We start from the raw sequence: 63,256 nt of genomic DNA, 5'->3' as shown, positions 1-63,256 counted from the left end.
AAAAAAAGAAAACTAAAAATGTTAATGAATTTTAAAAATGCATCAGTTTGATTCAACAACGGCATTTTAGATATCCCTCAATACATGATGGAATTTTATTCATAATACCATTTTTTGCTTCATCCCAGTTCTTTACACCTCATCATGTTATTCATGTTATTCCAACTTTGTGACATTTGGAGTCAGCCCTCTGGTTATGAGTCTTCCCTAAATTTAATTGCTAATAAAGTATGCTCTTTTTCCCTTTCAATGTACATCACTACTGTGATCCAAATTTGGTTCTCATCTAGATAGATATTGCAGCTACATATTTTAGGACTATCCAGTCATAAAACTGATCTCATACAAATATTGAGCTAGATATGCCTATGCTTATACATTTATGCTTAACACTGTGTGGACCTGTAAAGGCAAAATCACACATCCTGGACTTGATTCCTGCCATGAATGGCCTCATTAATTACCTCATCGTTGCCATTCCTTACTCTCTAGTACAAAGAGACCTCTCTCCGCTAGAAGGGTAAATACCGTAAGACTGTAGTTGTGATTGGCACATTTTCCCTTCAATAAATTTGAAATAGAGAAGACATAACGACATGAAGATGTAAAAGTTTTGGGGTTTTACAGATTCAAATAGTTTAGAGATGACAATTACAGAAGTTGACAGAGACGTCTGTTGCTTGACGCCAACCACAGGGACCATGACTAACCAGGTCTCCAGACACCACAGTCAGAAACACATTGCGAGCCTTGTGCCAAGACCAGGCTGCCATGGGCTGGTCTGCATCCATGACTGAGTCGGGCAGGCCGCGAACACAGAGCCGGGCCCGGGAAATGAGGGACTCCTTGATGTCCGGCTTCCCGCAGCCTTGCCCAATTCTCCTTAAGACGTGAAGGACGTCTGAAGCGCTTCCCGCCAACTTCTTTCCCTCACACTGTCCACCCTGCCGGCTCTGTTTATCCCCCCTCCATTCTCTCTCACTGGCATTTCCTCCAATGGAATCCTTCCACGGTTAACTCCATTTTGTGCTTATCAGTTAAAAGCCACAAAGTTGACAATGAACTAAAATTTTTGGTTGGCATGTCTGTCCCATGACATATCTTTCAGGGTAAAATACTTTTCAAAAAAATATTTTCCTGTCAGGAACTATGATCAGGATTGGCATATATCATTCTGTAACCAAAAGCACTAATTTGTTCTCTTATTGCTTTTCCCGTGGTGATAACATGAGGCTTCCCTCTAATAGCCTGGCTTTATGTTCCTGACAAACCAGAGCCCTTTGGTCTGTTAAAGTGAAATTGAGTAAGTTTGGGAGCCCAGATCTTTCTCTGACCACACGTGAGGCATCAGACAAGCGCTGGTGTAGCCTTTCTCCTGCAGGCTAGAGTGTGGCTTCTAAGGTTCCATTCAACTTTTGATTCCACAATTCCAAGTAACCATTTTTGCTTTTTGAATCAGTGATAACAGCAGGTAGAGACTTGTGGCAAAAAAAAAAAAAAAAAAAAAGTGCCCTTCTTCTTTTTTTTTTTTTTATTCAGGGACTGGTTCCACCAAATAGAAGTACCCTAGAGCTAGCTCAAGAAAAGGAGATTTTTTTATAAGTTTGTAATAGACAATCCTATAAGCATCCAAGGACAGAAACCAAAAGTGTGTTCACACTGCATTGATTCCTTTCTTTGTTCCTTCCCTTCCTCCTTCCCTTCCTTCCTTTCTTCCTTCCTTCCTTCCTTTTTTAAAAGATTTTATTTATTTGAGAGAGAGAGCAGGGGGAGGGGAAGAAGGAGAGGGAGAAGCAGACTCCTTGCTGAGCAGGGAGCCCGACATGGAGCTCAATGTGGGGCTCGATCCCAGGACCCTGAGCTCATGACCTGAGCTGAAGGCAGACGCTTAACCGACTGAGCCACCCAGGTGTCCTACGCTGCTTTGGTTTCCAACTAGAAAGGAAGAAACTGAGGTTATTTATATTCTCATGTGTCTTAAAAAGAAGGCTGGACTGAGGGGAAATCTACTGGCATGCCTGCTACACCCTAATTCTTTGGTTTTTCTAGATGACCAGTTATACTATTAAATTTGATTCATGAAAAAAATTGAGAAGTTTGCATAGGCTTTCCCCAGAAGTTAAGAAATTTATCATCTATCTATCTCTCACCTCTCTATCGTATCTATCATCTCTCTATTGACTATACCCTCTATGAGGTGCTTCATCACTCATCCCCCAGCTTCCGAGTGTTTGGAGAGTTGAGAATGTTGCCAGTGATGGCTCACAGAGGAAGAGCAGAGCTTTGCCCAAGGTGACATCCAGTTCCCAGCTGAAATTTATAAAGAAATATTGACAGGGAGAAACAATCTTAGTGAGGATTTGGAAGGTCAGCATTTTTGCCTATCTGTGGTCCAACATCCTGATGGATAATTGGCACTATAATCAAGAACTTTCCTTGGTGGGCATACCCCTTGGCCCAGCAATGCTACTTAAACTGACTTCTCCCGAAGAACTAATTAAGGATGTGCACAGATATTAGTTATCAAGATGTTGATTCAGTTATTCAGTATGTTCAGTTAAGAAACAACCTGAATCTCTAATAACATAAGGGTTTGTCGAGTAACGCATACCATGGAATACAACAGGGCCATTATAAATGAGGTGGCAATCAGCTTTATTGACATGAGAACTAGTCTGAATAAGAGGCTGAGTGAAGAAGGAAGGTTAATCAACAGTATGTATAATAAGCTCCTAGGTTTTTTTCCCTCAAATCATTACATAAATTCATAGGAAACACCTGGAAAATTGTATACCAAAATACGAACAGTGATTACCTCTGCATAGCTATAAGTAGGATAAGGTAGGATTTTAATTCCACTATTTTTATTTTATGGATTTATTAAATACTTTATAGAAAACACATGTTTACTATATTATTAAAAGACCAACAAAATTATTGAAAAAATAAATGCCTGCAGTTGTCCTTAATTATGAGATTTGCTGATCTAAATATTGCAAAATAAGATTTTTTTTTCCTCACTAAAGTAATCCAACTCTCAAACAATTCTCATTTCAATACCTCAGCTTTCCTTTCCATATATTTTTATTTTTCTCCTCTCACATGCATTTCGATGGAAAATATATTGAAGGGAGAGAAAGAAATTTTTAGCTCTCACACAAAGGCCACTACCGTACTTGTCATATTACTCTCAGTGTGGGCTGATGTTTGTTTTTGACTTTTTCATAATAAATAAACCAAGTGGCCTGGTTCATCTTTTCTCATTTAATCAAACTGATATATGTGCCTGGTTACATCTTGTCTAATGTATAAGCGTGCTTAGTTAAGTACTGTATAATGTGTTGGTGTTCCTAACGAAGTATTACATTTCGTCTAATATTCAGTACGCAATTTCAGTTAAATATTTAAACAATGTTTAAATATGTAGTCCTCTCCAAACTCTTATAACCTTCAGAATTGTACTGAGGGTGTTGACTTTTTTTTACATATGTTTTTTCTCCACTTCCATGGAGAGTTCCATTTCTGATTCCCCTCCCCAGAGAATCCCTACAACGCTGAGGAGGTAGACTCGGCTGCCAATTCCTTTTAACGGCCTTGCGTAGGTTTCTTTGGTGTGGATGCTATGCTGAACCCCTCTCCTGCTTTCCTTACGGGCCGGAGAAGTTTGGCCTCTAAGGGAGCAGAAACATACACCGAGTATTTTACTGGTACCCTAATGTGGGTCCATCTACTGGACTCCTTCAACTCCAGCGCCCTGCGGTGGTGACAGAGAAGAGGGGAGCCCATGCCCGCATTCTTATTAACCCCATTTCTCCACTTTCCCTGGGCTTACCCACACACCTCACTTCTGTGTCCCGATGGCTAAAGAGATGAAGGGAGATTATGTGTCTGATGATCTTGTGTGAGCACGACAGGTCACTGCACACCTTCTCTGAGAAGCAGGGACATTGAGAAAGCTAAAGGAGATTTTATACTTCAGCTTTCAGATTGTTCCTCTACCTCCTTGAATGGCGAGGTGACTGTAGTTGTTCCAAGTGCAGAGCTGGGGTGTAGCGGGGTACCAGGGCCGGCTGAGAAGCAGGGACTTTGGAGGCCTGGCCCTCCCCCCATTGGGCCCACGGGAACTTTGTAAGCACCAGCTCTCCGCAGAGAGAAAAATTCTCTCAGGCTTGGCATCAAGATACCTAGGATGTCCGGGGAGATGAGATGAGCACCACATCCAGGGGTGTAAAATTCTTTAGGGGTTGAGTCACTGGTGCATAAATCGTAATAGGAGAAACGAACTGTTTCTGGTGTCACACAACAATTACTAATGAGAAGCATCATGAATGTGAATTCAGAGCCTTGCCACCCCCGGCATGGTAGTCAGGAAACAAGGATCCAGATGTGGTGTGTCTGCCTTTCCCTTTTATTTATTTAGTTATCATTATTATTATTTTAGTTTCTAGAGTTTCTAGCTAAAAATGAGCTGAAAGTGTTCTTTGTAAAAAAAAAAAAATCATTACAATTTTCCATATCCTGCTTTTCTAGTTGTTCTTCAATACCTCAATTTTCCATATCCTCCTTTCATCACAGAAATTCTTCCGCGAACTGCAAACACATAAAGATCTTTTAGACATTCATTCCTCTTGCCTTCCTCCTTAGAATCATTGTATTTTCAATCACATCTTAGACTATCACGAACCTTCTAACAGCACAAGTCAAACTGAAATAAAACATCTTGTAAAAAGAAAAATGAGTGTTTTGTTTGTAATATGGCATTTATTTTACAATGCACATATTAGGTCAAACGGTAAGAACCAAAAGCATCTTTTCCCCACACAGAGATCTCCCAGAGTAGGCCCCACGAAGGCTACTCTGAATGCCGCCAGAAGCTTTGTCCACCAGCTTTCAGCTTTCATAGACCTTCCACACCAAAGGACATACCTACCACTACGGCTTGTGGTGGCTGAAAAAGAAAAACGGAAGCAGATCATTAAGAAAAATGCCGCAAGATGTGTGTAGGAGGAGTTCTGCAGTTGTTAAGGCAAGGGGAGCGGGGCCTTCCCCAGGCTGGCTGGGCAGTGCCTGGCCTCGGCCTGAGGGGCAGTCTCGGTTCTGGAAGGCAGCTGGCTCACACTCTTTTGGGGTTTGTTCTCTTTTGGGCACTCCTAGCTTTAATGGTCTTCTTGGGGCTGGCTGGTTTGGGAGCAGGCGGCTTTCCCTTTGGCTTCGGGGTGTTGCTACGACCTGTACGCCCCGCTGTTCGCTTCTTGTCCTGAACGGTCCTCCGCTGTTCCTGCAGCCTCTCTTCCCACTGCTGGGAGGCAATTTGCACACATGACCGTCAGAGACATCGCACTGTGTAATGCTGGGAAACTGATGTCAGAATCGATGCCATTTCCCCCCCCGTAATAGCTGAGTCGTGACAACAATGAATAAAATCGCCAGCCTGTGTTGCCGGGCACTTGGCACACACCAGAGGATTTGAGAAGCGCTCAAGATGGGATGAAGTCTTGATACCCATTCATTTCACGGAAGCTCCCAACAGCCCTGCTAGGTTGGACACCGCAGTCGTGGCCAGGAAAGGGCACACACGGCCCCTTTGCAGCCAGTCACACAGCTGACAAATGTCAGAGCTGGGAGCCAAATTCACCAGTCTGACTCCGGGGCCCAAGACCGCAGGCCAGGCACTTTGGCCCCGCCGCCCTGTGCTGCGACATTCGTGCATTGCCAAGCCTTCCAAAGAGGCTCTGACATCGCAGAGAGCAGAAGTTTACCCAGCCCACGAGGAAGGCCAGGGGGCCTCCCAGCGCATTTGTGGCTGGGTTCACCTAATGCTCTTCCATCCAAGACAGAGCCCCTCCCACCTCTAGTAATCCGCTCAAGTGTTAGCCACCCAGAACCGATGAGAAATGAGACTTTCTGGATAGTTGTTTCCTTCATAGAAAAGGACTCACTGCTTATAATATAAAGAAACTTAAACAGCAGCATGTAAGAAAAAACTGAAAAAGTGGGTCCACTTGAATAGACATTGCCTTTTAGCATAACCTATACGCCCCTACTTGGTCAGAGTGTATTTCATTCAGCCAAGAGTGTGAGCATGACCACAGGCCAGGCATTGTCCGAGGCACTAGAAATGCAGGGAAATGAGAAACACAGCCCCCACCCTCCCAGGGCACAAGTCTAGTCTGTTCTGAAATAATGAACTCACCACGTTTGCTATTATATGGTTTAGCTTCAAATTCTCACTGAAGCATATTGGAATGTTTGCTGCAAAACTGAATGGCCCGAACAGCTCTATGATTCCTGAAAGCCTGCTTTCCTCTCAGGTTCTTATGGTGGACTGACTTTCTACATTGACGCTTCTAATCTACGGTAGTCCTGGAAACCGGATAACCAATCCCGCTAGAATTTTCTGTCCAGTAAGGCTAAGCGCGCTCCTGAGCAGCTCCTGAGTTTTTAGCTCAGATGTGACCGTTGTGTTATTCCAAAATGCACGGAGTAGGAGAGGCTGTGTTCAAACTACCTTCTCCATCAGTCTTTTCCCTCGCAAACTGAGAGGCCCCGGGCCGTTGTAAGACCTTTCGTGAACCGGAAACCACAAATTCCCCTAGATACATCTAAACGTATTTTCAGGAGAGGGAATGCTTTAAACATTTCCAACCAATGACCTGATTTCTTTAGTTCTGGTGTGATCTCATATCTCTGGGCAAAAAAAATTATTCTAACTCCCTTAATTGAATTACCAATATTTCCATGATGTTACCACTAAAATCAGGGATTTGGCCACAGAATGATTACAGTTTGTAGATAACTGATTTTGACAAGAGTCTCAAAATTATCTTAAGTACAGGGAAAGATTATGCTTTGTACAGAGACAGAATGAATTTTAGAATTGCGTATTCACACCCTTACATGTCTATGTCTGTTTTAAGACCTCTGGATGTTAATTCTGCTCAAGTACCTGACTGATTTTGCTAAAATAGTTAAATAAAATACCATAAAGAGATAAAAAAAAAACAAACCCACCAATTTAACCTGGAAATAATCAGTCGATCCGTATTGAATGCAACCAAATCACCTCTGAGGCTGAAGAGAGATCAATGCTACAGCTTCCAAGTCAGAACAGCTGTGCTCTTAACTACTTATTCAAAAGGCAAATTGTGCCGCTATTGCAGGCCCCCTGAGGGCCTGGAGAGAGAAGAATGTGAAGAATCCCCCAGCTCTAAAGAATTTCTTCACATGCCCTTAACTCCATATGCGTAGTGTTGCTAATTATACTTACTATGGATCTTTTACTGAGTTGATCTCTCCATTTTTCAACTAAACAGTTTTCAAGAAGCATCATCCTGAAAAAAAGTAATTGATCTTGAGCAATTCTGATTATGAAAGGAAAAAGTTTAAAAATCCAAAAAATTGTAAAAAGCCAAAATTCTTTATAACTCTTAACTGTACACTCCACATGTATACCATTCATATTTTACTAGTATTTCCTTTTATTCTTCCTTGTCCCTATATATATGTGTTTAGATCACACTGTATATTGAGATCATACTGTACATTTTTTAATCATTCTATTATATGTATTTTCTCATATAATTAGAATAATTAAAAAATACAGCTTTAATAACCATAAAATATTTCAACAATGATATGCATAATACACTTAGGCCTTTCTCTACTGTTGAACCTCCTTTTGCTTAGCTACTATTACCAGCATTGAGTCAAATGTCCTTGTATATATATACTAGTGTGCACTGACTTATTATTGCCTTAGGACAGATTTCTGAAAGTAGAATTACTGGGCCAAAGAATATGTCTTTTTTCAAGGTTTTCCATGCACAGGGCCAAATTGTTTTCAGAATGGTTGAACTTTCGTTCAAATTATTTTTTAATTTGGGTTGGAGAATTAAAGAGGTAAATTTAATACTATTTGTATTTCTTCTGGAACTTGTCTGTATAGATTTATGTACACATTATTTATATATTGTAGTCTTAATGTACCAAATATGAACTTATATGACCTCTTTATATGGTAAGGTTACTATTGCTTTGTCATAACCATTGCAAATATTTTTCTCAATATTTATTGGCCTTCTTGGGTAATTTTTATGTCCATGATATTATGTCATCAAAAGTCTATATTGACATTTTGCCCTTGTAATTTCTTACGTTAATTTCATGTTTGTAAAGTATTTTGCCTTTCAGATTTCACATATCTATTCACCTGATTTTATCTTCTATGATTACGTTTTAAAAATAGCTCTTTAATCCATTTGAAATTTATTTTATAGTACAGTATAAAGTGAAAATATGTACTAGTTTTCCAAATGAAAATATTTGCAACATTTACTAAATAATATATTCATGTCCAATTGATTTGCCATATCTCCTTCACAATCAGTTATTTTATGCATTAGAATCTGTTTCAAGACTGCTTCCTCTGTGTTATTTACCTACATGTGTACTCCTGCCCCACATGGCATTAGCAAGTGTAGCTCGGTACCAGTTTTCTGTTTCTCCTAAGGCAGATCTCCTTTCAAATGGTATTTTCAAAATCTCCTTTACATGCCCTTGCCCGTTTGTTCCTTCAAATGATCATCAGCATCAATTATGAAGACATAACTCCCCGTCATTCAAAAATATTTTTACTGGTATTTTCATCAGAATTATAATAAGTCTATAAGTGAACAGAAAGGATGACAGGAAAGATGTTATTTAATTCATTTATAATCCATTCATCTGTCCCAATAGGATTTAATGACTAGCAATCTGGTACGGTCCCAGAACCGCATCTCGTTCTGTAACAGGTACAAATACTATGCAAGAGATGAGCCCAGAAACTTCAGTCAACATTCATTCATTCAACTTCTTCAGAGAGACAAGTTATGAGTAGAAGAACAGTTTTAAAGCCAAGAACACAAGGTGGTATACACGGTGCGAGGACGGTACCCAAATACTGACAGGATACAGATCAAGGAAGTATTCAAGTGAGGTCAGTTTCAAAAGGGGTTTTGGAGAAACAGTCCATAGCTGTATCCAGAAGAAACAGATAAGCATTAATGGCAGGGAATCAAAGGGAAGACTGGTTATATAAAAAAGGAGTCCTTTTGTTGGAGATGTATCCTGCAGCAAGTTATGGGGTCCTTCCTGGAACCTGGTCTGAAGAGTTTGATTTTTCCATTACAAGGAATGTACCAGTATATAAAAAGATGCCAAGGAAAGAGAGGTGGGGACGCACACTCCCAGAGATATGCGTGTATGTGTGTGTGAGTGTGAGTCTGACCGTGTATGTGTGTGTGATGGTCTATCAAACAAATACTGTACATTTATTTTGTATATAAAGAAAATGTGGACCTGTCATCTTAAATGGCCATCTTTACTCGATCTGTAAGTTGTTAAAGAGCTCTTAAAAAATATTCAGGATTTGCCACACTAAGATTGATTTGAATGGTTTGAAAAGAACTGTTTTAACTCATAGTAGTATATCTGCCTATGATTTTTCAAGTTGCTTAATGAATTCTGAACTTGATTTTTAAAGATTCCATTCAAATAGTCCTATTTCAATTTTTCCTTAATGCCATGAGGAATTCAATGATATTTAGGATATGTGATATGGTAACAGTGGCATCTATTAAAATGATCGATTTGTTTATTTATTTAGTTAGTTAGTTGTCTTTTAAAAAAGAACTACTGGTGCCATTTTTTTTTTTTAAATAAACCATCCCTGTTAAATGAGATTCAGGTTTCTAGAAGCAGCGTGCAGTTGCTTCTGCCCCTTCGTGCCTACCTGGAGCGCCACTCATAACACATGATGAGAACGTCTTGGTGGGGCAGGATGTGAGGACACTGGCAGGAAGAATTTGTGATGAGCGGGACCTGCATTCGAGGGATGGGGGACGAGGACTTGAAGATCTCTTTCACGTCCACCACGGTGGTCACTTCGTTACAACCACTCCTCTGCACGGCTTTTATTTTGGCATGAATGACTGCGATTGAAAAAAGTGACAGAAGTGTTGATGGAGCCTTCGAAGACAAAGAAGGATGGTGCATCCGCGCCAACTCCTGAACCTCTCTTAAAGAATCCCTCCTGTAATTATGGTCATGTCCACGCTGCCCAGACACAGGCAAGGAGCCCACACAATCTGATTGTCAGCATTGTCTGCCGAGGCCCGGATCCTGCGGCAGAGTGCAGGTGTGTGGGGACGAGCAGGCTCCTGCGGGGCTCTGCCGCTGGCTCGGCCACTGCTCCTCATCAGCTGCAGCTGATAAAGAACCGCACAGATTGTTCCCCGCCTCAAAATCCTAAAATTAGTCCCGTTTGTTTGCGTGTTTGTCTGCCCAAATCCTACCCGGAAATTCATGTCAGGAACGTCAATATTTGTTAATCCTCTGCCTTGTGATTATCTGAAGTGAGATCATATGTTCTTGAGTTCAGAAGCCACTTTTTTTTTTTAAGATGTATTATTTGAGAGAGAGCGTGTGGGGGGAGGGACAGAGAGAGAGGAGAAAGAGAATCTCAGGCAGACTCCCCGCTGAGCCCAAAGCCCAAGGTCATGAGATCGTGACTCGAGCCAAAATCAAGAGTCCAACGCTCAATCGACTGAGCCACCCAGGTGCCCCTCAGAAGCCACTTTAAAGTTGTATGGTCCAACTACCCGTCTGATGCTTGAACCTCCTCTCTTCCAAAGGAAGTTATTAAAGTCATAACATTTTTGAACTGGAAGGAGTCTCTGAACATCATTGCTCTCAATCCTTTAATTGCACAGACTGTCAAAGCCAGGTCTGTGGTGAGCAGAAGTATAACTTTTATTACAGATGGCTGTTAACATTAGTGTGTCTGATCAAGCTTTAAATTCTGGCCCTTTTGGTCCCTTGCTATTACTGCCTTCCATGGAATTGTAATCAGCCTCGCACGGATCTGTCTTGGATTCTGTCCTAGAAAGCTGGTTTATGAAGAAGCCAAAGGACTTAAATAGAAATGGTTTCATCATCAAAGTAGTTATGGAGAAACTCTGGTTAGTAAGGAGGGCTGGATAGTGTCAGATGAGGGAAAAAATAGATTAGATTAAGACAATATCTACAAAAAACAGTTTTAAAACAACAACAATGAAAGCTACTGGAAGTCAGTGCTTTTTTTTCCCTTTGGTTGAGTTACCCACATTGGCTATGTATAATCTCAAATCTTACAATTCAAATAAAAGGTTATGTTTTTCAGACTTTTATTTTTTAAAATTTATTATTTTTTTTTTAGGATTTTATTTATTTATTTGACATAGACACAGCAAGAGAAGGAACACAAGCAGGAGGAGTGGGAGAGGGAGAGGGAGAAGCAGACTCTTCACCGAGTAAGGAGCCTGATGTGGGACTCGATCACAGGACCCCGGGATCATGACCCGAGCTGAAGGTAATGCTTAACCGACTGAGCCACTCAGGCACCCCTTCACACTTTTATATGGCCATGATCGTCCTACTTTCACATATGAAATATTACATAAAGTTCATGATTTAAAATTTCAGTTTGAATTATGGAAAACAAAGTTAACAAATAAAATGACCTTTTTGCCTAAACAGTTCCTGTTATTTCAACAGAAGTAATTTAAGAGATGCAAAGGTACATAAAGGAGCCCAAATAGATATTTTAAAAGAAACTATTTTTAATTAAATTTACTTTCAAATGATAATGGAATTAAATTTACTTAAAAAATTAAAAATAGCCTGATTCTTTGAAGAACGTGCTGACTGTTCTTTTCAGTAAGAGAGGAGGGCATTTAAACTATGTCAATACTTGTACATATTTCCCCACAATTCCTTTAAGATGTTAAATATCTACAGGTTTTTTTTTTTTTTTTAACAGGTGTTTATAAGTAAAAAGAAAGATGGGCAGGTCTTAGTTCCTGGGCCTCTGGGCCTCAGATAATCCAGCCCATGGATCACTCACCCATCCTTCAGGAAACCTCAGGAAGAGAACAGGTCAGATGGGCTGGCCTGGCTGAGTGGCCCCTCTCCCTAAGACAAGGAGGACCTTGAAGGCAAATTTGTGCTCTGATCCACATCACTGTTCTCCCTGGGTAATCTACTTTGGTTTTGCTTAATTTACCCAGAAGAGCAAGACATTTTATAGTTGTGTTTGTGCCATTGGGAACCCACGTCGAGAACCCACGTAAGTAAACCCTTTGTCATCAGCTTTGTGGCTGGCTTTGCAATGTGGCAAGTCCTCAGGTGAATGGTTGCGTCCGATGACTTACCGTAGCTGTAGTTTTTGTTCAGATATGTCGCCAGAGTGGGCTTCACCTTTTTGCACTTGCAACGGTCTGGAGGAGACGAAAGAAAGACAAGAAGTTGGAAAAGTGTCCTGAAACCATTCTGGGGAGGAGACAAAGAGGGAACCTCAAGGCGAAAGAACTCACCGGGGCTTAGGCGTTTACAGTCAACATCAAGAGGCCTTTCCTGAACCATCATGTCTGGCGTGATGTCTATCCACTTAACGTCTGAAACACACACAGAGCCACGTGGGTGTGGTCAGTGACTTAGCCTGTTCACCCAGCTGGAATAAAGAACCATCTGGAGACACACACTAGCACAGTATCAAAAGAATAACACTACATTGTAAAAGTGGCATATGACTGTTGACTACCTCTTTCATACAGACATTCCTGGGCTTAGGAAAGAAGACTTTCGAGTGAGATTTTACCCATCGAGCACAAATTGACGTGAATGCGTGTCCATTTGACTTGGCTGATACACACAGCCAACTTCCCTTCCAAATCCATTTTAAAATGTTGGTTTTTCCAGGTTGACAGTTGATACTAATCAAAATGTCCAGAATATTTCCAAATCACCACCTCTCCTTTTGCAGTGCAGAAACAGTTCACAGCTATATGTATATTCTCCAAAGCATAACCCTCTATCATTTATATAATGTAAGCAATAAATATGGTTTTTTTCCCTAAAGCTTTGAATTAGAGAGGAGTTTCGATTTTCCCTTCACTTTACTTCTCCTTCATGTATTGGGCAATGCTCTGAGATAGAACCTCAAAAACTACACTGAGGCAACACCATAATCTCTTTAAATGTGCAGGAACCTGGGTCCGGGATAAAAGCATGCAAAATGCTCTTAGGTTTCATTTCAAGAAATGGAATTAAACTTGCTCCTTCATCCTAGAAAAGCAGCAAAGTGACAAAAAAAAAAAAAAAGGAAGCAAAAGTTGTTATCCAGTTAAGGAAGACGCCACAGAGTTTGACTATGAAACAGACGTCACAATTTTCCAGAACAACTAAATTTACAAACTTGCACTCCTGGTGGGGAGTGATGACTGGTACTGCCTTTTTCGGCAAGAGTTTTCAAGAGCTGACACTAACTGGAGAATCCCGGTGGGACTGTTTTCAGGATTAAACGAAAGTGCTTAACACTGGCTCAGCCCCGTCCTATGCCCCACCTGCTATTGCCGCTCTTCTCTGTCAATGACAATGCCCCCAGTGGCTCACTTATAAGCACCTCCTCACCCTGCACACACATAATCTATGGGACGTGGTGTTCTTCAGCTTCCGAAATTCCTGTAGGGAAACCAGACTTTTCCCCAAAGTCTGGTCACCAGCCCTTCCCACCTCCCCCAACCCTCGGAAGTGGGGTGGGGGGTGCTGACCGTCCACCCACTGGCATCGGGAGAAGTGGCCGCCCGGTTCTCACGTGGCAGCAACTGCCAAGAATGCCCCTCGCCCCCTCGGTCCTTCCCCTCGGCCTCACCCTCGGGGAGGTCGGTGACGATGGCCTCCGGCGAGATGCACACGCCGCGGTCGTAGACAGGCAGCTCGTCGCAGGCCAGGCTCTCGGGCCAGCTGTGGTTGTACATCTTCATGAGGGGCTCGCAGTCGTCGCGCGCGCGCTGGCACACCGACTTGCACGGCTTGATGGGGTCGTGCAGGAACTCCAGCGTGCAGATGGGCGCGTACATGGCGCAGAGGAAGAAGCGCAGCACCGAGCTGCAGTTCACGTCCACCAGCTCCTCGTACTGCTCGATGGCCAGGATGGCGTTCTCCTGCGTGCTGTGGTGCAGGTGGTTGGGCATCCGCGTGATGTTCCAGGGCATGTGCCGGCACATGGGGATGCGCACCGCCTCGCAGGGCGCGCCGCGCACGCCGAGCGCCAGGCGCAGCCCCAGGCACAGCGCCGCCAGGACGGAGAGCAGCATGGCACTGCGCTGGCGCGCCGCCACCCCGACCGGCAGAAGGGGCCCCCGGCTTGCTGCCCCCCTAGTCTCTCGTCCTCCCTTCCCTGGGGAGGAAGTCCTTCGGGGGCACGGGAGAGGCTCTCCGCCCGCGCTGCGGTCGGCAGCGGTGCGGGACAGCGGGAGCGGCCGGGGGTATCCGGCGTCCGGCGCACCGAGCGCGAGCAGCGCCAGCCCTCAGCCTGCGGGGCGCGGACCCGCCCAGGCAGCTCCAGTCCCCGACCCGGCAGCTCCGAGCGCAGCCAGCCTCGGCCATTGCGGGACCCTATTTATCCCGACGCGTCCCCTGACGTGGGCTCGGAACGCTCCCTTGGCAGCGGCGGGAGCGGCGCGGGCTCCCCCTCGGCCGCACCCGCGCACCCCCCCCCCAGCCCTCGCTTTGCCGGAGCGGTGACATCATCCCCTCCGGGCCGCAGCCCAGGGCTGGAATCCTGCATTTCCCCAAAGTCCCTCCTTTTTAGTCTGGCCAGTCCTTTTTCTTCGCACCAAGAAACAGAGTCTGGCAGTCGTTTTGGACACCGGATCCAAGAGGGTGCAGGAGAGGGTTTCAGGAGAGGCGAAGACGTTATTTGGGTCAAAGCTGAACTTTGCGCCCTCTCTGCCTTAGAGGTTCCCCAAGTACAGAGTTGGAGGGAAATGGGAACTTCTGCGGCCCTTTAATTCTGAAGCATGCTTGCTTTCTCCAGTAGGGGGCATGAGAAGCGCTGAGCGGCGAGACTACTGTGTGGGACCGGATAGACACGTTATATAAACAAACGCCCCCTCCCCCAGTTGTACGGAGTTGGGTTTTGTTGTTATTGTTGTGACTAGAAGACATGAGTTTGGGCTCAGGTTTTTCCAGATGGCATTTGGTCTGTACCTGCTCCAGGAACAGAAATGCCTGAAGGTGCAATAATAGCATCTTCTAGTTTAGGAATGTTTTCCATCCGCCAACATTCCTCTTCCTTCTTCTCACTCCCTATTCCTCTCTCCAATGTGAATGAAACCCAGGAGAAAACACAGAGCACCGGACACCACAAGCTGAAAGATCTTTTCCCCCCTTCGGGCCAAGCGATTTCCAGCCCAGCAGCCTAGAATCTTGATTTTTGATGTGCTTGAAACTACTTGAGTAAGAAGTTGTGTACCGTGGAAAGCAAATGTGTATGTTTTGTGTTCTCTTTTCTCTTATTTTTATTAGGAAAAGGTAATAAAACCAACCGCTGGCTCAGGTCTCCACAGAAAACGCAGGCTTTATTGTTGCAAATGTACATCAGTCTTCAGGCAGTAAGATTTCTGGTATATGATATCTTCTTAGGGCATTAGAATATGAAAACGTGGTCTCTGAATGTTAATCTTCATGAACATAATTCAGGGGCTCCTGGGAGGCTGACTCAGTTAAGCGGCTGCCTTCGGCTTAAGTCATGATGTCGGGGTCTTGGGATTGAGCTGCATTGGCTCCCTTCTCAGCAGGGAGTCTGCTTCTCCCTCCACTGCTCCCCCAGCTTGTGCTCTCTCTCTCCCAAATAAATAAGTAAATAAAATCTTAAAAAAAAACATAAAAGCATAGTTCAATTAGAAATCTGAACATATGGCAGATAGTTGTTTTTTCATTTTGTTTTTTGGTTTTTTTTTTTTTGGCTCCAAAGCTTAGACCCACAATGTTAGTTTAATTTTGACTCTGACCAAGACTAAGAATTAAAATAGCCCAAAGAACAAAAAATACAGCTGGCATTTTATTGAGCATTTACAATGGGCTGGGCGTGGTGCTAAGCTCTTTAAATGCACTATCTTATTTTTTTAGGGACCATGAATTAAACATGGTAAGTTGAGAGGACAAATGACACAAATATATTTCAGGATTCATTCAAGGAGTCAGGTTCTATTTAGGGGAAGCCAGAGCGTCCAAACACAGCCACACCAACCTAAAGAGGTATTTCCAGATAAGTCTCAAGCTCCCAGGATGCCAGACCAGGCCAATGAAATATCACACAAAGGGGATAACCCAGATGACATCTTCAGCCATTTGCAGCAGTCATATCCAATGAGTCTAAACCCCCTGGCTTAGTGAAAAATATTTGCAGCCCCAATTCCTACAGGGGAAGAAAATAGAGTTTTGAGAAACAGCTGAATTCGGGCTCCTTTTCCTGTGAGTTGGTGGAAGAGGCGACCTTGGAAAGGGCTGTCCCTGGCACAGCCAGCTGGAACCTGCTGCGTCTGTCCCAGCAAGTACCAAGTCACAATGCTGCAGGCATTGCCCTGATGTTCCCCAGGGCATGTCCTTTAAGAAGGGGGGAGGAGAAGGTAAGAGGTCCCCTCTATAAAGCTCTTTGCCCCCCCCCCCCCCAGGAGGTCCACTGGCAGCCTGTCTTTAGTGCTTCTACTTGGGGTGGGGCAGCAGTGAAGGATTCATCAGGAGATTCCATCAACTGGCCTTCGTCTTCAGGCCCTGCCTTAGCACTCAATCCATTACCCTGTACTTGACACTGATTTGCCAATAGCTCACGAAACTGAGGAAGTTCCCCTGGTCAGTGGCTTCTCTCTGGTGGTTCCTTTTCAGTCTCCTTAAAGGCCTACTCCTCTGTTTGGGCTCCATGCCCAGTCCTCGCTCTCGACATGCCCTGCCTCTCCAGGAGTGTCAACCTCAGCACTCCCGACACTGGGGCCAGATAATTCTTTATTGGCTCCTGTGCATTATGGGAAGTTTAGTAGCATCTCTGGCCTCCTAGATGCCAGTGGCGGCTTAGTCCCCACCCTGCTATGACAATCAAACATTTCTCCAGATATCGCCAATGGTCTCCCCTGCTGTTCTCCTCTTTGGCTTCAGTTATCACCCAGATGCTGACTGCTTCCCAAACCAGCCCTCTAGTCCTGCAGCTTTCTGGAAGTGCTTATCCAACTGTTCCTGGGGTATTTCCACCTGCATATCCCACAGGCATCTCAGAGTCAACCAATCCTAAACTGATTTGTCTTCTTTCCTCATTCAGGACTGAACTCCCAGGGCCCCAAACCAGAAAGCTCTTCCTCCTTCTGTTCCACCCTCATCTCCGTTCCACCCTCTCCTGCTGCCACCATCTCAGTTCAGACATCACTGTCCCTCATCTGATTTATAACATCTCCCTCCTCCTTCTCCCTGCCCATTTTCCACCCTCACATCTGACCCAGCTTCCTAAGGCCCACGCCTGATGGCGCCCCTCCCTGACTTTCAAGGCGCTGAGTGATCTGGCTCCAAATTACTCTCCTTAAAAGTGCTACACCCATTTTCCCTTGTCCCCATGTCCTTCGTCCAGGAATGTTCTCTCCTTCTTTCACCTGGCTCACTTCCTCATTCATGAAACACAGATGAACTGAAGAGATGCTATACATTAGGAAAGCAAGGGTCTTTTTTTTTTAAGTTGCTTCTTTTTCTTAATTCCATACGGTACATCCTAATATTACAAAACATAAACCATAAACCCAATTAACTTTGTTCTTGATGCTAAAATCCCAGAATCCCATACCTCTAGGGTTGTGGCCTTGTCAGGTGATGGGTGAGGGTAGCAGTCTCACTGCAAGCGTGGCCTCAAGGCGCTGTCCCTGACTCAGTCCTATGCCCAAGAGCCAGGGCTTGTCCCCTAGCCCCCTGGGCTCTATACTAAGAAAAGGGTCAGGATGAATGACTGACATCTTTTCTTCAGGAAGGGACCCTTCTTTCCATTTCGAATTTGGAGGAAGAAGCTGTCCATTTTGACAAAGGGGCAAGCGGTGTGGGGGCACAGCAAGTGCAGTAGCATGGCCTTCCCGACCTTGAACTTGACGTTGTCTCCCAGTATGTGGTTACCTGCCGCACACTGCAGTTAGTGGAGACACATGTTCCTTCCCACCATCCCGCTCCTCACCCCGCCCCCCTCTCAAACGCGGATGCCCTTCAGGATGCTAGTGGCACCGCTGCCACTGCATTTCCTGTTGGCAGCAGAGAGCAAGTGGAAACAGACGCCGCAGCGGCCAGCGGCCCAGGCAGGAACCGCTCCCGCGATTCACCCGGGCCTTCCCAGGCCCTGGTCCCGGCTCCCGCACCTCGCGCGCCTGACCCCAACCGCCGGCGGGGGCCGCGGCCGGAGGCAGCCAGCTCGCCGAGACCGCATCCCGCACCCGGCCGAAGGCTGCGCGGCGGCCGCGCGGTTCAGCGCCCCCTGCGGCTCGCGCTGGCTCTCGGGGGGCGGCGGGCGCCGCGGTCGGCGATGTCGGGGCGCGCTCGGCTCGGCGTGGCCCGGGAGGCCCTGGGCGCCTGGCTGCTGGGCGGCCTCTGCTTCTGGGCGCTGGGCGGCCTCTGCGGTCTGGGGGCGGCGGCACCGGGGGCGAGGGCCGGGGGCGCCCCGGGGACCCCGCGCCCGTGCCAGGCGCCGCAGCAGTGGGAGGGCCGCCAGGTTCTGTACCGGCAGAGCAGCGGGCGCAACAGCCGCGCCCTGCTCTCCTACGACGGGCTCAACGAGCGCGTGCGGGTGCTGGACGAGCGCAAGGCGCTGATCCCCTGCAAGAGGTACGCGGGCCGCGGGGTGGGCGGCCGGGGGGCGCGGGCCAGGTCGCGGGGCCGCTGGCGGCGCCTCCCTCTTGCCGAGGAGAAAGGTCGCAGGGAGGGTGGCCGGGGGGCAGCGCGGTGGGGGGCTGGGTGGAGGGCTGGGCCCTCTGCACGCTGAGCTCCTTAGCGCGGCGGTGGCCGGTGAAGAAGGAACCGGGCAGGGGCGGGATCGCATCCCCGCGGCCCGGGGCCCAGGTTCGGCCTGGTCCGCACGCTGCTGAGTCAGGCTTCAGCCTCGGGCGTCTCATCTACACCATCTCATCTCTTCCAGGAGCCATCTGCGGGGGAGGCACGCAGAATGTATGTATTTTAAGAATTCTTGTTGCAGTTTTAAAGGAATAGGACAACCCCGCAAAAGGTGTGGGGAATCAAGGAGAATATCGCCCACAAGCTCATCACCCTGCTACAACTATTGAAATTTTGGTCTACTTCCTTAAATGTTTTAAAGCAAATGTGACATATTGTGATCAAAAAACATCATCTTTTTTTAATATACACCATCTCTTATGCATTCTTAATCGCCATTTTCTTGGTTGGCCCCCGACCTATTTTTAATAGCTGCACAATATTCCATAGAGGAGCTATGCCATTCTCTTAAACCACTTGTCTCGTGATTCACCTTCCCACGTCTGCTGTGAGAAAGGGTGACCTCGTTCTGAGACCTGATGGCTATTTTGGGATCACCACCTGTCAGCTCCACAGCTTTCCTGTGGAAAGTCCTATGTGTGCTCCTCTGGGGGTTATGCTGGCCTCTCTGGGTGGCGTTTGTGTGGTTAGGAGGTGCCACGTGGTGTCCATGGTTTAAGGGTCAGGTGTGCTCAGGGGCAAATTTTGATGTCATTTCACCTAAAGCATTTGTTGGAGTGTTAGGTATCTTGAAGGAAGTACTGAAGGGACAGAACCTTTAGCAGTATATTCGAGAATGGAAGCTAATACATTTGGAAGGGTAAAATGTGAGTGCTGAGGAGAGCTGGAGGAGCCAAGTCATCACGGGGGCCCGGGAGGATCTCTGAGGCCTCTAAAGAACATTGTGGCTCGGCCTCAAAGGACAGAGTAACAACAACAAACAACAACCAGCGTGTGAGCACTTATTATATACCGGGCATGGTGCTGAAGAGTTTCCACATATTACATGAAAAGCTCACAACAGCATGATAGTGGAGGTTTTATGATCTCGGTTTTATAGACAGAGAATCTGAGGCCTGGGGAGATTCAGCATTTTTTTCCAGACCACACAGCTGGGGCTTGAGGAAGCTGGGTGGCTTCTGACACCTGCGCAGTTAACCACGCTCTCATGCATTCATCATGCGTTGTTTTCATGGCAAGCTCTTTGTATAAACAGAGTGGGTCCTGGGCCTCAGGGAGGTCACAGTCTGTGGGTGGAGTCACATGAAGGAAAATTCCCACCCAGTGAGATCAAGGGTATGCTGAGTGTGACACGAACACTTCAGATGGGCAGCTAACCCAGGCTTCCTGTAGGCACTTAAGCATGAGCGAGCCCCAAAGGCTTGCACTGGTGACCGGAGGAGGGAAGACTGCTCTGGGAGGATGCAGGTCTATTGCAGAACATGTTGGAGCAGACAGGGCTGGGGGTATTCCAAGACCTGCAGACCATTCACTGTTAGGACTGAAGCACAGAGGACATGGAGAGGTTGGGATCCACTGAAGGAATTTCAAACAGTGGAAGGTCATGACTGGATTAAGGAATGGTCACTGGGTGTATGGTTGCAAATAAAGGAGAGCAAGAGTAGAAGCAAACACATGACCTGGGAGACTTGTGTCGAGGTCCAGAAGGATGGGTAGTGGCCATGGTCATGGTGAGAAGCGGACTCATTAGGAAAGTATCGAAGAGGTTTATTGACAATGGAGGTGAGGGGGGGGAAGGGTCAAGGAGAGGCCCCCATTTTTGGCTTCTGATGGCACAGAATGGATAGTGATGTGGTTCACTGAGATAGGGTTGGCTTTGTGCACTTCTGATTGTGGATAAACTGCTAACTTTTCTGTGCACTGATGTGAAGCCTGGTCCAATAATGGTGCATTGATGACCAGTCATGTTGCAGACAGACTGGAATGGCTCCGAGCACACTGCTGAAGCAGAGGAGTGTGGCCAGGAGAAGGGTAAGGGTCCATTCCCCCAAAGGTCATATTTTCACAACATAAGAGATGAAGTGTTAGAGTCGGACAAATCCGAGTCTGAGTGTAGAATCCTAGTGTGGGTCTTTGGGTAAGTTGCTGAAGCTTTCTGAGCCTCAGTCTCCTCATTTACAAAATGAGAATGCTAATAGTGTCTAATGTATTGGATTGTTGTGGGGATTAAATGAGTTCAAGTATGTAAAGCACATTGTGCAGGGTCTGACGCCTTGAATGTGCTCAGTACATGGCTGCAGTTGTCCCCATGGCCACCACCATCATCACCATCCTGGTGAATTTACCGTGACCCAGAGACTTGCTGCCGGCCAGCCTGTGGGCTCAGAAACTAGACCGGGAAGAGCACTCAGGGGCCCTTCCTTTCGGAGCTGACTGCGAGGAAGCAGGCTTAACAGCTAAAATATATATTTCAGTGAGTCCTGTGGCTGGCATGGTGGCCAGGATTCTCGGATCCACAAGACTAGGTCATTCTCTCCCTGTAGGCTGAACTATGTGAGGAGCCAAATTATAATCAGGAGATTGTGAGCAAAGAGTTGGCGCAAAGTCACTGAATCTAATGATTGCTTGCTCTAGGCCAGGCTGTATGCTCAATGTTGAGCTTTCCATCATGAGTAAGACAGGCCAGCCCAGGGGAATGGGGCTGAGATTCAGTGATGCATTCATTTTTCACCAGAAAGATGCCTAGCCATTTTTCACCAGAAAGATGCTGGTTCTATGCTACCACAACCCTGCGGGTGCAGACTCCCTCCACTCTGCACGGAGCCTTTGGTGAGTGCTGTTCAGGCTGTCTTAGCAGCCCTTCTTCATTGAGGACTCCACGATCGATTCATATAGTCTTTATATGTGTGCATTATGTCTTTAGTGGGGTCACAGCCAAATCTTGCTGGCCTAGAACTTTTTTGTCCCCATGTGGTTGGTGATTTCTCATTTCTTTGTCCTGACCTATCAAGTGTTGATTTCACAGTTCAGATTTTAGGAGGCAGTTTTATTCCCCTTTTTCCCAGTTTCTTGGCAAGATGCTGTCTCACAGTCCCATCTCTGGCCCTCAGTCAGAGGTAGAAAAGAATGTTTAGTGCATAAATGCATTTTTAAGCTCTTTAAATGTAGATTTGCTGGAACAAACTCAGAAACTTCTTCAGGTATTAGCAGTCTGGCCAACAAACCAGATGTTATTTGAAGAAAATATGGATGGGTTGTCTCTTCATATTTATTAGTAAGTTGAGAAGTAAGTTTTAGAATTGGATCAACTTCTTAAGATTTTTATTTTGCATCCAGATTGTTATGGAAAATCCCACTGATAGTTACTGTGGAATGACTAGGACTTTCCAGGCTCTCTTTTCCCTGAGATGATGGAAAAGATTAAACAACTTTACAAGCTTCAGATAAGACAGCCTTAGCAGAGGATGGGGAATATTAATAATTGATACTATTTTGTTTTCTGGTTCCAGCTATCTTTCCTGACTCCTTGACTAAACTCACAAGTATTACATTTGGAAGAGGGAGGAAAAGCAAGAAGATTATTTTCATATTCCCGTGAACATGTTGAACTTTGTGGGAGAAGCAATACTGAATGAATTTTGTGAGGCCACCAGTAACTTACTGCTCTCACTTGCAAAATGGTGGCTGGGGGGTTGGGATTAATGGCACTACTGACGTAGAGCGAACAGAGAGGCATTAAGAGAATATGCAGGGGAACGTTAGGGATAATATCTTAGAAGACTAATCGACTCCCAATCTTACATGTTCGGGGACTTTGGGGGGGTAAAGGGTGAAAAGAAAAAATAGGTCTTAAATGGCGTGGCAAGTGGATTCTCAGTTCAAATTCTGACCAGATCATGTCTGTCTCAGTTTTCCCTGGGCATTCTATTTCTTGGAGAACAGAATATCATTTCTCTTCTGTATTTCTGGAGAGAGCCACCTAGTGTGGCGGAGAGAGGGCAGACATCCAATGAGCGAATCATGGGACACCACACATGGCTTTTCATCCTGGCTTCACCACGGCAAGATCTTAACTTCTCAGGATATCAGTTTTTTATCTTTGAATTTACTTTTAATGATCGACAGTGTTTATACGAAATAGCGTTTAGGCTTTCTTCCTTAAAGATGAAATGATACCACAGACGCACTCAGTGTGCTTTTATTATATCAGGCTGATTCCTGTTTCTACCATGAGGTAATGAACTTAACATGGATTCTACATTTTTTTCTCAGTGTGTCCCTTTGTGTAGATAAAACCAAAAGGCTTTTCCTTCCTTCTCCTTTTCACCTAAACTTGTGTTCCTGGGCAGAAGAACGAGCGGTCACCTTTAAGTGCTCTGGCTGCAGACTCAGAAGGCTCTGCTCTGTGTGTGTGGATGGGGGGTGCAGAATATTCCAGGGCATGAATAGCATTGCTTACAGAGTGCTCCTCCACGTATCTGCTGTGGAAGATTAATTCCAACGGCTCTTATCACACTAGGTAACTTCAACGATCATTGTGTTTGAATAGCAGGATAAGGGTGTTTTTCCCTCCAAATGTAGAGTGTTATTTTATTTTGGAGCTGTTGCATTCTTACAGAAAGTAAAGACACAGCCATTTCCGCCCCCCCAATCATTGGAGAGTGAGATATCCCCACCACCCCCATTTCCTGCAAACAGGGCTATTCTTCTGCACGACTGCAACATGGCCATAGAAACTGGGAAATTAACAATTAACACAGATTCAATTCTACCATCTGAAATTCGGGTCTCATTCAAGTTCTGCCAGTTGTTCATTTATGTTCTTTATAGCCAAAGGCCCCAGTTTATAGGTGTCCTGTCTTTTCCATGTTTTTCTGACTGGAACAGTTCCTCAGTCTTCCTTGCATTTTGATAATTTGTAAGATTAAAAACCAGTGATTTGGTAGAATGTGCCTTGAATTGAATTTGTTTAATGTCTCTTTAAGATGAGATTCTAATTATTGACCTGTGGTAGGTGAATAATTAGTATTACCATGGAGGTAGTACTCTGTTCTTACTGCATTGTGTTGTTCACTGGGGTCACTTGGGTAACTGACAGCTGCAAGGTTTCTTCAGTGTGAAGTGACACTTTTTAACTTTGTAATGAATAAGTATTTTATAGGGAATTCTTTTTTTTTTTTCCTTAGGGAGAAAGAGGGTGGGGAGGGGGAGAAGAAGAAGAAGGAGAAGAGAGAGAGAGAGAATCTTAAGCAGGCTCCACGCCCAGTGGGGATTCTGACAGAGGGCTCGATTTCATGACCCTGAGATCATGACTTGAGCCTTAATCAAGAGTTGGATGCTCAACCAACTGAGCCACCCAGGCACCCTATAGGGAGATATTTTATTTTTTATTATTTTTTAAAGGTTTTATTTATTTATTTGACAGAGAGCGGTAGAGAGAGTGAGAGAAAGCACAAGCAGGGGGAGCAGCAGAGGCAGAGGGAGAGGGAGAAGCACATTCCCCACTGAGCAGGGAGCCTGACGTGGGACTCGATCCCAGGACCCCAAGATCATGACCTCAGCTGGAGGCAGATGCTTAACTGAGCCACCCAGGTGCCCCTGTAGAGAGATATTTTAAAACCATGTACACATCCCATTTTTCATGACACTCAATTTATTCATTTATTTATATCAATAAGAACTCAAGGATTCTTACTGTATTGCATTTGTTCTCACTGTTTGTTTTGATGTTCACATTGTCCCAGATCTGGCCAGTGGGCATCTCTTCAAGTTGGCTTTTATATTCTTTAAACATGTATCTCTTATTCTTTGAGCACTTTTTCACTTTTTGCCACAATAAGATGTTCCAAAGTTATCTATACTCTCTCTGCTAGAGTCTTGGAATAAGCCATTTCTGAGCCCAGAGCTCTGGTTACTTTTACTGGTGAAAAATATTTGGAAGCCAAGGTCCCTGCTCTAGTTGTGCTCATAGCTGTTAGGTGGTGTGGCTCCCAGACCCTCTCAATGGACAAAGCAAGGGTATGATATAGGTTTGAACACACACACACAGTCACTTACTCCTACGTATACACAAATTTACGTGTAGGTACATCGCTAAGCTTCCAATTCTAATCCATATATATATTTATACCAGAACCTCCAATTCCGCTCCACCCCCACATGGTTCATTTTTGGAGGTCTCTTCTCAGAGAAAACTGGCTCCCATTATTGGTTGCAGTAGGTAACCAATTGTTCATTGCTGTGATGCGTGTTCCCTCCATGGGTGGCCCCCTCACCCCACTTGGCCTCTGCACCCTAGGCTAGACCATGCAGATGCTTACCTTGCTTGGCCCTACCTAGTGATTTTAGATTACATTGTTGAGCGAGAGGAAAGGGAAGATCAGGTTATGTTTGTCTTCTTTTGGATTTCTCAGGGTTATATCGTTGTAAATCTTCAGAATCCATCTATATGGCTGGGGGAGGTAAATTAGTATGAAGTGCTCAACAAATCAATTACTTATTTTTAAAGTTTTTATTTATTTGAGAAAGAGGGAGAGAGCGTGCTCAAGAGAGATCACAAGCAGGGGGCGAGCAGCAGAGGGAGAGCGAGAAGCAGACTCCCCGCAGAGCAGGGAGCCTGATGCAGGGCTCAATTCCAGGACCCCGAGTTCATGACCTGAGCTGAAGGCAACCGTTTAACCCACTGAGCTACCCAGGTGCCCCTCCACAAATTTATTTAATCACAACCCTGTTTTGCGTGGATTGGGCTTCCATTTTAAGAAATCCCAACTTTCAGACTTTCAGGAGAACGTCTCTTTTTGCCTTTGCTCCCTCCCCTTGATCTCTGGTGGCTGGGGCCAGTATTTTCTTTTATTATTAGCTCAGGAAGTCTGACTGCTTGTGGCCTTTTGATCCTCAAAAATGAACCATGCTGATTTGCAAAACTGAGTTTTTCTTCAAGAAAGAGATTTTCTTGGAAGCCCATAAAGTTTGCTTTGAGTCTTAATTCAGTGGGTCTGTTGACCCTGGATTTCAGAGGGTTGATGCTGGGATGCCGAGGAGAAGTGGACAGTGAGGAGCCTTAGTGCCAAGGAAGACAAGCCCCACGGTGTAATAGGACTGGTGGGGTGTAAGACTAACTTATAACTAGAAGCCAGAAGTGGTCGCCAAACTGCTCTGAAAACATCTTTACTTCTCTCTGTCAACCTTGAGCTGTTTCTTCCTGATTCTGCCCTCAAAGATGGTGGTCAGGGGCAGAGTGCCCAAAGATCTGAAAATATTCCACCAATTAGTGGTTTGTTTTTCCTGGAATAAATGTGATAGTGTTATATTTCCCCAATTCCAGTAAAAATCTTCTATTTTCCCCTTTATAATTTCTTTTATTTTACCCATCTTTGAAGAAAAAATTCCTCTCTTGATCCCACCAGCTGAAACCCCATTTCCCCCTTCTATTTAAAGCAAATCTCATGCTAAGTCCGGTCTCTGACCCCCATGCCCTCTCTAGCCCTCTTCAATCAAACCTTGAGCATCACAACTCTGCTGAGCCTGCTCTGCCCAAGAGCAATATGCTTCCCTTTATTAACCAGATGATCCTTTATCACTCCTCATTTTACTGTGCTCATTTCCTCCATCTTGGTATCTTCACAGACCACATTCTTCTGGTGTCCCTCCTTCCATCTCATTTCCTTTGCTTCTCAGTTCCCTTTGCTCTTCCTCCTCTTCTTGTGAACCATCAATAGTAGAATGTCCCAGGGCTTGGGCTTGCCATGCCTTTACTGTTCTGTCTACACCGCTTTCTTGGTGCCCTCAGCTCAGTCATGGCTTTAGCATACCCGAAACTAATGCCTCCCCTGCAAACAAACAAACAAACCAACAAATGTTATTCTTCTTGCAGGTTTCTTAGGTTCAGCTAATAGCAACTCCGGTTGCTCAGGATCAACCCTTAGAGTCATCCTTGAATTCTCCCACTTGCCATGAGTAGTCCATAAGTGAAACCTGTCCACTCTAATTTTGATATAGACCCAAAATCTGACCCCATGTTCACTGTCATCATGAATGCCCAAACCCTCATCATTCTTGCCTGGGCTTTTTGCACTGACCTCCTAACGGGTCCTCCTTCCATCCCTGCCCCCTTTGGTCTGTTCTCAACATAGCAGCTTGAATGATTCTGCTAGAAATATCGTATCATGTCACTCGTCCACTCAAAACCCTCCAATGCCTTTCTTTCTGTCAGAATGAATGTCCTTACAAGGGCCTGGCTGCCCTGAAGGATCTGCTGCCCACCCCCTCCATGCCTTGTCTCTGAGCATGCAGCAGCCCCTCGTTGCCAGCACCCCGCCCCCCACCCCCAGCTCAGCAAACTTCCCCCTGTTGGCACTTGGGTTGTTGTTTCCTGTGCATAGAAAGCCTTCTCCCTAAAAAGCCACATGGCCCCCTCCCAAATTAGACTGTCCTGCCAACATTCTCATACACCGAACCTCACTGCCTTACATGTTCAAGACACTTACCACCATCTGACATACTATTTAATGCTTTTAAAAAAAAAGATTTTATTTATTTATTTGAGAGAGAGAGAGAGCACGAGGTGGGGAGGTCAGAGGGAGAAGCATGCACCCGGCTGAGCAGGGAGCCCGAAGTGGGACTCAATCCCGGGACCCTGGGATCACGACCTGAGACAGACGCTCAGCCAACCAAGCCACCCATGCGCCCTATTTAATGCTTTTTGAACCCATCCCCTCATCTCTTCTGCCTCCCCTTGCCCAAAGCAAGATTCCACAGTTAAGAATTTTTATCTGGTTGTTGCTATTATCTCCAACACCACAGAATTAGATTTTTTTGGAGTAATTGAATGAGGAAATGAGTAATAATGATGACCTCTATTCATTGTAGAAGGATACCCAAAATGCAGGTATGCACGGAGAAAGTAAAAATTATCCGTAACTGCTCAACCAATATGACTACTCGTAATGTCTGATTTTTTAAAAATTTATTTATTTGAGAGGGAGAGAGAGAGAGAGAGACAGTGAGGTGGTTGATGCAGAGGGGCAGGGAGAGGGACAAGCAGACTCCCTGCTGAGCACAGAGCCTGACATAGGGCTCTATCCCATGACCCTGAGATCATGACCTGAGCCAAAACCAAGAGTCGGATGCTCAACCTCTGCACCACCCAGGCGCCTCTATCCTAGGTGATTTTGAGATGCAGACCATGCATACTGAAGGACTTACTGTTTCACAGTGGGCTTTTTTCCACTTTACAATATACTGTGCAAGTTCATCTATACTGACTAGTCCACTTCTATCATCTTTGAACTCCCGGCTTCTCATTCAGGTCTCAGCTCACCATCTCCTCAGAGGGACCTTCTGTGACCCTTCCCACCAGCCACTCCCCATCACATCTCCTGTTTTCCTCCGGACACGATCCCTGGGTGACATCATCTGGTCAGTTCATTTGTCTGGTGTTTATTGTCTGTCTCGCCTCCCTGAGTGACAGAATATTATTGATTTGATTTATCACCAAAACCCCAGCACCTAGAAGTGCTTGGTACGTCATAAGACTCAATAAATGTGTGCTGAGTAAATAAATACCATTTTCATGGCTTTTGTACTACTAGCATTGTACATGTTCATGTGGAAAATCTAAATAACACGGAAGAGCAACATAAAGAGAGTAAAGATGGCTCATCATCCTGCTATACGGGACTAAGGATCCTGATGTATGTGCTTCTGGATTTCTTTTCCTATTCCTGTGTATGTGATTTTGAAATTAAAATGGAAACATGCTCTGCATTTTTTTTATTTAACAAAATATTGTGCACATTTTTCATGCCATTTCTAAGGACTGCATGGTGTTCTAGCTAATGCGTAGAACATAGCTTCTTTAAGCTGTCCCTTGTTGTGGGATAGTCATGTTTGTTTCCTGTCTATTTCCCACTAGTATAGACTACTACTCGTGTGCAGTTAGATGCGTACCACTTTTTAATGTATTTTGGATGCATTGCTAGATAAGAAAATGATAGAAGAGGGATTTGCACATTTTTAAGTTGTGACAACTTTGCCCTTCGGGAAGGTTGCTCCAACTGGCAGACATTTCAGCTGGCAGAATGTGATTGTTCATGTTTCCCACACTCACACCTCTATGGAGTCTAATTTTTTTGGTCATTTCTAATATGATAAAGAAGAAACAGAAGGGCAAAATAGCATGCCTGCGGTGATGTCATACCCCCTTGTGATTCTCACTCTGTTGTGACTGTATCTAATACTCCCCAGGTGAGTCCCCTATGGGTTGTTGGTTTAACAAAGATACTCCATCATGTTCAGTAAATACTTTTCTGACCTACTTTATAAAGAATTTCTTCTAATCAGGATGGATATTAAACTTCACCAACTTAGTGATTTGTACTAATTGCTTTACATTAAACCATCTTTGCACTTCTAAAATAAATTCTCATTTATCGTTATGAAGTAGGCTTTTAATAGTCTGCTGGATTTGACTTGCTAACATTTTATTTACGATTTGTTTTTAATCCATAGCCACAATTTAGCTTGTTCTTTAGTTTTTATTTTTCTGCTTTCTATATTTTACTGAAGAAAAGCTTTGCAAAATTATTAAGGAATTGGCAAGCCTTCAATGTGTCTCTATGCTCTCCAGCCTTGAGGTTGGAAAAAATTAATTCCTGAAACCATTAGGACCTCACTTCTTTTGAAGAAATAACTCTTTGATCTCTTTTTAAGATCAAAGATCTAAGATCTCATAGGCCATTGTAAGGATATTTTCCTCTGGTTATTGATACACTTAACTTTCTACTTCATTCTGCGTTAGTTTGGGTTATTTATATTTTCCTAGAAAATCTTCCATTTCATCAAGATTATATTTATCATCATGATAAGTTTGTACATGATATTCTCTGGACTCTGAAACAACTTCACCCAATCTACTGATAGCCTTCCCAGTTTTCTTTTTCCTCATGATTACATTTTTAACAGTCAACTCGTGGATTTCTGGAATGGTTTTATAGTTTATTAAGTATTTATATTCTATATCATGTATCTTCTTTGTCAAGAACAGTTTCTGATATCAAATGGCACCGCCTACCCATATTTTGAAAAGTTCTTAGGCAGGCTTGTAGTGGCAACCCCTAAGAAGGCATACCACCACCTCTAGAAATGGATCCCCCTGGTTCCTTTCATCCATAAGCTACTCCCCTGCTCTTCCCTCATCAAACACTATCTTCAATGTTTCTCTTGCTCCTCAGTCCCAGTTTTAGAGAATTTCCCCCAATATGGGCTTTGGAAGTTTCCCGAGCACCAGTGGTTTCCTTCAGAAGCAGTGCCTCTTGGAACAGAGAGGCCATGTGAAGAATCAGACCCCCAGCAGGGTGACTCCATGGCCCTCAGATCCTCCAAAGATTGGAGAAGCTCTTGGACAGTTGGGTCCTACACAGCAGGCAGCTGCCCCTGGACAAAAAGGCTGTGGTGTTCCTTCACAGAAGGCTGCATTAGTTGTGGCTAAAGTTATGTGGACTGGGAAAGTTCCAGAGTGTGAGTTGTGCCAATGAGTGAGAGCCGTCAGCCTGCCCTAGAAGGGGCACCAAAGGAATCCCTCCAAGCTCCCCCACTGTCTCAGTCTGTTTAGTCTGTTGTAACAAATACCAGCGACTGGGTAGCTGATAAGCAACAGAAGTTCATTGTTAACAGTTCTGGAAGCTGGAAGTCTGAGATCAGGGTGCCAGCATGGTTGGGTAAGGGCCCTCTTCTGGTCATAGACTTCTCACTGTATCTTCACATGGTGGAAGGGGCCAGCTAGCTCTCCAGGGCCTCATGTATAAGGGAACTAATCCCATTCATGAAGACTCCATCCTCATGACCTAATCACCCCCCAAAGACCCCAATCGTAATGCCATCACCTTGGGCATTAGGTTTTCAACACATGAATTTGGCAGGGTTGGGGGAGGGACACAATCCCTCAGATCATAGTGCCAGAGACCCTGCTGCTCTGGAGCATCTCAGAAATTGCCAAGGAAGATGTTGTCAGATAGGAAGATGGTGGCACAGGGCCAAGGGGCACATTAGTTCCTTGGTCTGACATAGCATTATCAGCTACAGGTGAGCTATAACTTAGGAGGAATGTATAAGGCACCATGAACCACCAGACTAGTTGATGTGGCATCCAACTTCAGCCATGATGAAAGCAAGGCCTTCTGAGGTTGCTCAAAAATGCGTGCAGGGAGCTCTGGAAAACAGTATGGAGGTTCCTCAAAAAGTTGAAAATAGAGCTACCATATGATCCAGCAACTGCACTACTCAGTATTTACCCCAAAGATACAAAAGTAGGGATCCGAAAGGGTACGTGCACCCCGATGTTTATAGCAGCAATGTCCACGATAGCCAAACTGTGGAAAGAGCCAAGATGTCCATCGACAGATGAATGGATAAAGAAGAGGTGGTATATATATACAATGGAATATTATGCAGCCATCAAAAGGAATGAAATCTTGCCATTTGCAACGACATGGATGGAACTGGAGGGTATTATGTTGAGCGAAATAAGTCAAACAGAGAAAGACATGTATCATATGACCTCACTGATATGAGATATTCTTAATCGCAGGAAACAAACTGAGGGTTGCTGGAGTGGGGGGTGGGGTGGGAGGGATGGGGTGACTGGGTGATAGACACTGGGGAGGGTATGTGCTCTGGTAAGCACTGTGAATTGTGCAAGACTGTTGAATCTCAGATCTGTACCTCTGAAACAAATAATGCAATATATGTTAAGAAAAAAAAAAAAAGAAGAAGAAGAAGAAGGTAGCAGGAGGGGAAGAATGAAGGGGGGAAATTGGAGGGGGAGACGAACCATGAGAGATGATGGACTCTGAAAAACAAACTGAGGGTTCTAGAGTGGAGGGGGGTGGGAGGATGGGTTAGCCTGCTGATGGGTATTGAGGAGGGCACGTTCTGCATGGAGCACTGAGTGTTATGCACAAACAATGAATCATGGAACCCTATATCTAAAACTAATGATGTAATGTATGGGGATTAACATAAGAATAAAAAAAAAATGCGTGCAGGGAGGACTATGGTAAGCCGGACCATCTGCATTGATTTTAAAGCTTCTAAAAACAAGAACGAACCCCCCCCCCACACACACACTCACCAAGTCCCTTACTGAGGTACATCTTATATTCTCTGGAATTGTAAGTCCTTCTTCCCAGAGCGTGTCATCGAGAAGCTGGTGATCCAGGATGTCAAGGTGAGAAAGGCAGACATGCCTCTGAGGAAGATGCCTGGGCCGCCATGGAGTTACTGAGTTGGCTGAAGTCAAGAGGGAACAGGGTTTCCTTAGGAATCCCAGGGACAACTCTTGGAAGAGGGGTCCTGGTAGATGTGGGGAGGCAGTTGTAGAGAAAGCACAAGAGGCTGGAGCTCTCATTCCAGAAGGAACAGGGCAGTGGACAGTTTTACCAGCTTGCCCTCTGGGGAGCAGAGGTGCTGGGGAGAGAATGGACTCCAGATTGAATATCCACTGAAATGTCATGTCATGTGCTGTGTTCTGATGTAGTTTATGTGTTTCCTCTGGATATGAGAGGCCCCTCTCGCTCTGAATCGAGCCCACTCCCTGTCCCCTTTGTCACACACTGTATTTTGGACAGCGACCCCCCACCCCGTCCAGCTCCAGTTATTGTCTGGTGTGCCCTTGGGACCCCCAGAGAGCCTCCCTGGTGTTGTCTCAGTTCTAAGGAGTGAGGGGATGAAACTTGGGAATCCACTTTTCTGTCAACAGAACACAGTTTCTTCTGTAAAGGACAAGTATTTATTTAGGTCCCACTCAGTATGTTGAAAAGAATTTAAAGTGCTTGGGTGATTTCTTGTGCTCCTTCTTTCACTATGCCTCTATAAGGTCAACTGCTTCACCTGTTAAACAGAGAGGAATTTCTATTGTGTGAGTGTTTGTACAAACTTCTAAGTAGCGTTGCCACAAAAGAAACATAAATGATTTTACTCCTTTTATTATTCGCTGCAATATCTTTTTAAATTTAATTAATTTTATTATGTTATGTTAGTCACCATATAATACATCATTAGTTTTTGATGTAGTGTTCCATGATTCATTGTTTTCGTATAACACCCAGTGCTCCATGCAGTATGTGCCCTCCTCACTGCAATATCTTTTATGCTGATATGCTTATCTACCTGAATCCTCTATTTTGATTCATGTCTTGGTCAGCTAGAAAATGTATTCAATTAATTTTCTTCAGAGAGGGTATGGCTGTGGTGGTACAGTTCCAGAGATTTTGATAAAAATTTTATTTACTTATTAGAGAGAGAGAGCACGCACATGCGTGAGCACAAGCAGGGGGAGGGCAGAGCCAGAAGGAGAAGCAGTCACCCCACCGAGCAGGGAGCCTGACATGGGACTCGATCCCAGGACCCTGAGATCATGACCTGAGCCAAAGCAGACGCTTAACTGACTGAGCCACCCAGGCACCCCCACTTCCAGAGATTTTGAATGCCTGAGAACGTCCACTTACTGCCTTTTAACATAAAGCTAATTTGGGGGTGTACACAATTCATTGGGTACTAATAATAGTATTTTATGCTTATGGCATTTAGAGCTCTAGAAGGGAAGTCTGATACCAAACTATGTTTGGGTTTGTTTTAATACATTTTTTTTTTCTGCCCTTGTTTTTGTAGATTGTTTCTGTTATCCTGGAACATTATTAACATCCCCAGGTTATGTCCAGCTCTACGGAAATTTCATCTGTTGTTCCTGGAGGCGCAATACTCTGTCCTCTCTCTTTGTTCCTTGTAGACTCTCTCTCTACTTACATGGATTGGTTCTCTTACCTCTGTTACCCAGATTGCTTATCTTTCCTTTAGCCTTTTCATCACTTTATATGACTTTCCTAGAGTTCTAGAGTCGTACCTTTTAATTCACTCCTTCTGTTTTTTGTTTGTTTGTTTCCCGTAGTGAGAGCATCTTGTGCCACCTCCACTGTGTTTTCTACTTTGATAATCATGTTTTTCATTAGAGAGCTATCTTTGTGGTCACACATTATTCTTTATTTCTTAAATTCAGTATCATCCCAAATCCCAGTGAAAGTAAAAAATAAGATTTATACTTTAGACTTATTAACTGTCAGCTGCAAGGTGTCTGTGTTTATGTTTACACACAGTGACAACTGATATGTTTCTCCTGAGAAGCGTAGTACTGACTGGACGAACCTGATTATCCTTGTATGCTCCCAACCTCCTTAACACCACAGCCCCTGATGTGTAGTTCTAGAAATCACTGTGTACCATGGCAACATGGGTATCCTGGTACTAATGAGGCTCTTCCTTTCAGTGGTGAGAAAAAGACAGCTTGAACTATTGTCTCATGAGACACTTTTTTTATTATCTTCCATCAGATGAAAGAGTATATGGCTGCACGTTGCCAGTTTTCATGCTGAAACATTCTTGGAAAAAAGAAAGCTCTTCAGTTTCTTGAGCAACCTTTTCCTCTTTTGAACTGGAATCCAAGTGGTGGAAGCCCATCACCTTACAGCTCCTTAAACTGCACACATAATTATTCTTTGATTTTACTTTTCCTAGGGCTGCATTCCCCAGTAATTTAATCCCTTTTGTTATATGTGGTTGATATCAGCGTGCACAGTGAGTTTCTGTCTGACACAACAATTTTGAAATAATGTTTTTCTTTTATGTCTCATAAGTACCATAGAGTGTAACTAGCTCTCAGTGTGGACCAGAATGGCAAGTGGCTACCGCTCAGTTCTTCCCACTAAGAGTCAGAGAGCTGGCTTGCATTCCTAATCTGTTATACTGCATATTACACGAACCCAAAGTGTGTCCAATTTCTTCCCTAAAAGCCAAAGTCCTTTTTGTGATCACAATAGTATATTTGTCCACTCCCTTTTCTGCAATTTAAGACATCTTGGATGGCCAAGCAGTTATAGGTGGGTGGAAAGAATCACTCCTTCCGCCTGTGGAAGGAGGGGGAAGAGCACGGTGTTGGTGAATTAGAGCGAGTCTGGTAGGAGATCAGACCTCGAGTCCAATCCTGGCACATTATTTATGACTTAGTTATGCTCTCAGCCTCATATTTTCTCCTCTGTTTAAAAAAGAAAGAAAGAAAAGCTAATAACATGTCAGTCAGTGGAATTTGCCAGTCTATAACCTCTGCCACAGACTGGATTTTTTTCCCCCTTGACCACTCTGATTCAAGACAGAAAAACAGTTGCCTCTCGGCTACACAGGCAGTGGCCATTCGGATTTACCTACGCCCAAGCCAGGCTCGGATATTGTAGGTTCTGGGCTTAGCCAGATCCTTGGGCCCTGCTCATTCTGGAACAAAAGGATCTCAGAGAGTTGTTGAAAAGCATCTGATAGATCAGAACTATAAAGCAGTGGATTTTCCTTATTTAGGGTGCTTACAGCTGCATGTTTCAGAAAATCTGACTAACAGAGGCTGAAACTATAAGGATGTTTGTAGTTTACCTCAGAATGCTGGTGACGCATGTTCCTAGGTCTGACTCAACAGTATCATCAAGGCCCCAGGTTCTTCTCCATCCATCTACTCTACCATTCTCAGAGAAGGTTGGCTCTCAGTTGCAAGATGGCATGCTGACTTGTTGCCTCATGGCCTTAAAGTGGCTGTCCCCACTCCAAGCATTATTTCCTTATGTTCAAAGACAGGAAACAAAGGACGGAGAGTGGGATAGGGAGTGTTTTTTGGAGGGAAGAGAAATCTCCAGTGGATCTCCTTTTTCAACAGACTAGAAGGAGCTCCCACTGACAGAACTTGTGACAATCTGAGCATCGAATGGAATAATGACTTTACTTGTCATACATTGAATATATAAAAATTCTTGAGGCCAGGGTGATGACTGATAGATAAGTAGATAAAAAGAAAGATGTCATTTGCTATGCCATTGGTATCCCAATCTCCAGTGAAATAATTGATTCAGGAAATGGTTTGACCCAGAACCATTAGGTGACACTTAATGGCTAATAGACTCTTCCTAGCATCACTAAGTATTCCTGACCAATTACTTGCTAACTGTAAAAGGAAACGCCTTCATAATGGAGACATCTGGAGTAATCATCTAACTTGGTGATCAAAGTTAGTAGCAGGGATGGGATATCACCTGTCTTCGGCTATGATGCACCATGAACCACACAGCCTTATCAATTTCTTTCCAAAAATCTTTAACCAAATTACATCAAGCCTTTAGAATTCAGGTCTAGTTTGGAGGAATGACAGGAGCTTTAGGAGCAAGTTAAATGAGGAAACAGACAAAAATCTAGAATGGGGAATTTGTGCAGACCTGGAGTCGAGGCCATGTTAAAAATAAAAATGGTAGGAGTAGTGTTCCAGATTTTTAAAATAGTAGAGACCTAACAACCAAATATAATGCTTGAAACTTGATTGGATTCTGATTTTATTTTTTAAGAGATTTTATTTATTTATTTGACAGAGAGAGACAGCGAGAGAGAGAACACAAGCAGGGGGAGTGGGAGAGGGAGAAGCAGGCTTCCCACTGAGCAGGGAGCCCGATGCGGAGCTCAATCCCAGAACCCTGGGATTATGACCTGAGCCAAAGGCAGACACTTAACCGACTGAGCCACCCAGGTGCCCTGGATTTTGATTTAAAAAAAAAAAAAACTTTAAAATTCATTTTTGGGGGACAATTGAATATGGACCAGATATTAGCTGGCATTAGGGAATGAATTTTAATTTCTTAGGTGTGATAATGGTGTGGTGGGGAGGCAGAAAGTCTTTGTTTTTAGCAAATATTTAGAAAATAGATAAACAAATACAGAAAAATGTCAACATTATTGAATTTAAGTGGTAGATACAAAGGTGATCATTGTACTAGTCCCTTAACTTCAGCATTTTAAAAATAGTTCATAGTAAATTAAGAAAAACTGATTCCATAAATCTGTATTTTTTGACCTGGAAGGATATCAAGGACAAACTATTGAATTTAAAACATAGGTTAGAAAACATAATATTCACTCATTTTTGTAAAACGTGTCTAGTACACATAATGAAAAATCAATATGATATTTGCACAGCATGTTCATAGCAGCGTTATTCAAAATAGCCAAAAGGTGGAAACAACCCAGGGTCTATACACAGATGAACGGATAAGCAAAATGTGGTCTATACAATCAGTGGAATATTAGCCTTACAAAGGAAGGGAATTCTGACATATGCTACAACGTGGATGAACTTTGAGGACATGATGCTGAGTGAAATAAGCCAGTCACAGAAGGACAACTACTGTATGATTCCACTTATATGAGGCACCTAGAGAGTCAAGTTCACAGGGACAGAAAGTAGAAAGGTGGTTGCCAGGAGCTGGGGAGGGTGAAATGGGGAGTTGCTTAATGGGCACAGAGTTTCAATTTTGCAAAATGAAAAGAATGCTAGAGATTGGTTGCACAATACAAATTTACTTAGCACTATTGAACTACACATTTAAACGTGGTTAAGATGGTAAATTTTACGTTATGTGTATTTTGCCACAATTTAAAGAAAATTAAATAAAAATATCGGTATATGCTTAGACACAGAGGCTCAGAGTTGTTACCTCCGTAAGTGCGAGTTTCTGGGCAATTTTTACTTCATTTTCCATTTCTGTACTGTTGGGATTTTTTTTTTTTTTACTTTGAACATGAATCAGTTTTACAAAAACCGGAAGATATAAAACTTCTACAGGTTTTCAGTATTTGGGAAAATATGGGGATGGGAGAGACTAATTTTTAGGACAGTGGATTTTCAGGGAACAACAGAAATGGTCAGTGCAGCCTGAGAATTTTGTCAAAAGCAACAGGAATCCTTGGTCCCGCGAGGAGAGAGGCAAAATGGGGGCACTGGACACCTCTTGTGCACGGAGGCTGGTGTGGCTAGCTCAGCCTGCTGAGCCCTTGGCCGGGCCTGGCTGGCCTGACCTTGCTCACAGCTGAGGCCTGGCAGGGCCCTCCCGGGAACTGTGCTTTGCTTGGGGTCTGGCCAGCGAGGAGGAGTTTGCCGGCTGTTGTTGACCTGCCCGCCTTGTTCTCCAGGCCCTTTCCAGCACCTCACCTTGCTTGCACCCTGAGGGTGTGATTTGTGAGTCCTGTCCTCCCAGCTTCCTCCACTTGGGAGCCAGGCTTTGATCTTGCTTCCCGGGATCGAGTTTCGGTTGAAGACCGTCAGTCCAGTCCTTCGGGTCTACCGGTTATTACCCGCACAGCATCCCAGGCAGATGATTCATTTCAACCCTGGCTGATCTCTGCGTTTTGACCTAATGGCTCTATCAGGCTCCAGAGCCTGTATCCTCTTTGTGCTGGAGAAGCTTACCTCTGAACTAGGAATTATGTTCACCTCAGTACCCAAGCCGCAACAGCATTATCAAAAGCTTCTGTTCCAAAACTCAGTATGGGGCGGTGCTAGCCTTTGATATCCATATGGGATTTTGAAAAACAACCAAACAAACAGTTATACGGTTGTATTTGGTTTCCCATTAAATGAATATTTTCTGTTTTACTTAAGGCCCTGTCAACATAACCTCAATATCAGATGATGGCCTCTTGTGAAAAAATTAAATATTTTGAAAACAGCAAAGTACTGAGAACACTGTAACAAACACCTGTGTTCAGACCACCCAGAATGGATAAATGTTAATAGTTTGTGATGATTCTTTCAAGTCTAGCATTCTTCTTGGGAAATTAAATTTTCCCTCTGTGCATGGGCAGGGCTGGCCCCGGGACAGCAGTGATGTTTGCGGCCTTCCTCTCCTGCCGCCCCCTCCCCTCCCCAGTTGGGGGCTGACCAGGCGGCCGTGGCCCTGGCACCCCTGCAGGGCCACGTGATGTCTCTCCCAGGACAGCTGTGCTGGTGGCTGTCCTCTGGGGCTCAGAGTGGAACAGCAGGAGTCCTCCACTATATTAGAAATGAGCCCTGCTTCTGAGTCACACAAAAGTTTATTACAACAAAGGAAACAAACATCATAACTGTGCAGGGGGATCTCCAGACACTGAGCCTCAGAGAAGAAATGCGTCCAGCAAATGCACTGCCATTGGGAGTCCCAGCTTGCCAATGCTCCCGGCTTCCTTCTTTACTCCTGCTCAGTTCACATGTTGGAAACAGCCTCCCACGGCCTCTGAGTATACAGGGGACATGTCCAGCCACATAGACAGACTGCCTCGCAGTCCTGAGGTGGCAATCCCCCAGGTTCGTGGAAGGGCATCTGATCGTCTCGCCCTGGGTCACATGTCCTTCTCTGGTCCAGTAAGCTCTGCTGATGGTGGCCAGCTCCTGGACGGCCAGCCTGGCCATCCTGCTTCTGTGACCTGCGGATTCAGGGGCTAAGGGTTGTCCTCAGGAAGGAGCACCCCCTGCCTCTGCTGCCCATGGTGCGTAGCTTCCAGGGGACAGTCGCTGCCGTGTGAGAAGCACACCACTGGGGTTTCTGCAGGTGTGACGAATGACTGTCTAAGCTAGACAACCTGGGCTTGGGAAGGCACGAGAGGATGGTGCTGATGGTGAGGAGAATAAAGAAGAGAACCCCCCGAGGGCACATGGTGCAGGTGTTTTGTGGGTCCTGCCGCCCCTGAAAAGCCTGTGGAACAGGATTTGTGTACAGAGTCCCATATTTATGAATGGATAGTCCTCTAACACTAAGAGTAATGTGTCTGTACTCCATACATGAATGTTTAGACTGATGTGCCAGGGACTTCACAGGGCCCGAGACAACCCCAGCTCCTGCAAAGGGCTCACAGTACAGTGGGAACCCTGCATGCGTATTTTTATAAGAGGTTAGCTCCACTTTCATGTGAGCAATATCGCAGCAAATGAACACTTCCTTTTCTGTTCGCAATCACTCCCACTTCTAAAAGGCACTGACCCTCGTAAGCTATTTCAAGTGTTTGCTGGAATGAAGCAAAACGGATATATCTGAATATATAAAATGAGGTCATGTTTACATTTCCATACTGGCTCATAGAAAAAGGAAGCGTAACCCTAATAGTGGTACTATTTTGACCATGTAGACAGTGATCGTTTATAATAGTTTTTCTGAAGAAAATACTTTTTAAGTTCGGACTTGGGATGGCGAACATTTGCCCTGGAGGCAGATGGAGGCTGTGGGGTGGAATGACTCTCACATTGTTTGCTCAGGAAAAGCGCCCCCTCTCAGCTCTTTCGCCCTCAAGGGTTGTGAATTTCACTGGGTGTGGTCAGAGCCACGTCCTCACTCTGCTGGACCAGCAGCCGTGGCCTGAGTTTTGGATTGACAAACACAGGGAAGCCCAACCTGTTGGCTTCCCCCAACACCAAGATTGCTTAGCTTTAAGATCCACACAGGACTGGGGACAACGCGGCGTGCAGGGCGATGGTGGGGGTGTCTGCAGACTCCCCGCCCAGCCTGGGAGTCCGTCTGGCTCGCTCCACACATAGGCTGTACGCGTGGGCCGGAGAGGTGAGGACAAACTGTGGGAAACTAGTCGTTCTGGGGTCCCCTCAACTTTTGTCTGCGTCTCAGCCTCCTCCCGGTATTGGGGGGGGGCCTCATTCTCACGCAGCTGTGCCTTACTGAAGCCCATTACTTGTGACTGAGAGCCGAGACAATGGGGCACAGGTGTGTGGTATGACCTCCGCGGCTTCTGGATATGCTACATTCAGTGTACCCCAGTAAGTCCTGGTTTAGTGCTGCAGGGAGAACTCAGCCAAACCAAGGGTCAAATCCTCCTAGGTCCTTGTGGCTAAAAAGTCACAAACCAGGGCCCTGTCTTCCTCCTGTTTGTAGCCTAAGCACAGGATCCGGCATATAATAGGTACTCAATGATTCAATATCAATTTTGAACTCTGAATTTTAATGATTTCGTATTTAGGTTGTCAATGTGTCGAGTGCTCATAAATAAGTAAGTGATTGCCTCGTAAGCAAAACTATTTTTGTCTACTTGTTCTAAGAGTAATTTGTATCGAAGGCCTTTGGACCATATGCTGATAAGAGGCATGATGACTGTAACATGAAGTCCTGATCCATTTTCTTTCTGTCTTTCAGATTATTTGAATATATTTTGCTGTATAAGGATGGAGTGATGTTTCAGATTGAACAAGCCACGAAGCAGTGCTCCAAGATCACCCTGACGGAGCCCTGGGACCCTCTAGACATCCCTCAAAACGCCACGTTTGAGGACCAGTACTCCATAGGGGGGCCCCAGGAGCAGATCACTGTCCAAGAGTGGTCTGACAGAAAGTCAGCTAGATCGTGTAAGGCTTCAGAAAATAGCCAAGTGCTGCATCTCAGGAAGCGTGATGGGGAAAAAGTTTAAGTCCATTAAGGAAGGGTAGTTAGGACAATTTATAAGCTTAAGCAAATTGTTTAATGTCCCCCGCACCTGCTTTGAAGTCCCTCTCCCCGCCCCCCCCACCCGCTGGTTGTTTAGTTCCAGAATCTCAGCATCATATTTGAAACACCTCAGCCTTCTAGCACCCCCTGTACCTTTCTGCCATTGGCTGTTATGGGCTTGTCCTTGGCTCTGACATTGAATAGTCTTGAGATCTGTGACATGGAAGACATCTGTCTGTGGTCTACTTTAGAATCCTCGTATCACTTCCTAAAGTCACAGAGACCAGATCTACTCCTGTTATACCCGGTGTCTGCTTTTGCATATAGATGTGAAGCTCTTCTCTGCAATCCTTCAGACGCCTACCCCAAAACGGTTTCCAAAACACAGGCTTTATGGTGTATGTGGGAAATAGTAAAAAACAGTGTAAAAACAATCCCCCCTCCCCAAGTTTAGCATAGAATTATCATATGACCTAGCGATTCCACTTCTGGGTGTATACTCAAAAGAATTGGAAGCAAGGACTCAAAAAGATATGTGTGCACCCATGTCCATAGCAGCATTAATCATAAGAGCCAGATGGCAGAAACAACCCAAGTGTCCATCAGCAGATAAATGAATACCCCAAATGTGGTGTAAACAAACAATGGAATATTATTCAGCCACGGATAATATTGGCTGAACCTTGAGGACATGATGCTGAATGAAATAAGCCAGTCACTAAAGGACAAATACTATATAATTCCACTTGTCTGAGGTCCCTAGAGTAGTCCCGGTCATGGAGACAGAAAGTGGATGGGGGTGGCCAGGGGCTGGGGGAGGGGGGATGGGGAGTCAGTGTTAGAGGGCATGGAGTTTCCACTGGGGAAGATGACAAAGTTCCGGAGAGGGATGGTGGCGATGGTTTCATGTGAACGCATTAATGCCACTGAACTGTCCTTAAAAATAGTTAAAAGGGTGAATTTTATGTATATTTTAACACAAGAGAAAAAAAATACAGGCTACCTTCTATGTTAAAAAGTCAACTTCCCTTCCTCTGACAGATGAAACCTGGATCGGCATTTATACTGTCAAGGATTGTTATCCTGTCCAGGAAACCTTCACCAAAAATTACAGTGTGATATTGTCCACACGGTTTTTTGACATACAGCTGGGCATTAAAGACCCCTCGGTGTTCATCCCGCCGAGTACCTGCCAGGCGGCCCAGCCGGAGAGGATGAGCGAGGACTGCTCCTGGTAAGCCTGTGAGTGCCGAAGCCGGGCATCGGATGTCATCCCCACCTCAAAAGGGATTCGAGGCTTTTCAGAGGCAAGAACCTTCCTGGAGAGAAATGTCCAAATTGTAGGAAGATAAACACCGATCTGGGGTTCTTTGTATATATGAGTTTTGACTCCTCAAGCTATGTTTACAAAAGGGCAGAGCATTTGTTCAGCCTGTGTCTTCCGCGCGTGCAGGTGGATCTGGGTGCAGGGGCAGATGTGGGCGAGGGGTGGCAGGAGCGGCTTGCCTTGGCAGGGAGGAGGGTTTCGTTACTGACGTGACTGAGAATTGCTGGGTTGCTGCCACGTGGTGATAATAACATGCAGAACGGTTTTGGTCCGTTTTATGATAAAGTTTTATGTTCTCTACAGATGATGGCCCCAATATTGCCTGCACCAGGGGGGCGAAGGCTCCCTTGGCCACTGACAGATTCCTTAAAATCCCTTCCAGACTTAAGAGCTTTATGGCATGACCGGGTTGATGGAAATTTGGGGAGGAAATGAAAGGCTCCAATACAAAGTAATTATTCCTCAAAGAGACATTTTAAACAAGAGGGTTTGGACAACTTAATGTCTCTACCTGGGTAAGCATAAGCCGTGTATGTGTCCTTTTCTCTATGCAAGACTATTGCTATATGTGCTGAATCATCACATATTTGTCAGGAGACCTAGAAAGACAGATAGTATTCTAAAAATAGCATTGCACTGGGAGTCAGGAGACTATTGTCTTCAGTATCCAGGACTAGAATTCCTCTGTACTTGAACGCCTTTGATGAACTAAATGCACTATGCTTTCCCTCACCCAAGCCTTCCTGGGGCAGTTTCGCAACCTCTTTGTCTATGTGACTTCTGCTCATCTTTCCCAGGTCAGCTCACACTTGAGCTGACCCCAGAGAGCTGCTCCCAGGCCCGGCTTGGGTGCACTCTGTAGCTTGAGCATGCAGTTCTCACCACACTTATTAGGCTCTGTGCTAATTTCCTGCTTACTGGACACTGTCGCCCACGAGCCTGGCTATGAGCAACTTGAGTATGGGTACCATGCTCTGTTTACTTCTATATGCCCAGCGCCAAGTAAGTGCCTGGCACATGCTCAGTGCCCTAAACATTTGTAGGGGGGAGAATGCCAGTCTCTCCGGTCATTAGTTGCCTCATGTGTTCAAGGGTTGGGTTTGCTGACCTCTAGGGAGACTCTTAGTAATAAAATTTATTATTCTAGATTCTTCTACTGTTATGTTTAATCTGGCTATTATCTATTACTAGGAGAAATGTATGACATCTCTATCATGCGGAAAACAATCTGTATGACTCACAGTTTATTTCAATAAACATGTTTAATTGCATTTCAAAGTGTTCTTTGATATATATACTTTTGCCATATAGATGGATTATTTTGGTTATTCCGGAGTTAAAACTCTCTGATGAATAAATTGCTTCTAAGCCATGTTCAATACCCTCTTTCAAAGGCTTGCTCTTCGGCTCAAAGCCCAGTTGCCTGGGTTGGAAGCCTCAGAGGCCTTCTTGGCTCAGTCTTCACAGGCCATCAGTGTCCCGAGTCTGGTCAGAGTAGCCCCTGTCCAACTCCTCAGGCGCCATTCAGGTCCAGGCTCTTAACACCACTGGCCTTTGCAAGATCTTCAGGGCCTCTGTCTTGTCCTGGCCTTTTCTCCTCGAAGCCATCCTCTGCTCAGTCAGTCCCAAGCTGGCGTGGAGCCCCTGTGGTCTCCAGGGCCCATGGCCGTTCACGGAGTCTCAGAATAGAGGGAAGGCCAGGCAAGGCTGGCATCTGGAATGCACAGATGGTCACTTTCGCAGCTGCCTTCGAGGCGGTCCAGCCAGATAAAGCCTTTGTGACCGCATGTGCCCGTGTCCTATCTCTCCACCCATGGGATGGCCCCCCATCCTTTCTGAACCGCACAGGTCCCCTCAGCCCTGGATCTCTGTCTTTGACCACCGGAGGGCACATCTCCTCTTGCAGGAGAAGGAAAGGAACCCCCTTTACTTTATTCAGGGACATACGAGGTGGGTGACCTTTCAGTTCTCTGTTGGCCTATTTTAGCAGTTAAGCCATTTCGCAGATAGGAATAATAAGTCCCTCTCACAGAAGGATTTTACATCTGGTGGGACTTCACCTCTGTTGGCGCCCTGCTCCTGTGGGTCCCCATTGTGTCCAAGCAAAGGGGAGGCTCCTCAGCGCGATGCCCACGGCCCTTCTGATCAGGCCCCCCTCACTTTCCAGCGTCAGTGCTCATGCTGCTCTCCCTTGGCCAACCGCCACGAGAGCCTGAGAAGCGAGGCCTGGGTTACCCCTAGGTGGCAGGAGGCCTTCCTTGGTCACCAATCTTATGTCAAAGCCCTCCAGTGGACATCATAGTCAAAAAGAAGAGGGCTCGTGAACAGGCAGGGACTTGCTCCTGTGAATGAGGAGGAGTGCCCAATGTCTCCCTCATCTGCAGACATAGCATTCCTGACAATGAGCCCAACTAGGATGGGTACCACTTTGGGCCCACCCTGCCTCCTGTGTCTCTGACCTTCATGTCACCTTGGAGCCACTTCTACCTCTCCCAAGACAAACTGCCAGGACCCACGCAAGTGCTGAGGTGTTCTCTACCCTCCGCCTTCAACTCTGAGGGCCCAGTCAGAACCCTCCCTCCCACTCCCACTGTGGAGTCAAAGGAGCCCAGCCTTTCTGCCCCCAGGGTACTCTCTTATCAGGGTGACTCTCTTGCAGGAAGTTTTGCTATTTGAGATAATGCTGCACTTCCTAAAATTGGAACACATTTTAAAATTATTTAAATGTTTTAAGAAGGCCAAAGAGTTTAGATCTCTGAGGAGATTTCTCACAAAGTGCTCTGAATTGCCCACCAGGTGAAATTCCACACCGTTGGAAAGCTCATTACTCACCTCTTGCTGGATTTCCAAGTTCCACCCTGTCTGTGTTCCCTCTGTGACTTTAAATCACTTTGCCTGTGTATTCACCTGTAGCACAAAGGGTGTTTTTCAGTTTTCCCCAGTATGTAGACCTTGTCTTCCTCCATCTGTGGAAAGTACCTTAAATGTATGCATGGTGTCCTTGCTGTTCTCCCTGAGTTAAAATGACTTCAGCTGGAGGAGGCAAGGAGCTTCCTCAACCAAAGTCTTGTGAATAAAAGCCTTGTAAGTAAATGCCTCTTTAAAAGACAAACTTAGCTTTACATATGAATATTCTAGCATCAGTAATCTTTTCTACTAAGAAATATGCTAGGATAATAACAGCGAATATCATCTTCAATGGGGAAAAGCTGAGAGCTTTCCCTTAAGATCAGGAACACGTCAAGGGTGCCCACTCTCGCCACTATTGTTCAACATAGTACTAGAAGTCCTAGCAACAGCAATCAGACAACAAAAAGAAATAAAAGGTATTCAAATTGGCAAAGAAGAAGTCAAACTTTGTCTTTTCGCAGATGACATGATACTTTATGTGGAAAAACCAAAAGACTCCACCCCCAAATTACTAGAACTTACAGCAATTCAGTAATGTGGCAGGATACAAAATCAATGCACAGAAATCAGTTGCTTTCTTATACACTAACAACGCAACTGTAGAAAGAGAAATTAGAGAAACGATTCCATTTACAATAGCACCAAAAACCATAAGATACCTCAGAATAAACCTAACCAAAGAGGTAAAGGATCTATACTCTAGGAACTACAGAACACTCATGAAAGAAATTGAAGACAGAAAAAGATGGAAAAACATTCTATGCTCGTGGATCAGAAGAATAAGCATTGTTAAAATGTCTATGCTACCCAGAGCAATCTATACCTTCAATGCCATCCCGATCAAAATTCCAATGACATTTTTCAAAGTACTGGAATAAACAATCCTAAAATTTGTATGGAATCAGAAAAGACCCCGAATCGCCAAGGAAATGTTGAAAAAGAAAAACAAAGCTGGGGGCATCACATGGCCCAATTTCAAGCTATATTACAAAGCTGTGATCACCAAGAGAGCATGGTACTGGCACAAAAACAGACATATAGACCAATGGAACAGAATAGAGAGCCCAGATATGGACCCTCAACTCTACGGTCAAATAATCTTTGACAAAGCAGGAAAAAACATGCAATGGAAAAAAGACAGTCTCTTCAATAAATGGTGCCGGGAAAATTGGACAGCCCCATGCAGAAGAATGAAACTCGACCATTCTCTAACACCATACACAAAGAGAAACTCAAAAGGGATGATAGACCTCAATGTGAGACAGGAATCCATCAAAATCCTAGAGGAGAACATAGGCAGTAACCTCTTTGACATCGCCCACAGCAACTTCTTTCAAGATATATCTCCAAAAGCTAGTGAAACAAAAGCAAAAATGAACTTTTGGGACTTCATCAAGATAAAAAGCTTCTGCACAGCAAAGGAAACAGTCAACAAAACAAAGAGGCAACCCACAGAATGGGAGAAGATATTTGCAAATGACACTACAGATAAAGGGCTGGTATCCAAGATCTATAAACAACTTCTCAAACTCAACACCCAAAAAACAAATAATCAAGTCAAAAACTGGGCAGAAGATATGAAAAGACACTTCTCTGAAGAAGACATACAAATGGCTAACAGACACATGAAAAAATGTTCATCATCATTAGCCATCAGGGAAATTCAAATCAAAACCACATTGAGATACCACCTTACACCAGTTAGAATGGCAAAAATGGACAGGGAAAGAAACAACAAATGTTGGAGAGTTGTGGAGAAAGGGGAACCCTCTTACACTGTTGGTGGGAATGCAGGTTGATACAGCCACTTTGGAAAACAGTGTGGAAGTTCCTCAAAAATCGAGCTACCCTATGACCCAGCAATTACACTCCTGGGTATTTATCCCAAAGATGCAGATGTAGTGAAAAGAAGGGCCATATGCACCCCAATGTTCATAGCAGCAATGTCTGCAATAGCCAAACTGTGGAAAGAGCCGAGATGCCCTTCAACAGATGAATGGATAAAGAAGATGTCCATATATACAATGGAATATTACCTAGCCATTAGAAAGGATGAATACCCAACTTTTACATCAACATGGATGGGACTGGAGGAGATTATGCTAAGTGAAATAAGTCAAGCAGAGAACATCAGTTATCATATGGTTTCACTTATTTGTGGAACATAAGGAATAGCATGGAGGACATTAGGAGAAGGAAGGGAAAAATGGGCGGGGAATCAGAGGGAGAGATGAACCATGAGAGACTATGGACTCTGAGAAACAAACAGCGTTTTAGAGGGGAGGGGGGTGGGGGATGGGTTAGCCCGGTGATGGGTATTAAGGAGGGCACGTACTGCATGGAGCACTGGGTGTTATATGAAAACAATGGATCGTGGATCACCACATCAAAAACTAATGATGTATTGTATGGTGACTAACATAACATAATAAAATTAAGAAAAAATAACAACTGAAATAGATTTTTATTTATTTTAAAGCAGATTTATTAGCTCAGCTACATGTGAAGAAAAAATATTGGGCCTATAATTTCTTGTATATATATTTTTTTTTCAGGGAAAGTAATGCTTACTTTTACATCTCAATTTAAAAATTCGCATTGTTTCCATTAGAGCAAAACTTCATGCATCTTTGCAATATCTATTTCATGCTTAAAGGTGGAAAACATAATATAGCTTCAGCAACCAAAGAGTGGGCTATACTTATTCTATAACTTAGGAATAATACGCAGAATTTAGGTAATCTGGGCATAGATATGGGTACCATGCTGCCGCTGCCTCTCTCTTATTCCCAATGGCATACTCTTATTTATTTATTTATTTATTTATTTATTTATTTAATTTTTATTTTTTTTTATTCTTATGTTAATCCCCATACATTACATCATTGGTTTTAGATGTAGTGTTCCATGATTCATTGTTTGTGTATAACACCCAGTGCTCCATGCAGAATATGCCCTCCTCCATACCCATCACCAGGCTAACCCATCCTGCCACCCCCCTCCCCTCTAGAACCCTCAGTTTGTTTTTCAGAGTCCATCGTCTCTCATGGTTTCTCTACCCTTCCGATTTCCCCCTTCATTCTTCCCTTCCTGCTACCTTCTTCTTCTTTTTTCTTAACATATATTGCATTATTTGTTTCAGAGGTACAGATCTGAGATTCAATAGTCTTGCACAATTCACAGCACTTACCAGAGCACATACCCTCCCCAGTGTCTATCACCCAGTCACCCCATCCCTCCCACCCCACCCCCCACTCCAACAAGACTCAGTTTGTTTCCTGCGATTAAGAATATCTCATATCAGTGAGGTCATATGATACATGTATTTCTCTGATAGACTTATTTCGCTCAGCATAATACCCTCCAGTTCCATCCACGTCGTTGCAAATGGCAAGATCTCATTCCTTTTGATGGCTGCATAATATTCCATTGTATATATATATACCACTTCTTTATCCATTCATCTGTCGATGGACATCTTGGCTCTTTCCACAGGTTGGCTATTGTGGACATTGCTACTATAAACATCAGGGTGCACGTACCCTTTCGGATCCCTACTTTTGTATCTTTGGGGTAAATACCCAGTAGTGCAATTGCTGGATTGTATGGTAGCTCTATTTTCAACTTTTTGAGGAACCTCCATACTGTTTTCCAGAGTGGCTGCACCAGCTTGCATTCCCACCAACAGTGTAGGAGGGTTCCCCTTTCTCCACATCCCCGCCAACATCTGTCATTTCCTGACTTGTTAATTTTAGCCATTCTGACTGGTGTGAGGTGGTATCTCATTGAGGTTTTGATTTGGATTTCCCTGATGCCAAGCGATATTGAGCACTTTTTCATGTGTCTATTGGCCATCTGGATGTCTTCTTTGGAAAAATGTCTGTTCATGTCTTCTGCCCATTTCTTGATTGGATTCTTTCTTCTTTGGGTGTTGAGTTTGATCAGTTCCTTATAGATTTTGGATACTAGCCCTTTATCTGATATGTCATTGGCAAATATCTTCTCCCATTCTGTCGGTTGTCTTTTGGTTTTGTTGACTGTTTCCTTTGCTTTGCAGAAGCTTTTTATCTTGATGAAGTCCCAATAGTTCATTTTTGCCCTTGCTTCCCTTGCCTTTGGCGATGTTTCTAAGAAGAAGTTGCTTCGGCTGAGGTCAAAGAGGTAGCTGCCTGTGTTCTCCTTTAGGATTTTGATGGACTCCTGTCTCACATTGAGGTCTTTCAACCATTTGGAGTCTATTTTTGTGTGTGGTGTAAGGAAATGGTCCAGTTTCATTTTTCTGCATGTGGCTATCCAATTTTCCCAACACCATTTGTTGAAGAGACTGTCTTTTTTCCATTGGACATTCTTTCCTGCTTTGTCAAAGATGAGTTGACCATAGAGTTGTGGGTCCATTTCTGGGCTCTCTATTCTGTTCCATTGATCTATGTGTCTGTTTTTGTGTCAGTACCATACTCTCTTGATGACGACAGCTTTGTAATAGAGCTGGAAGTCCGGAATTGTGATGCCGCCAGCTTTTCTTTTCTTTTTCAACATTCCTCTGGCTATGCGGGGTCTTTTCTGGTTCCATACAAATTTTAGGATTATTTGTTCCATTTCTTTGAAAAAAGTGGATGGTATTTTGATGGGGATTGCATTGAATGTGTAGATTGCTCTAGGTAGCATTGACATCTTCACAATATTTGTTCTTCCAATCCATGAGCATGGAACATTTTTCCATTTCTTTGTGTCTTCCTCAATTTCTTTCATGAGTATTTTATAGTTTTCTGAGTACAGATCCTTTCTCTCTTTGGTTAGATTTATTCCTAGATATCTTATGGTTTTGGGTGCAATTGTAAATGGGATCGACTCCTTAATTTCTCTTTCTTCTGTCTTGTTGTGGGTGTATAGGAATGCCACTGATTTCTGTGCATTGATTTTATATCCTGCCACTTTACTGAATTCCTGTATGAGTTCTAGAAGTTTTGGGGTGGAGTCTTTTGGGTTTTCCACATAAAGTATCATATTATCTGCAAAGAGTGAGAGTTTGACTTCTTCTTTGCCGATTTGGATGCCTTTTATTTCTTTTTGTTGTCTGATTGCTGTGGCTAGGACTTCCAATACTATGTTGAATAGCAGTGGTGATAGTGGACATCCCTGCCGCATTCCTGACCTTAGGGGGAAAGCTCTCAGTTTTTCCCCATTGAGAATGATATTCACTGTAGGTTTTTCATAGATAGCTTTTATGATATTGAGGTATGTACCCTCTAGCCCTATACTCTGAAGAGTTTTGATCAAGAAAGGATGCTGTACTTTGTCAAAAGCTTTTTCTGCATCTATTGAGAGGATTCTTGTTCTTTCTTTTGTTAATGTATTGTATCACATTGATTGATTTGAGGATGTTGAACCAACCTTGCAGCCCAGGTATAAATCCCACTTGGTTGTGGTGAATAATCCTTTTAATGTACTGTTGGATCCTACTGGTTAGTATTTTGGTGAGAATTTTTGCATCCATGTTCATCAGGGATATTGGTCTGTAATTCTCCTTTTTGATGGGGTCTTTGTCTGATTTTGGGATCCAGGTAATGCTGGCCTCATAAAATGAGTTTGGAAGTTTTCCTTCCATTTCTGTTTTTTGGAACAGTTTCAGAAGAATAGGTATTAATTCTTCTTGAAATGTTTGGTAGAATTCCCCTGGGAAGCCATCTGGCCCTGGGCTTTTGTTTGTTGGGAGGTTTTTGATGACTGCTTCAGTTTCCTTAGTGGTTATAGGTCTGTTCAGGTTTTCTATTTCTTCCTGGTTTAGTTTTGGTAGTGGATACATCTCTAGGAATGCATCCATTTCTTCCAGATTATCTAATTTGCTGGCATAGAGTTGCTCATAATATGTTCTAATAATTGTTTATATTTCTTTGGTGTTGGTTGTGATATCTCCTCTTTCATTCATGATTTTGTTGATTTGGGACATTTCTCTTTTCTTTTTGATAAGTCTGGCCAGGGGTTTATCAATCTTGTGAATTCTTTCAAAGAACCAGCTCCTAGTTTCATTGATCTCTTCTACTCTTCTTTTAGTTTATATTTCATTGATTTCTGCTCTGATCTTTATTATTTCTCTTCTCCTGCTGGGTTTAGGCTTTATTTGCTGTTCTTTCTCCAGCTCCTTTAGGTGTAGGGTTAGGTTGTGTACTTGAGACCTTTCTTGTTTCTTGAGAAAGGCTTGTATTGCTCTATACTTTCCTTTTAGGACTGCCTTTGCTGCATCCCAAAGATTTTGAATAGTTGTGTTTTCATTTTCATTGGTTTCCATGAATTTTTTAAATTCTTCTTTAATTTCCTGGTTGACCCATTCATTCTTCAGTAGGATACTCTTTAGCCTCCATGTATTTGAGTTCTTTCCGACTTTCCTCTTGTGATTGAGTTCTAGTTTCAACGCATTGTGGTCTGAAAATAGGCAGGGTGATCCCAATCTTTTGGTACCAGTTGAGACCTGATTTATGATCTAGGATGTGATCTATTCTGAGAATGTTCCATGGGCACTAGAGAAGAACGTGTATTCTGTTGCTTTGGGATGTAATGTTCTGAATATATGTGTGAAGTCCATTTGGTCCAGTGTGTCATTAAAAGTCTTTATTTCCTTGTTAATCTTTTCCTAGATGATCTGTCCATTTCAGCGAGGGGGGTGTTAAAGTCCCCCACTATTATTGTATTGTTGTCGATGTGTTTCTTTGCTTTTGTTATTAATTGCCTTATATAATTGGCTGCTCCCATGTTAGGGGCATAGATATTTACAATTGTTAGATCTTTTTGTTGGATAGACCCTTTAAGTAGGATATAATGTCCTTCCTTATCTCTTATTACAGTTTGGTATAAAATCTAATTTGTCTGATATAAGGATTGCCACCCCAGCTTTCTTTTGGTGTCCATTAGCATGGTAATGGTTTTCCACCCCCTCACTTTCAATCTGGGGGTGTCTTTGGTTCTAAAATGAGTCTCTTGCAGGCAGCATATCGATGGGTCTTGTGTTTTAATCCAGTCTGAGAGCCTGTGTCTTTTGATTGGGGCATTTAGCCCATTTACATTCAGGGTAACTATTGAAAGATAGGAATTTAGTGCCATTGTATTGCCTGTAAGGTGACTGTTACCATATATTGTCTGTGTTCCTTTCTGGTCGATGTTGCTTTTAGGGTCTCTCTTTGCTTAGAGGACCCCTTTCAAGATTTCTTGTAGGGTTGGTTTTGTGTTTGCAAATTCCTTTAGTTTTTGTTTGTCTTGGAAGCTTTTTCTCTCTCCTTGTATTTTCAATGACAGCCTAGCTGGATATAGTATTCTTGGCTGCATATTTTTCTCATTTAGTGCTCTGAATAGATCCTGCCAGTCCTTTCTGGCCTCCCAGGTCTCTGTGGATAGGTCTGTTGCCAATCTAATGTTTCTACCATTGTAGATTACATATCTCTTCTCCCGAGCTGCTTTCAGGATTTTCTCTTTGTCTATGAGACTTGTAAGTTTTACTATTAGATGTCGGGGTGTTGACCTATTTTTATTGATTTTGAGAGGGGTTCTCTGTGCTTCCTGGATTTTGATGCCTGTTTCCTTCCCCAAATTAGGGAAGTTCTCTGCTATAATTTGCTCCATTATATCTTCTGCCCCTCTCTCTCTTTCTTCTTCTTCTGGGATCCCAATTATTCTAATGTTGTTTTGTCTTATGGTATCACTTATCTCTCGAATTCTGCCCTCGTGATCCAGTAGTTGTTTATCTCTCTTTTTCTCAGCTTCTTTATTTTCCATCATTTGGTGTTCTATATCACTGATTCTCTCTTCTGCCTCATCTATCCTAGCAGTTAGCGCCCCCATATTTGATTGCACCTCATTAATAGCCTTTTTGATTTCTACTTGGTTAGATTTTAGTTCTTTTACTTCTCCAGAAGGGGTTTCTTTAATAACTTCCATATTTTTTTCAAGCCCAGCTAGTATCTTTAAAGTGATGATTCTGAACTCTAGATCTGACATCGTACTAATGTCCATATTGAGTAGGTCCCTGGCAGTCGGTACTACCTCTTGTTCTTTTTGTTGAGGTGATTTTTTCCGTCTTGTCATTTTGTGCAGAGGAGAATAGATTAATGAGAGAACAAAATGCTAGCAGAGTAACAACGTCCCCAGAAAATATACTCTAAACAAATCAGAAAAGACCTGAAGCAGTGGGAAAAGAAAGGGAAAGAGACAAAAAAGAAAAAGAAAAAAAAAAAAAAAAGAAAAAGATAAAGATAAAAACCAACAAAACAAAACAACAACAACAACAAAAACCAGAATGTGATCAAATATGATCAGGCTGGTATATAGATCAGTGCCACACACTAGATTTTGGGTGTATTTTGGTTAGACGAAAATGACTCCCAAAATTTTAAAGAAAGAAAAACTTATATATGTACAAAAATAAGGGTTGATATGATGAAGGGTTGGAATATGACTGTAAAGATGGAAATTATAAAAAATTTTATAAAAGGAATTGATAAGAAGTTGTTTGAAAAAAGGAAGAAGAGGATTTAAAAAAAGAAAAAAGAAAAAAAAAGGGAGAGAATGTGATCAGGCAGGGGAGTAGAAAAAACCATATACTAGAGATTTAGGGTATATTTTGATTTGTTAGAAGAAACTATCTCAAAATTTTAAAGAGAGAACTTATATATATATGCCAAAAATACGGGTAACTACTATGAAGGGATAGAATATGACTGTAAAAATGAAAAATAAAAATGTTTTTTTTAAAAAGGGATTGATAAGATGTTGGTTGAAAAAGGGAAAAAGAAAAATTCAAAAAAAAAAAGAAAAAAGACAAAAAGACAGTTAAAAAAAATTAACTTTAAAAGACTAAAGAATCATGGTAAAAAAGCCGTGAATTCTATGTGCAGTATTCCCCTAGCGCTGGAGTTCTGCCGTTCTCATTGATCGGTAAACTCGGTCTGGGCTGGCTGTTCTCGCTGATCTTCTGGGGAGGGGCCTGTTGCCGTGGTTTCCAAATGTCTCTGATGGAGGCGGAAGTGCCCCGCCCTTGCCCCCTCCCGGCTAAGTAATCTGCTCGCGTTTGCTCTCCGGGGCTTTTGTTCCCTGCGAGCTTTCCGTACAGCTTTGGAGGTGGAGAGTGAATATGGCGGCCTCCCAATCTCCGCCCCGGAGGAGCCGAGAACTCGGGGCCCCGCTCCTCATTGAGCCCCCAGAGAAAAGCCTCCAGTCACTCCCATCTCCCTGGTCTCCAGCCGCACTCCGTGCTCAACCGGCCTGTGACCGCGCGTTTCTATCTCTGGCACCCGACCCCGGGTGGAGTCTCCAAACCCAGCAGATCCCTGCGGTGCACTCCCGCGCAACTCTTCCCGGGGGAGGAAGGTGAGTCTCCCCGGATCTGCCACTTGTTGGGTCCCTGCTGGAGGCGCAGGGGCCCGACTGTGCCGCGGATCACGGTTTATGGCCACCCCGAGCTGAGAGCCTGCGCCTGGGCTCCGCCTCTGCAGCCGCCTTCCTGCTCCGATCCCTGGGAGCTCTGCCGCCCTCAGGCACCCCTGGTCTTTCTGTGACCCCAAGGGTCTTGAGACCACACTGTCCCGGAGGGTTCCACCCCCCATTTAGCCACCAGAGTGACGTCCCTCAGCGGAGCAGACTTTTAAAAGTTCCAATTTTGTGCTCCGCGGCTCTATCACTTGCCAGAAGCGGCCGACAGAGGCCCCTCCCCCGTCGTCTATCCTCCCGAATATCACCGCGGATTCACTTCTCCGCACGTCCTACCTTCCAGAAAGTGGTCGCTTTTCTGATGAGAGAGTTGTTGCTATTCTTTTTTCGATCTCCTGTTGAGTTTGTAGGTGTTCAGAATGGTTTGATGCCTATCCAGCTGAATTCCTGAGAGGAGACGAAATCCAGGTCTCCTACTCTTCTGCCATCTTGCTCTGCCCTACTCTATATTTATTTTAACATACATTTGTTCAAATCACATAGCTAAGTGTTCTTATCCTTCCTTAGGATCATTTTTACTGCAAAAACAGGCATTCTTCTTACATGACTGCCATCATTGTAATTTTCAGTTGAGCTCTATAGTTTCAATATCAAAAAACAAAGAATAAATCAAAGGGTGATCTTGTGGAATGGTTTTTCGAACCTGAAGTTCTTTATTTCAGAACCTCTCAGTCTGGTTGATTCATTTTCTCAACCTGGAGAAAGTCTGGGAAAACAATAGTATTAGTTTCCCAACCAAAAGGATGCACCAATCTATTGAAAACTATTGAAAAGTTTCCAGTTAACTAAATACACAAACCTACTTGATTAACAGCATAGTTTTGGGCTAGACATGTGGGTAGCTATATATATATATCATAGAAATGTAGGGTCTCTTGATTTTGTTCCACTCCTTGTGATAGAAATGGTACCTTTGCTGTGGAGTCCTGGCATATTTGTCCTATCTTATTTAATAAGCAAAGCCAAGCTTCTTATCAAATTCCATTGTAATATGCAAAATTTCAGGAAAAACCAAGTTGCATAAAAACAATATTGAAAACTTTTGATGAGAAAAAAACGAACATAAAAGTAAATTTTTGAAACATTCTGTGATCACACTGGGTAATGGATATGTGTGATCAACAGTTGCAGTTTTGTCTCTTTTTAGCAAGGCTCTTTGTTTTGACAGAACCTTTTGATTCTAAAGCTTTAAATGACCTTTTCTGACTAGCTCCAGCCTCTTTGAAGACTTGGGGATAGTAATAAAGTGAACAAAATAGATTGGTCCATCTTGTACAATCTTGGGAAACTTTAATGACCTATGGTGTATATTAGCAACATGAAATAACTAAAAGTGATGTCTCAAGCCCACTAAAGCTGTATGCTTTTATGAAGTTTCTTTTTGGTTAAACTTCCCTTCACTTACAGGCTTCCATAATTTCCTCTCAAGTCAGCAACCACACACAAGCTCTTATCGCCACAACTCACACTACATGAAAAGCAACCGCTCGCCCCGCAAAGACTTCAGATGGATCCCAGTACTCCTGAGAGCTTGGCATGAAGGACATTGCTTAGATCCTTATGTGTCCTATGTTATATCATCAAATAACATGATTATAGAAATCCTATACATTCTAGCTCACACTATGTATGTCCCAAACAGCAAAGAGAACTGAAGAATAAGCATAGTTGAGGAGGAGAAAAGGGGAAGGGAGGAAGAGAGAGAGGAGAGGAAGAGAAGGAAGAGGAGGAAAAAGAGGAGGAGATGTCATTTGGTTTATCATGATAAATTCTCAATCCAAACTTATTGACGTGTATTGAATAAACATGGGAACAGCTTGAGCCATTACTGGAGCAACACCTGAGTGATTTTCAGCTCAGACATCTCCCCTCTAAGTTACCCTAATATAGCGCATTTCCAAAGTGACGGGTCTTCCTTAAACCATGAACCATTGGCCCTTCCTATCACAGATTCAGAATGATTCCCATGCCTATGGATCTATGCACCTTATGGTAGATGTTGCCATTTAGTGAAGAAGGAAAATAGCCTGAAGGAGAAAACCTACTGGTTTGGGGAATACTGCTTTTCAATTCAATAAATATAAAATGATTTTTATTTTGTCTACTAAGAACAACTGAAGTTCAGTCTTCTGGGGTGTTCAAATGTGTAGTAATTGAACCTTGTGGGACAGTCTCCAGTTTAACTTTTCTGGAAATATTATGCAGATAGTTCTTGGATAACAATGGGGTACCACATGATTTTGACAACTCACTATTTTATCTTACTCTTCCTTAAACCCCTTATCTTCCCAGTTCAGGCATGAGAACTTTGTATTTCCTGCATCAAGGGTTAGGCAGAGGGGGAAACAATTCAGATAATTCATATGGTTTGGATAATACAAGAATAATAGAGTTTATTACGGTATTTGCAGTGGATGCTTCTGGAATGGAGATAAAGTTTTCCCCAGATTCTTGCTGTATATAATCATTCAGCATAACCAGTCTGTTAAAAAATAAGTTTGTTAATGAATTTTCAATTTAGATGAATCCCATATATCTCTGGAAGAGTATAAGTAAGACATAAATGGGCTAAACTTATTTGCCTCCTAATTTGGAAATAAGGTTAAGTTCTGTGGTTGAAAGAATAGGACCAACTCATAATGAATGGATAAATGAGCTCTTCAGAGATTCAAGCCATGGAAAGAGAAGGTCTACATGTTCAGGGCTGAAAAACTGGAGAAATCATAAAGTTCAATTAAAGCAAGATTGCCACTGGAATGCAGTCCCAACAAGTTGCTGTCCAAATGGGGTTGATACACTGGAATGTTATCATTTTGTTAAAAGACTAAGTGTTTTAGAAGAAAGAAGTTGGTTTACATGGAGTTCAGTTAAGAAATCTAAGACCAAGGATTTGGCAGTGTTCATCTAACCATGTCCAGGAAAGAAAATAACAGGATCTAGCAGATATGTGGAGAATGTTGGGGACAAATAGGAGATTAAAGTCCTGTGTTGTTACTTTGGCCAAGATCCAGGAATACCCAGATTGTACTTCCCTCTTCCTGTCAAGGATCCATAGAGCAGCGAGCTCAGAAGACAGAGCCAAGCAAATCATCACCATTATTGAGCTGGGACTTTAACCTCCAAGTACTTCTGTAGAACTCTGGTGAATTAGGCTGGACTGACTGGAGGAAATAGAAGCCAAAGAAGCTGCAGCCTGGAGTAAACTAAGTTATTAGGTCTGTCTATTCTATGGCAAATCCCAGGTCAGGTAGATCTTATCATTTCCAGCTGAGCAAAAAGGCACAGAGAGCAGACCCACTGGCACCAGAGGAAAGGAGCAAGGACACAGGAAGAGAGTATTGGCCTCAGAGCCTAATGCCACCTTCCCTAGACCTGGGCAGGTCAGAGCCATAGCCAACCTATATGAAGAACATCCACAACTAAGAGAAAGATTTGGACAGGTCTATGGGACAGGTAGCATTTAATAAACTTGATGGCCTGGAATATTCTTACAGATTTGGTGGATTCCTTCCTGACTGGAAATTTACTTCTTAAGAAATTGGTCATCGCAGGTGAATGTCCTCAGTGGCCGATTTAAGTATGCCACTCACCAGAAAGGCTAAAAACACCATTGTACAATAATGCATTGTTGTTCTGGATTATATGCCAATCTCTTAGCAAAGTTAAGTTGCTTAGTATACATCAGCTTCTGAGAAAGGCCATGTGGTGTAATAGAAAGGACAAGGGTTTGAAATTGTACAGGCTTGAGTTCAAATGCTGATTAGGTCACTCATTACCTTGGACAAGTTATTGGAACTGTCCCTGAGCCTACGTTTTCTCTACTTAGTTTTTAAAGGGTTTTGTTAGGATTAAATGAAATCCCATTTATAAAGTTTGTAGCAGATAGCTTTGCAAGTAAGAGGCACCCAAAATGTTAGATACTTCCTACCTTTGGTGTCTTTCCTCTGAGAGTCTGACCGGTCCTCCACGGGCCAACAAAATCAAACTTTTGTGACCCTGAAAATCCCCTAAGGATTAGATCTGGGTTATAGTGACCCATCGAAGGTGGTGCCCTCTGTGGGCTCACCTTGGCCCATTAATTGGTCTGCTCTCTGAGATGTGTGTCTGTTCTCCATTGTTTCATACCCACAGGCAGAATTGTGTGCCTACCCCTAGTCACACTCAGGTACCATTAGGAATAAGACAACCTTAGTTTGTAAAATAACAGTGACTTTCTCTTGATAAATGTGGTTCCCACAGTTCTTGCCGTTTTACATACAATGCACTGAAGATAGAGAAAAAAAAAAATAATATCAACCTCAAGCTTAGAGAACACTAACCAGCACTTACTTTTGTCAGGATCTCTACTCAGAGTCTTATGCTGATTATCTCATTTAATCTTTATAACAACCCTTAAGCTAGATACTATTATTATTATTATTCCCATCTCATAAATGAGAAGATTGAGGTTCACATCAAATTATTTTGACTTGGGAGGATAATTGATAATAATTTTCAACTATTATTTATCTACTAGGAGTGTGCTATTGGCATGGTACTTATAAGAGTCACATTTATTAAATGAAGAAAAGGCAAATATGAATACATTAAAACATAATTCTCTACAGCCAATTCTGAACATGGGCTGAATATATAACTATGTCAATATCACCCTTGTTTGATTGCCAGCAGTGCCTGTAGACTTCTGGGTCATGGTAGCACCTTCTTACCTTTCCCCCAATTTCATGGTCAAATGTCCATTTAAACAAACAAAGAGATATAAAGTTATAATAATACTGGAAACAGGAAGTATCCATCAGGAGTTTGCCAAGCTGTGCAAGAGTTATCACTAACTGGCTATCAGAGGTGCCAGCTGAGCCATTTCACTTCTCAGGCTTTGAAGAGCAATAGCGCAAGCATGAATAAGGTAGAAGAATAGTCCCACCCACGATTATCACTTCTGCCAAAAGTCTGGCCTGATTAGTCAGAAAGCAGCCCGTGTCTCCCCTGCTGGGAAAGAGCTATTTCCTGAGCTCTATCACCTGCCCAAATTAAGCCTTTATTAATCAAGCTTTTCTGAGACTCTTCATTAATTAAGCATTAATTAAGCATTTCTGGGACCTTCATTCCTTAAGTATTACTGAGACCCTCCTGCGTCTGAGGCTCCCTTCTAGGCACTGGGATACAGTCAAGGACAAGACAGGTACTGTCCTACCTCAGGGAGCTTCATTCTGGTGGTGGTGGGCGGGCAGGCACAGACAGACCATTCAAAAAGCCAGAGAGGGACAAGAACTACACAGAGAATGAAAAGAGAGTGATGGAGCAGAGTGATCTCAACGTTAAGAGGCAGCTGGTCATGCCAAGACCCAGCGTCTGTATGCAATGAGTTCATCTTGTTTGAGGAAATGTACAGGAAATGTACAGGAAAGAGCTTTGTGGGCAAGAGCTTCAAACAGAGTGACTCTAGATGAGGCTGACGAGACAGACAAGGGGCAGATCCTAGATGCTGGGGCACAAGAGCTAGGAGAATGGACTTTATTCCAAGGACAGTGGGAAGCTGATGGAAGGTTTTCAGCAACGGACTTGCAAAATCTGACCTGCATTTTGAAAAGATCCCTGTGTCCTCCTTGTGGAAATGGATCTTAAGGGAATGGGAGGGAAAGCAAGAATAGAGGAGGCTATGCAGTCGCTCGGGTGGACAGATGGTGGCAGCTTGCATAAGGGTGGCCACAGTGGGCTGGGGAGAAGGGAGCACAGTAAGGATGTATTTGGAAGTAGAGTCAGCGTGATGGGTTGATGGATTAAATGTGGAAGGTGAGCAGGAAGAAGCAATCAAGGAAATTCTGGTTAAGTGTTAGTCATGAATAAATGTACCTCAGGTTCAGAGAACTAGATAATGAAAGCAAGAGAAAATCTTTCCTCGGTCTAGTACCTGGAAGAGTAGTGTGTGTGTAGCATTAGAACTATGGGGAATATTGTGTATAAATGCATGGCCATGTCTGTCTGTGATGATGTGTAATAGGATATCAAATTGAATTTTTCTTCTTTGCATGGAATTGTTCTGAGGACAAAGTTTAGAGAGCTACCAGCAGTCGAAGCCAGACACCTCTTTGTTTTACCAATGGAGAATTGGCCTGCTATAGATCAAATGTTTGTTTCCTCCCAAAATTTGTGTTGATATCCTGACTGCCAAGGTGATGACATTAGGTGGTTGCCTTTGGGACATGATTAGGTGAAAGGGATTAGTGATCCTACAAAACAGGCCCAGAAGAACTCCCTTGTGCCCTCCACCAAGTGAGGGCACAGTGGGAAGACAGCCGTCCATGACCCAGGAAGTGGGCCTCACCAGACACTCCTTCTGCCCGTGCCTTGCTCTTGGATTTTCCAGACTCCAGAACTGTGAGAAATGGATTTCTTTTGTTTATATGCCACTCAGGCTGTGGTATCTTCTAATAGTAGGTTGAATGGACTAAGACATGGCCCTCCCACTACCTTGTGCATATGTCTCCTCCCTGTCTTGTAAGATGAGGACCATGAAGAGACAAGTGTCATAGGGCGTGCATAGCTTCTGAATGGAGGCTCGGCTTTCCCCAGCCCATGGCACTTGTAAACATGCTTGTGTCTCCCCAGCAGCCTCCAGCTGCTCAGTGGAACATCTATTTTGATAGAAGAAATGTTAATGGTAAATATTTTAAAAATCAATAATTTTTAAAATACTAGACAATCAGAAATAAAATGAAAGCAAAGATTATATTCACACTAGCATCAGAAAATCAAAGACTCCTGAAAATAATAAGAAATTTGTGGACTCTATATTCTAAAAAAATAGATATGTAAACTTCATAAGTGTACAGCAGTATATAACGCTTTTTAAATCACCTTTTGAATTTACCTACTAGTCTATAGAGATAACTTTTTCCACTTATAATATAGAGATTCTAATTCAATTCCAATCCCCAAAGTGTTTCCTTTGCAATTTGACAAAATAATCTTAAAGTTTATCTGGTAAAATAAACAATTGGGACTAGAGAAGGAAAGAAAGCACAGTTGTGGACCTTCCCTATGAGATATCAGTTATAAAATGAAGCGTTAAATAAAAAGTTGGACAGACTTTAGAATTCACAGATAGATCACTGAGTACAATAGTCTTGAAATAGACACACAAATTTGAGATTTCATAATGAAGCATTGTAAGACCATGTAAGGGATGGGTTTTCTTACCAAAACCTACAGGGAAAATCATGCATTTCTTTTGGAAACAAAATCTATTTATAGCTTTGTCCATACCATGCACTGAAATAAATTGTAGTGCATTAAAAAGATGGATGCAAAAACCACATGAAACCACTTCAGAAATTTTTTAAGGCTACTAAGACAAAATGTAGGAAAACATATCTTATACTGAAAAATCTAAGCAAACAAAAATGCATTGAAAGAAAGCACACAGGAGAAACAGAACTGACTATATAAAGTTGTGTGTATAAAAAAATACAAAAATTATATATGTGATATACATAATATATGAAATAGATATGTAATATCACACATATGTATATATAAAACAAAGATGAAAAGTAGTTGACAGATGGAGAAAAATATTTTACAATGTACTTCCTATATAATACATTTTACAAATCAATTAAAAATATTTATAGCTTATTAGAAAAATAAGTGAAGGACACAAATACACAATTTACAAAGGAAGAAAGAAAAATGACTAATAAGCATTTTGTAGTGTCCACTTCAGTAATAATCAAAGACATGCAAGTTAAACAACAATATCATGACATTTTCATCCTCTTTGATATTAAAAAGTCTATAATCCTCAGTGATATAAGAAGGTGGATGATGAGGTAAGTACTCTGATACGCAGCTGCTGACCTGTACTTTCATGCATTTCTAGAAAGAGTCTTGGTGATATGAAATCAACAGTCTTAAAAGATTTCTTACACTGCCATCCCCCCACTCCCATCCCCAAATTATTGAGATGAGCATTTAACATCACCAACTTTAAACTTATTTCCAGCTAAATCCTTGCACTCTGGCTGTGTGCTGTAGAACTTTTAAGTTTTTTTTTAAAAGATTATTTATTTATTTATTACAGAGAGAGAGTGTGAGCACGAGCAGGGGGAGGGGGAGGAACAGAGGGAGAAGGAGAGGCAGACTCCCCGCTGAGCAGGGAGCCTGATGTGGGGCTCAATCCTAGGACCTCGAGATCATGACCCAAGCTGAAGGAAGATAGCTTAACTGACTGAGCCACCCAAGAACTTTGAGCTTTTAAGTTTTAATGAATCATTTGGCCATTTCTTGGAGTAGGCTCCACGTTTTTTTTTTTTTTTTTTTTTAAGAAAACATTGGCGCTCCCTTGATTTACCTTTGACAGTTGGGGCAATCATCTATCCATCAGTTTTCTATCTGTTAT

At 43.5% G+C, this 63,256-nt stretch overlaps 2 protein-coding genes across 2 annotated transcripts; one reads left to right on the top strand and one right to left on the bottom strand.

Moving 5' to 3' along the window:
* Positions 1–2,638: 2,638 nt before the first annotated feature.
* On the bottom strand, positions 2,639–14,509 carry SFRP4 (secreted frizzled related protein 4). Its single transcript, XM_035020333.1, has 6 exons — positions 13,730–14,509; positions 12,393–12,473; positions 12,231–12,296; positions 9,773–9,971; positions 7,268–7,331; positions 2,639–5,299 (listed from the first exon to the last, which is right to left on the bottom strand). The coding sequence occupies exons 1-6, from the start codon at positions 14,172–14,174 to the stop codon at positions 5,114–5,116; spliced, it is 1,041 nt and encodes a 346-aa protein (XP_034876224.1). The 5' UTR covers positions 14,175–14,509; the 3' UTR covers positions 2,639–5,113.
* Positions 14,510–18,136: 3,627 nt separating this feature from the next.
* Positions 18,137–43,742, top strand: EPDR1 (ependymin related 1). Its single transcript, XM_035020331.1, has 3 exons — positions 18,137–18,705; positions 40,857–41,065; positions 42,186–43,742. The coding sequence occupies exons 1-3, from the start codon at positions 18,407–18,409 to the stop codon at positions 42,380–42,382; spliced, it is 705 nt and encodes a 234-aa protein (XP_034876222.1). The 5' UTR covers positions 18,137–18,406; the 3' UTR covers positions 42,383–43,742.
* The last annotated feature ends 19,514 nt before the right edge of the window (positions 43,743–63,256 follow it).

The sequence above is a fragment of the Mirounga leonina genome, unplaced genomic scaffold (genome assembly GCF_011800145.1).
Source record: "Mirounga leonina isolate KUSES-001 unplaced genomic scaffold, KU_Mleo_1.0 Mir_174, whole genome shotgun sequence".
In the NCBI taxonomy this organism is placed as follows: Eukaryota; Metazoa; Chordata; class Mammalia; order Carnivora; family Phocidae; genus Mirounga; species Mirounga leonina.
The sequence above is the reverse complement of the archived record's forward strand: the minus strand, read 5'-3'. Positions and strand labels throughout refer to the sequence as shown.

What these genes read in the sequence shown, in the direction of transcription:
- EPDR1 (XM_035020331.1), top strand. Translation starts at nt 18,407, where the DNA reads ATGTCGGGGCGCGCTCGGCTCGGCGTGGCCCGGGAGGCCCTGGGCGCC. An exon ending in GCGCTGATCCCCTGCAAGAG is followed by an intron (nt 18,706 to 40,856) that starts GTACGCGGGCCG and finishes TCTGTCTTTCAG; the next exon opens with ATTATTTGAATATATTTTGC. An exon ending in CAGAAAGTCAGCTAGATCGT is followed by an intron (nt 41,066 to 42,185) that starts GTAAGGCTTCAG and finishes TTCCTCTGACAG; the next exon opens with ATGAAACCTGGATCGGCATT.
- SFRP4 (XM_035020333.1), bottom strand. Translation starts at nt 14,174, where the DNA reads ATGCTGCTCTCCGTCCTGGCGGCGCTGTGCCTGGGGCTGCGCCTGGCG. An exon ending in CTGTAAACGCCTAAGCCCCG is followed by an intron (nt 12,297 to 12,392) that starts GTGAGTTCTTTC and finishes CGTCTCCTCCAG; the next exon opens with ACCGTTGCAAGTGCAAAAAG. An exon ending in GAACAAAAACTACAGCTACG is followed by an intron (nt 9,972 to 12,230) that starts GTAAGTCATCGG and finishes TTTCAATCGCAG; the next exon opens with TCATTCATGCCAAAATAAAA.